This window comes from Mytilus californianus, unplaced genomic scaffold (assembly GCF_021869535.1).
Source record: "Mytilus californianus isolate M0D057914Y unplaced genomic scaffold, xbMytCali1.0.p SCAF_1, whole genome shotgun sequence".
Taxonomy (NCBI): domain Eukaryota; kingdom Metazoa; phylum Mollusca; class Bivalvia; order Mytilida; family Mytilidae; genus Mytilus; species Mytilus californianus.
In genome coordinates, this window is record NW_026262581.1 from 134,611,554 (window position 1) to 134,664,618 (window position 53,065).

Here is a 53,065-nt window from a genome sequence, read left to right on the forward strand (position 1 = left end):
AATAGAATTAATAAGAAAAATCTCTGTTTGTTGATCTTGTATTGCTGATCATTTAGCCTGTTTAGTTTCTCTCTATCTTCTTTAGTTTTTGCTCAAAACACAAAAGAGGGTAAAAAAAATCCTTATTTAAGGGGCTGGGCAATCACTCCTATAAAGAGTGACAGCCTACTACATTTATCAGCAAAATGTGACTTGTTAGTAGATCGGACGATTTCCTCTATATTATCTTAATTGTAGATCTAGTCTTGATGATCATTTTTGCCTATTTAAGTTTCTATCTGTCTATTATAATTTTTAAGAAATAAGGCAAAAACGCAAAATATTGTAAAAATCATCATCAAAGGGCAATAACTCTCATAAGGAGAAGGCTGATGATTTCAACAATGTGAACTTACTTGTAGAACTTGTCTTGCTGACCATTTTTTCAATTAAATGTTCCTCTGTATCTATTATAGTTTTCAAGATAATAGGCAAAAATGAAAAAAAATGGTAAAATATGTCATTTAAGAGCAAGAACACCTATAAGAAGTCGTCTGACAATTTTGACGTAAATGGACAGTTGGTAGAGCTCAACATTCTAAACATTTTTGCCCTGTCAGATTTTCTCTATTCATAAAGGTTTTCAAAATAATAGACAAAACTAGCATTTTACCTCTATGTTCTATTTTAAGCCATGTCGGCCTTGTTGGTTGGCAAGCGGGGTCATCCGACTCATTTTTTAAACTAGATAACCTAAGGATGATTGTGGCCAAATTTGGTTTTATTTGGCCCAGTAGTTTCAGAGGAGAAGATTTTTGTAAAAGTTAACGGACGACGACGGACGACGCCAAGTGATGAGAAAAGCTCACTTGGCCCTTTTGGGCCAGCTGAGCTGAAAGTGCTTAAAATATATTTGATGTTAATGTCAAATAGACAATTACACAACACATACAATACCAAGTAACAATATAGATTTTGTCAATGAGAAGACATCACATTAAAAGGTGAATTTGAAGCAATCAATTATACAAGACCTAGGATAAACGTTCAAAACAAATCGATACATACCTTGGTTTGTACTATATGTAATCAAACATTGCAATTTTCCTTTTATCTTTGACGTCCTAAATGAATATTCTCCCGACGAATGTATAGCGCGTAACTTTCTACCTGGAGAAAAAAACTGAAAACCGTATACAAAAACCAGGTATTCTCTGCTGTCGTAAAACAACCCATACTAGACACTAGACTTTAAAGTTTATAAATAGAATGTATAAAACAAAGTAATATTATGTTAAGCTTTGATTAATTTATGTAGACATAGCAATTGTATTATAAAAGCTGATGATAAAGCTATCTGCATTTCAAAGTTTGAATTCAAATCCATCAATGAAATACATTTCATTGGTGATATTTTGTAAAATAAATAAAACTTAAAATAAATCCAAAAAGAGAAGCGGAAGATAGCAATGGATGATTCAAATTCGTAAGTCGAAGACAAACTACCAACGCCATGGGAAAAACGAAAAAAACGACCAAAAGACGAACAACAGTCTACAAAACACAAAATAGAAAGCTAAAGACTGAGCAACACGAACACTATCAAAACCCGGGTATATCTTAGGTGCATCGGAATGGTAAGCAGATCGTACTCCGCGAGTGGCACCCGTCGTGTTAGTCATGTGATTTGGTCATGATGATATTCAAATTGTGGTAACGACAATTAGGTCATATCCATCGTCATCTGTGAAGTCTCAACATATCTAGGATCGACATATCTAGGATCTGTTAGTTTTAATTTATAAACATTTTCATAACTAGTGGTTGTAGCATATAAAAGACAATTAAGCATTAAACTTAGAGCTAGCAAAACAAATGTTCCAAGCAGTAAAATTGAAGTCATGCCTTTGAGTTTTATGGACGCCGTTCCGAGTTGGTTGACCGTTATGGAATATATACAGATGGCTACGTATATGTTCCAATTTTCGTAACCATAATCTCGTCCTCTTTTCCTAGATTGAAACATCACAGAATGAGACTTAGCACGCACCGGTTTTGCACTTGCACGAAGGTTGCAACATGTGAAGCAGAAATTGCCTAGCCTTCCAGAGTACTTGATTTCACCCCGGATTTTGATGAGGTTCGTGTTGCTCAATCTTAAGTTTTCTATGTTATGTTTTGTGTACTGGTTCGTCTTTTCGTCGTTTTTCGTTTTATCCAATCACATTGTTAGTTTTTTCATTGGACATCATTTTATAAGACAGAAAAAGAGGCAAACTAATATGATAATTATTCAGAACATCTGCTAGTACAAACAAATTCAGCTTCTGGAGCAGGTATATCCAAGATGAAAACCTTACAACCTGTTTATCTATTTTAATAGCAAATAAAATCGATGTCTGGAGAACCTCAGGGATTGACCTAGTAATTCCCTGTATAACATCAAATGTGTATGATGATCAAATATTCTGTAAAAGAATTTTAATGCATAGAAATTGCCTTGAATTATGGTTCCTGACACACTGCTCCCCAAAAGAAAGTGAATCATCTGTTATAATTTCCCGGATCAGTTACTTTGCTTTGATTACGTACATTATCTTTTCGCCCTTTTATATATGCTTTCACTCTATTAGTAGTTTATTATTTTGATCAAATTCAACATCTGAAACCTTTAAAGCCTGAATTTTATTAGTTTAACATTTATAGCCGTCTGTAATGCAACGGACCAAAACCATTCGCTGAGACTTTCGTTTAATGCTAGCTGTTCTTTTAGGATTTATCATGTTACACTCTTTATCGAACTGTTTTAATTCTTTCGGGTAGTGTAGCAGTCATAGAATCTACATCAGTCACATCAACTAAGAAGATAAGTATAAAATACATTTTTTTTAATTATAATTTATAAATGCATGCCATTTGAAAAGTTTTTATACAACGTACGTTGTCGGAAATGGAGCATGAAAAAACAAATGCAGTATTCATTTTCCTGCTCCTCAAAATTAAAATTCTTAGTATTTTCAAGTTAAATCAATACAATTAATAATTATATCAAAATCATTGTTCTTATTTTTAAGAGAGCATTCTTACCTTGAGCCTATCTGGTGTATTGATTTTGCATATGGAATGACAATGCGTATTTAATAATATGCATGACATACATATGTCTTTTAAACAGTTGGATCGTGATTTATCACGTAATTGAAAATGATCAAAACATCACTGTTTTATCAACTTTTGTGCGTGAATATTAATATCACGGTAGGTAAAATTTTCATTACATTGTAGTTATAACTGACATGTATGATTCTTAACGCTTATCTTAAAATTAATATGTTTTGGGGGTTTCACTTTCGATTTCATTCGACTTAAAATGATTTATTAATTGATGACTGACTATTTTTTGCTCGTTTGACTACTTAAAAAGCACCCAGGGCTAGAGCGGTTGCATTATTTACATATCGAGCACGCATTGGTACCCAAACAAAGACAATTATGTTACAAACAAAGATGTATTGTCGTAATTATATGTGCTGTTTTTATGTTAATTTATTTTTCAATGCGTTTTACACTGATAAAATTTTTCACAAGCAATAGTCTATTGTATAAAAGGATGATCTATGTAAAAAGGTCTTAATGTTCCGAGTTTTATTGTATATAAATGTCACTGTTAATCGGTTATCTGTTATGCAGTTAATCATTCGCAGCCTATAGCAGTACGAAATATTTTATATGCAGTTTTCGACGTTTCAGTAGTAAATTTATTACGGTAAGGAAAGGAGATATTAATATAACCGAAATCCTTCCCCATTTAACTTTCTACTTTAAGTAACAATGATCTATTGATCCCAAAATCAATAGGCGTCTTCCCTTCTCTATATCTTACATCTGCATAAGTTTCGTGCAACTCAACCTACCACCCGGAAACAAATTTTCATTTGGTTTTCTAGTTTTAGTAACAGTGACATTTTACCTGTGGACTCCTCAATAAATATAATTATGCCTCTTCATTATATCTTCCATATGTATAAATGTCAGTCCAATTATACAGCTGAGAGTGTTACCCTACGGCAACCATTTTTCCGATTTGTTTTATGAAATTTTTAGTACTACATAACGTTACCATGTTATTCCGAAGTTTTTACTGTGAGCATAATGTTATGTTGATTTGACAGGACGTTTTGTCTAACGTCCAAGAAGCTCTTAAAAAATTCCGGACCATAAAATGCAAAGTTATTGGGTAGATTTAAATAAAATATTACAGAAGACATATTTCACCAATGTTGATTTATTTTCAATAGAAGCATCTTCAGTAAAGGCATCAATACGAGAATATAAAAGTTGTTTTCAGGTCTTATTTGTCGTGAATTGTGATTTTTAAATCATCAATTGGAAGTGACCGCATACGTTACCTTTAGGCTCGCCTTTTTGTGCAACCGCCGTAGCGGAGGGGGCATTACGTTTTACCCTTGTCCGTCTGTACGTACGTCCGTACGTCCCAAAATTGGTTTCCGTTCTCTAACTTGATGTTGCCTCAACCAAATGTTATGAAACTTATACACAATGCTTATTACCACAAAACACAGATAAAGTTTGAATTTTGGTAGAGTCACTCTAACTGTTCTAGATTTATGTCCCTTTATAAATGGAAAAATTACAAAATTTTTAGTATCCGTTCTCTTACTTAAGTTTGCCTCAACCAAATGTTATGAAACTTATACACAATGCTTATTATCACAAAATACAGATCAAGTTCGAATTTTGATGGCGTCACTTTAACCGTTCTAGAGTTATGCCCTTTATAAATGTTAAAATTGCAAAATATTTAGTTTCCATTCTCTAACTTAAGTTTGCCTTAACTAAATGTTATAAAACTTATACACAATGCCAATTACCACAAAACACAGATCAAGTTGAATTTTGGTGGCGTAACTTAAACATTATCGAGTTATGTCCCTTTATAAATAGAAAAATTGCTAATTTTTTAGTTTCCATTCTGTAACTTAAGTTTGCCCCAACCAAACATTATGAAACCTATACATAATACACTTTTATCGTTCTTGAGTTATATCCCTTTATAATGTTGTATGCAAGCGGGGGCATCATCTGTGTACATTGGGACACATTCTCCATTTATCTAGTAAAGGAGTTGACCGAAATGTATGGAAACCCTTGGTAGTGTAGGTAATGTGTTCCATAATGTGCTCGTAATCTTCAGGTTCCTGAAAAGTCTTGCAGTAGCGTTTATCAGATTGTAAACTGAATCCCTGGCTATCTCCATTTGTTGTTAAATCATGTCTAAATGTATCAGTTTTCTATATCATGTATGTAATTTGGTTTCATGTTCTAAGAGGCAAGAGCATTTCCAACTAAATACGGTGACCCATACTTTTTATTATATTTTTGAAAAAAGTATGGTAAAACCTACATTTTGGAAAAGTATAAGAAAACTCTATCCTATCCTATCCTAGGAAATATATACCGATGATCCACCTTAAGATGATGTACATGGCGTTATCAATCACGTGAACGAAAATGACCTCAGACTGTTTACGTTGTTACGGCTATGACGCAAAAAAATACCTAAAAAAATGTTTGCTTTTAATTAGTAAGCGTCTGATGTCACGTTCAGTCACGTGATTTATGACGTCATGTTCGGGAACTTTTCATTTCTGTTTCATAGCTAAGATTTTCTCACGTAACTGGCGTGACGTCATGTCACTGAATATGGTAACTTACTACTACATGACAACCGCACTCACAGAACGAAATTGAAATTGCCGACTTTGACACTTAGATTTGTTACCCATGGCATAGATTGCCTGAGCCATATTTGGCACAACTTTTTTGAATTTTCTGTATTTCATACAAAAATAAGAAGATGTGGTATGAATGCCAATGAGACAACTCTCCACCACAGACCAAATGATATAGAGGTTAACAACTTCAGGTCACCGTACGGCCTTCAACAATGAGCAAAACCCATAACGCATAGTCATCTATAAAAGGCCACGAAATGACCAATGTAAAACAATTTCAACGAGAAAACTAACGGCCTGATTTATGTACACAACAATGAACGAAAAACATTGATATACAGCAACAAACGACAACCACTGAATTAAAGGCTCCTGATTATTTTGGACAGGCACATATAGAATGTGGCGGGGTTTAAGTAGTTAGATGGCACCAAACTCTCCCCCTAACTTCGAACAGTGGTGCAACAGCACAACACAAGAACACACTATACAAAACGATAAACGAAAAACAAACATGATAAACAGCAACAAACAACGACCACCACTCAATTACAGGCTCCTGACTTGGGCCAGGCACATATGGAATGTGGCGGGGTTGATTGTTGGCGCCAAACCCTCCCCCTAACCTTTGATAGTGGTATCTATAATGATTTTTTTTTAATAAGGCATATGGTAAAAACTATGTTGAAAGCGTACTAAAGTTTTGGATCAAAAGCAGCTGTGACTCATTTGAAAAAAAAAAACTCATCAAAGATATCAAGATGTATAAGTTCGCACATCATAAATATGTTTCGTCTATATAAGACGTTGAAATACAAAAGTTGAAGAGCAAGATAGCACCACTATCCAAGGTTAGGTGGAGGGTTTGGCGCCAACAAACAACCCCGCCACATTCCATATGTGCATGGCCCAAGTCAGGAGCCTGTAATTGAGTGGTGGTCGTTGTTTGTTGCTGTTGATCATGTTTGTTTTCGTTTATTGTTTTGTATAGTGTCTACACCATCTGTAGCTTGAAAACAAGTTCAGTGACCTGGCACTCTTTTTGTTTATATTTTTTTAACATATCATACTACATTTTTGACAAAATATAAAAAAAACATTATTTTGTGTGTATAATCTTAAAAGAATTTAAGAAAAACTTGTTTTGGACCTAGCATTATTGGAGCAGACAAAGGTCATTTCGATATTACATAAACCCCATCCAAAAGTAAAAACGCAAACAATATCTAATTCTGAAGCAAAAAGTCGGCAGCAGTAGAACCGCTGAAAAAATACAATGGCTTTATTATCCGACTGGATCAACTTAGAAACTATTGAAACAAACTCCTGAAAAAATAACGCGCAAAGTTCTAAGGACACCTGCGAAAATAACATGAATATTAAGTCTCATCATAAACACCCCAAAAGTTCAAATCAAACCCCTAAGAAGAATACACAAGAAAAAAAACTGGAAATGCAGTTATCTTCCCAAATTAACATTATTAAAGGAAAATACGGGAAAGCACTTTCCCGAAATTTTCCGTAGCAGACATTCTCAGAATGTACAGTTTTAATTTACATTTCATCGATTTTTTGTGAGAAATTGTATCAAGTAAAAAACCAAGATAAATGTCCATAACCTAAAAGACGAACAACAGTATACAAAAGAAAACTATTAACAAAAAAAACGAACTTCAATTTGAATTTAAAATGGGATATCCATAAAAACTGGCAAAATAAAACGCTCAACTATATCAAGCAACTTTTGGCTATTAGACAACTGTCGTATTCCTGACTTGGTACAGGCAGTCGTATCCCTCACATTGTATAGGCAGTCGTATTCCTCACATTGTATAGGTAGTTGACGGGACTGCGGTTACGACAATTGTATATATCTCCTAATTGATACGATATTCCCGGGCTTGTATTTCCTATCCTCACAAGGAAGCTATTAAACCAAGAGTTCCAAACGGTGAAGTTGAAATCATCCCTTCGTAAATTTTACGGACGCCATCACGAGTTGGTTGACCGTTATGGAATAACCGTTTCACAGATGATATCGGATATGTTCCTTATGTCGTAACTACAATACCCTTCCCTTTTCACGAATGTGACCTACCGAATTAGACTATTTACCGGATTTGTAATAACATAAGCAACACGACGGGTGCCACATGTGGAGCAGGATCTGCTTACCCTTCCGGAGCACCTGAGATCACCCCCAGTTTTTGGTGGGGTTCGTGTTGCTTAGTCTTTAGTTTTCTATGTTGTGTCATTTGTACTATTATTTGTCTGTTTGTCTTTATTTTTGGCCATGGCGTTGTCAGTTTGTTTTCGATCTGTGAGTTTGACTGTCCCTCTGGTATCTTTCGTCCCTCTTCTGGAACATACTCGTCGTCATCTGTGAAACAGTTACTCCATAACGGTCAAACAATTCGTGATGGCGTCCAAACAGACATAATTGATTAACGTTACAATAATAGGGATCCAGCAGCCAAATTTCTGTAAACATACATCATAATCTTCTTATTTTTATATCATAAATATACAACTAAACTGAGTTGAAAAAATCCATACAAATGGACAATTAAATCTTAAAAAGACGACAAAAACGTTTTTGCAGTCAATAATACAGTACAGTCAAACAACACAATATGGAAAACCAAAGACTGAGTAATACGAACCGTACCAAACACTGTGGGGTGATCTTATTGTCATTGCAGAGGTTTTTATAACTTACTATACTATATTAGATTAACTCATTGTTGAAGGCTGTACCATGTGTACGGCGACTTTTTGTTGCTTACATCCACGACCTTTTGTCTTTGATGAATAAATGTCTTATTGGCACATTAAGAAAAGTTTAATGCAATATTAGTTTATGATATATAGTTGCATACAGAAAAAAAAAACCGATGAACATGGTATCCTCGATTTCAATGATTTTCAAAAGATATTTGACTATATATTTCTAATTAACCAGATGATACGTCTCTTGTACTTGGTCATCAGAGCTTTTGATGCTTTCTCTGTACTCTACAAATGTATGTTTACATACTTGGTTCTATATTTAGAAGCATAGGCGGCGTTAAACTATATCCTATTTCTATTTGTAGGTATTCTCCATGGTTTGTTTACCGACAGAAGTATATCTTCCTGGAATGAACAAATGTACAAAATTATGTCCTCTAGGGACATTCGTCTATGATCAGAAGTGCGTATTAACATGCCCAGTTTTTTCTAAGATATTAAAAACGGAATTAGCGAATTTTTGCTATTTCAAAACCGAGATATCCTGTCAGACAACACCTTGTAATGACGAGTATCCTCTTTGCTACAGAATGGATTGTCTTAGAACATGTCCTGAGTTTACAGTTGAGTATAATCAGACGTGTATAATGGAATGTCCAACTAATATGCCGTTTATAACATTTTATGATTGCGAAGGAATTTGTTCCAATGGTAGAAAAGTATGTTCCACTTCATGTCCAATCACACACCCTTACATTTTACAAACAGATTTTTTCTTGCGTTGCGTAAGATACTGTCCAGAATATACTGAAGAAATATCAAAGAATAAAAGTTGCAATCTAAATTGTCCGTCTTCAAAACCTCTTTTATTTAACAAAACATGCTACAGTAGTTGTCCAGATGAAGCATCTTTTCTTTTTTTGAAAAATTCAAAATATAATGAAATATATACATGTGAAGAACAATGTCCTATTAACACAGTAGTTGATAATGATAGATGTGTTAATTTTTGTCCTAAAGGAAAACACTTGTTTAATAATACATGTCTTACGGAATGTCCTTTAAGCCATAAATACTTGTATCCAAAATCTTTCATTAAAACTGATGAAATAAATTCCGATCGGGCGGAGTTCTCGTGTGTCAAAGTTTGTAATACAATCGACAATACAAAGTATAGTAACGATCCCAGGTATGTTGCCTTTGACAACTTATGCACAGATAGGTGCCCACCAATTGCTAAATATGAATTTAATGTATCATGTTTAAAAACTTGCCCAAATGAGCACCCGTTTATGGAACAAACATACAGAGGTGTTAAATGTGTTGATAAATGCACACATCTGCAGTATAATTGGACATGCGTATTTTATTGTCCGGCGGAGGCAAAAAAAGTATTTAACAACTTCTGTTTAACTTCATGTCCTTCGGAACATTCATTTATGGAACCGAGTCACAGTAGCGTTAACTGTGTTGAGGGATGCAAACATTTAGAGTTTAACAAAAGTTGTGTGCAGACTTGCCCATTCAATGCCAAATATGAATTGAATGGATCTTGTTTAGCTGCATGTCCATCTGATAATCCTTTTATAGTGTCAGATGACATATCTAAATGTGTTGACAAGTGTAAACGAAAACAATTGCTGTATAAAAACACCTGCTATTACAATTGTCCAAAGATGGCAAAATACGAATTCAATGGATCTTGTGTAGCTTCATGTCCTGATGAATACCCATTCATGGAATTAACAAAGGTAAATACTAGGTGCACACAAAGCTGTAAACTACTACATTTCAAAAATAATTGTGTATCTACCTGTCCATCAAATGCAAAATTCAAGTATAATTCGACATGTGTAAACCAATGTGGGAGTGGTCTTCCATTAGAGTACGATGAAATAATAAAGATAAAGGCGACCATTTATAGCTGGGGCAGTAGAGATATCGTTAAGTATAAACATAATTATCACTGCGTTGTTTCATGTCCAGACGGAACATTTCTTTACAACAATTCGAAATGCGTTGTGTCCTGTCCTTTAGACAAAAACATTGGATTTAATGGCATCTGCTATGAACGATGCCCAGTTTCTCATTTGTATAAAATGCCACGAAATAATTATTTTACTTGTGTAAAAAACTGTTCAACTCCAATTACATACAACAACACATGCTTAACAAAATGCCCAAAGGAAGCGGAATTCGAAGTTTATGGCTCATGTGTGGCAACTTGTCCACAAGAAAAATTGTTTAAGGAATTAACTACCCGTAACACATACCACTGTGTTGGTAGTTGCAGTATACTACATGCAAACACTACATGTGTATCCGTTTGTCCTTCCGAAGCAAAATTACAATACAAATGGTCATGTGTAAGGACCTGTGAGAAAGATCTACCTTATGCCTTTCATAATACCTATATCTTGCCTAATCAGTTCAAATGTGTAAAAACTTGTCCTTCGAATACATGGCTTTACAATGAAACATATTGTGTATTTGTTTGTCCACAGACCGCTAAATACTATTATGAAAATTCATGTGCGAGTGAATGTGATACAATTCGGCCATATGAATACATTATTAACTCAAAATGGTATTGTGAACAAAAATGTCCTAAAAATACATTTTATTTTAATTTGTCATGTGTGACAAAATGCCCAATGAACTCATTTATGTTTGATTCTAAATGTATATTCCAATGTCCAGTTTCTCACCCACTGAATTACACAAGAAATAAGAAGGGCTACGGGATTTACGAATGTGTATACGAATGTCCCAACGAGAAATTTATGCATAATAATACTTGCTTTGATAAATGTCCTGGTGGAATGAAAAGTCATTTATCTTCATGTATTAAGATATGCCCCAATTCCCATCCAATCACTGATTCCCAATCTCAATCATGTGTTCGTGTATGTCCAAAAAACTCAGTTTTGAAAAATAACTTGTCTTGTGTTAGTTCGTGTCCTGTCGATTCAATATACATAGAGAATCAACGATGTGTCGAACGTTGTGACAGATATGATGCAGTTATTGAAACAACACGTCAGGGTAAAAAGTGTCATGACAAATGTCCGCAACACCTGTTTCTTGAAGAGATAAGTAACCGTTGTGTCGGAAATTGTTCAAAAGGCCTGATAGTCAATAACATATGCAAACAAATAGAAAAATGTCCATTCCAGAAGTATATAGAACATTCACTTATTGGAAGAAGATGCGCAAACAGATGTTCGCAGAAGTTTTTTCTTAATGGAGCGAATTGCGTAAAAGAATGTCCACCTGGGAAAGTTATAGCAGGTATCGAATGTTTGGATACCTGTCCATCTTCGTTTCCGTTAAGGTACGAAGATTATACATACTTGAAAAAGGGAATTAAATGTTATAAACAGTGTCCATCTGATTATCTGGCGAAAGGAACGCAATGCATTTCGAAATACGATTGCGGAAAGGGATATTTTACATATCAGAAAAGCTGTTTAAAAGTATGTCCTCAATGGACCGTTAAAAGTGGTGATGATTGCCATTTGTTGATTACATATATCACCATGACAATTTGCTGCGTGCTTATCACGATCTTGGCGTTGATTTTCCTGTATGTCATCATATTTTATAGAGGATCATCTTTCACAGATTACAAAATGTTTTTTTGTAGATTTCAACGTAAAAAAGAGGTTTGTGTTTAGTTTATGACATTCTCACCTGTGCTATTTTTTTCTACCCAAATAAGAAGCTGGTATAGAGCTAGTAAAGTTTTCTTCATTGAAATACAATAAAATATATCTATAAAACCGACACAGGTGCTTACGACATAAGGAGTAAATCTTTATCAGCAAGAAAAAAAAAGACTTTTACTACCAAAACCAAAAACTGAAATCTTGCAAGAGCATCAACCAAATAAGTTACATGAACACTACAACTAAAGCTGTGTAAGGATGAAATTATGTTTAAAGGAGCTGTAACTCAATTTTTTATTAAAAGCATAGTTAATAAATTTATACGCTAGATCGTTTTTGCGTACAGAGATACAAATATAGAATAATTTTGTTGATCAGTATTCAATCTATGATCTGGTAAGTTCAGGTAAGAAATATCAGTTGATGTCACTATAATATCAGAGAAATACCATAATTGAGATATAGTTATCTAAAACATACAGACCTTCTACTCTACAATACTTTTTACCTTTAAAAAAAATCTTTGCCAGGAGCAATAATGCAAAATTAATATATCTACAAAACTTCGTTTTTCGTAAAACTACGGATTTTCTACCCCAGGAATAGATTACCTTAGCTGTGTTTGGCAAAACGTTTTGAAATTGTGGGTACTCAATGCTCTTCAAAATCGTATTTTTTTTTTGCCTTTTTAACTTTTTTGATTCGAGCGTCACTGGTGAGTCTTTTGTAGACAAAACGCGCGTCTGGCGTACTAAGTTTTAAGCCTAGTACGAGATCTATGATGAGTTTATCTATGGATTAATCAAAATATCCAGACAAACAAGAGGAAAAGTTCCAATGCCGTATTGTAGCAATGCAAAACATTCATCTCACCAATACAGGAATAGAACCAATATTTTCGTTTGACACAATAATCTTACGCGGAATTTGCATGCATTATCTCCATATAGTAAGGTTTTATTCATGGTTTAATGCAACAAGTTTTGGGTAGTCTATGATAAATGGATAAAAAGTGTAATTTGAAAGAAAAAGAAACAATAAGAAAAGGAAACAATAAGAAAAGGAAACAAATTTGTCTGTCTCCCTTATCATTTTAAATGTTTAAAAATAAGTTTGATGTGCTGTTCTAGAGATATATATTGATACAAAATCCCTTCGATCAAAACAAAGAACAACGTTTTGATGTATAAATACTGGGACAAAACTTTTGTTTTTTATATATGTTACAGTTTTTCTAAATTTAGGCATTTTGTAATATGACTGAATTTTCAGGCAATTTATGAAATGCCTAACCTTGACAGGCATTATATGAAATGACTGAAAATATCTATTCATTTTGTAAAATGACTTAAATTAGGAACAAATTCAACAAATTGCCACAATATCTTGCAAAGAAAATAAATTATTATTTTGTAAAATTGAGTTTATCTTCCAAATCAAGCTTGGAAAGTTTGTATTCTTTTTAGTGGAACTACGTAAAGTATGTAATCACTCTGTATTGTATAATTTTATGATCATCTTGTCATGATGGCAGAAGGACAAATTGTTCTTACGATAGAAAAAAGTTTAGAGACTAATTTTTTGAAAATCTAGATTTAAAACAGAAGTTTGTGATATGAAGCAGCGAAAAATAATTTTTTATTGACTGGTTATTGTTTGTTTGCATTCAGTAGCGAATATTTCACGTATATTTAAGACGAGAATAAAATAATAACTAATCAAGGAGCTAAGTTATGCAATAGATTAAAACCCGGATAAAGACCAGGTATTTTGACTGTTACTTGAAATGAAGTTATGTTGGATAGGGACAGAAAAGTTGCTTCGAATTTATACATTCTGCACAGTCAAACAGATTCCCTTGGTATATAGCATTGGTTTCGCCATACAATTTCGTGTCTAGTTGTGATGCAAAGGTATATGTGTATCTTCATCTTCTCTGCCTAAAGAATCCTTGGGTTTTTACAATCGGATGAATTAATGCATCGTTAGTTGACCGTTGTTAAATCTTGACAATCGACCAAGATGAGACAAATAAAGGTGCCCAAAATGGTAAGGTGGTTATTCTAGTGTTAAGACCAGATTTTATTCCAAACGATGTATTTAAAAAACAACAGGACAAATGTGTAACATATCCTGCCATCCAAACGTTATATGAAATAACAAATAATTGTCGAGTTCTGTGCTTTTGGGAATTTTAAATAATTCAGTAGAATTTATTTCTAATTATTAAAACTCTTAGAATGTAAGCTTTAAAATTCATTAATTATCATAGATAAAACTGCTCTTTTGTTTGATACTTTCAATTGCTCATTTTTTCTATAAAATAATTTCAGGCATTTTGTAAAATGCCTAAATGATTTAGTCAATATTTAAAATGCATGAATCTTATGTGCAAAAATAGTATCGCATATTGGACGGGCTATAATGTATCATTGACATATAATTCCATTCGCGAAACATAAGTGCTTTTCTTTTTGTCTTTAAATTTGCATATACTATATTTCCATTATTTTTTAATACATCTATTATCAGTTATAAATTATTAACATATAAATGCCCATTGCCACGGCCAAGCATAGTTTATACATGTTCAATGTGCATGGACATAATCATTGTACAACTTCATACATGTATAATGTTTAGTTTAAACATATTTTATTTGCTAATTTACAATGTACATGAGCCATTGCCAATAACATGGAATTGCAACATTAAGTTAATTGTTAAATCAAAAAAATCAAAAAATGTCTATGTGTTAACGGTTATCTGATCGATCTGTATTTTATAAACGACCATAAACCATTGTTTAAGTACTTGGATAAAGAATGTTTGAACATTTCTTGACACCAAATTTCTACATGTGAACAAAATGGCAAACGTGGATAAAAAAACAGATTTCAATGATTAGGAATTTGGTCTCAAGAAATTTTCAAACATTCTTTATCTACTGACCCAAATTATTTTTCCTCGTGTGGCAGTTAACACAGGAATGTAACTTTTTCAAATTTAAAATACTAAACTAAAACCAAAATAAAAGAACGAATTATTGTAAAGGTTTCTTAATGTAAAATTCTTGACTCCCCCCCCCCCCCCCCCCCCCCCCCCAAAAAAAAAAAAAAAAAAAAAAAACTGATATTGACCATTTTTGTCGGCGGCGGTAACATCTAGATTCAGTCTATAGTTATTTTTCACTTCAATTACTTTGTCAAACCTTAATGGAATTTTACAAAACCTGGACAAAAACTTTTCAAGATCAAAGTAAAGCACCCTGATCAATTTTTTTTTTATCCGTTTTGCACTTATAAATGGACTTTTTTTAAATAGCTTTTATTTAAATACAGTCTAATATTGTTGAAGGCCGTACGGTGGTGTATAGTTGTTAACTTCTATTTCATTTAGTCTTGGTGGAGAGTTGTCTCATTGGCAATCATACCACATCTTCTTATTTTTATATAAACTCATCATAGATAACATGATTAACAATTGTGTACGCCAGACGGGCGTTTCGTGTACAAAAGACTCATCAGTGACCGTCGAAAAAAAATTCTTTTCTTTTCTATTAAATAAAGTACGAAGTTGATGAGCATTCAGGACCCAAATTTCCGATAGGATTTGCAACATACAGCTAAGGTAATCTATTCCTGGGGTAGAAAATCCATATTATTTCGAAAAATTTAAAATTTTGTAAGAATATGATAGTTCATGTTAACACAGAAATGCTGACTACTGGGCTGGTTATTCCCGGAGAGGAAACATCCACTAGCAGTGGAATCGACCCAGTGGTTGTAAGTAAACTCATTATAGATACCAGGACTAAAATTTTGTACGCCAGACAAAATATAGTTTCATATAAACTATATAAATTTTAGTTTTAGCCACACATTTTCCTGGAAATCCGACCAATTCGTTTCTTTAAACAAACATTGAATTTTAGCTAACGTAAACAGAAGCTTTTTTCATGATTAAGAAATAGCATATAAAGAATAATTTTGATTTTTAAAATTTACTCCATATTTTACTTTCAAACTATCTCTTATTAGACCAACGGGCTGATACGACTGATATCCGCTATCTAAGCAATTTGATAAAAAATAATGTATGATTGCAAACATTACTACTTGCCGTGAAGACAAAGGACAAAGATGGGACAAATTACAAGTCAATGTAGGGTTTTCACCAATAGGCAATACCATACCGATTCGAAGAGTAAGATATAAAAGGCCACAAAATGTGAAAAAATCACAAAGAAAATTAATGGCCTTATTTTTACTATAAAATAGAACGAAAAACAAACAGCAAACAAACATTTTACTAAAACCCGCGGTAATAATGGTTATAGAAATGATCACGCCATAATCTATAAGTATTAACCTTGTTTTAAATTAGAATATATTCTTAACCTAAGGCGTATCTATTGATTTATATCAAATAAATACTAGACACACCCCAAATCCAAATTTCCAAATTATGGTAATGTTGATTATGATCTCGAACGTGATGCCAGATTTTCTGTAATATAGAATTTCTATAACTTTGTGAACACCAGGCCTACAAGGCTCAAGCATTTATTTACTTTTTACACCATGATAAATGTGGAAGTTTCATTATTGGAAGCCATGACCAATTAATACAACCCAATTGATAAGATAAATAGAAGGAACATTTTCTTTTCGAAATTTCATTAATAGTATTGCACAGGGGATAAATCAAGAATCCTTTCCGTTAGTTTTCTGGGATAAAAATTCCAGGTTAGAACGGACTTTGAACATTTAAGTTAACTTTTTAGACATTTAACTACTATAGGGGGTTCTTGGACCCCCCAAAAAAATTTAAGACCCCCAAGTTATATCATCTTACATAATCTCAAATGACATAATATGACATAATATGACATAAAATGATATAATATAGGGGTCATAAATAGAAGATGGGGGTCATAAATAAATTATATGAATTAAAACCTCATAATATGTAAAACTTAATGTCATAAGATGAGGGTCATAACAAACTTAATTGAATATGACCCCCAAATTATATCATTATATCTTTATAACACCTGAATTACATACGATGGTGGTCATACATAAATTAAATATATATCTATTAAATACCTTTAAGAAACCACACACCATGAACTGAAAAATTTATAATTATCAATCAACATTATAAACATTTATCATACAAAGTTTCCATACATTATCTGATGGGCTTTGAAAGAAAAATGTGAACCTATAGATGTGGGTGTTTTTTTGTTACAATATCTTAACTGACAATTGTATAAAATATCACCAACTAGCATAACAGAATGATGAACCTCTCAACAAAACAAATGAAAAATACAATAGTATCAACAACAAAAAAAAAAAAAGGATATGTAATGAAATTAATATATACTTTATTCTCATTAAACACAAGTTATTAATTTAAAAAAAGATCCAATTAAAATATCCTAGTTTATTCTGTATAATATTATAGTACACATGATATTAAGATGAGACAAATCACAATTCAAGTCACAAAATAAAATTTATACACTTTAAAGTTTAGATAGTTCCTTTATGATCCTAATCCATTTCTTACCCTAAGGTAACACAGACGTTCAGTATAAGCGAGATTTTTTGCAACTTTATTAAGCAAAACACTAAACTATATGGTATTTGTTAAACATGTAAGAACCATTCCTTTTCTTATACCATGACCAAAATTATATATATTTTTTCAAGTTTCATATGTTTTTTATGTACATTTTGATTTACCCAAAAATTTATTTAAGTGTGCTATTTCATTAATCAATTAAAGTTCCCTATGAAACTGAAATTGGCATCTCCATTTTTTAATCCTTAAACCCCTAAGTGACATGACCATCCAATAACCTTAAATGATTTTTACTTGTCAAAGTTTAAATCTTCTATCATAAAAGGTTTCATCATTATTACACAATTAATGTATTCTAAATTACTAGACCTTAGAAATCTATTCATTTCTATTACCAAAACAAAAAGTTGACCAATCCCTAGATTACTGGAGCATAACCATCAATATCTATTGATAAAATTTTATTTTAAAAGACTAAGTACCTAATTATGTTGTTAATGTTAACTGTTTTAAACTTATCAAAAGAATAAAAACATGTTTAGCACTCTCCGTACATAGTTCTACTGTTACTTTACCTCTTTTCAATGCAATTTTATGAAACCGATGTTAAACTTCCAGTTTTTATAACAATAGGTTAAACAAATACATTTTATTCATAATAGTATCATACAGAAATCCAAACACAATTTTATACATTGATGATATAATATGACAATAATTTTAGTAGTTTTATAATTAGATTTTTTTTTAGTTTAGATATTGTTGAGTTTTAGAAATGTTATGTTTATAAGCATATTGTTTTGATGTAATGTATGGATTTTTTCTGTCATCTTTTATACTGATTTGAAATATGGTTAAAGTTAAATACAATCACTATGTACCAACATATATCATAAAAATGATAACTGTTTTTCCATTTCCTTAATGTTAAACTATCTCATTGTAAAGCAATTTATAATATCAATGTTAAACTTTCCCCTTTTATTAAAATTTATCATTTTAATGTTAAATTTCTTCCTTACAGAAATGTAACCAAAAACTTATCCTTTGCCTATATTATAGGACAAATTCTTTGAATTTATGACTAGTTTTAGAGTAGACCTTTTTTTCTAACTTTGTTATAAATAGTATAATTATATTGTTTTGATTTAAAGCAAAGATTTTTTATTTTAAGGTCATCTTTTATACTGACTTGAGTTATTATTAAAGTTAAAATATCTCACATTTTCACAACATATATCATAAAAATGTTCACTGTTTTCAATTTCTTTAATGTTATACTATCTCATTGTAAATCAATTTATAATACCAATGTTAAAAGGGCATTTGCTGTCAAATCCATGTTCACCGAATTGACTCAAATTCTCATATTTGATTTATAACATACTAAAACCTTATCCAAATTACAATATGTCTGAAATAAACAATTAGCAATGCATGGACTCCATAAAAAGTATCAGCATTTCATATCGATTTATGTTTATTTTTAAGTATAGATATTGTTGCCTTTTAAGAAATGTTATGTTTATAAGCATATTGTTTTGATGTAATGCATGGATTTTTTATGTCATCTTTTATACTGATTTGAGATATGGTTAAAGTTAAATAACATCACTTTGTACCAAAATATATCATAAAGATGAGAACTGTTTTTCCATTTCCTTAATTTTAAACTATCTCATTGTAAATCAATTTACAATACCAATGTTAAATCCCCCTTTTATAACAATTTATCATTTTAATGTTAAATACGTCCTAACGGAAATGTAACCAAAAACTTAATCTTTGCCTATATACTAAGACAAATTCTTTGGTTTTTTGACTAGTTTTAAAGTATATTTTTCTCTAACTTTGTTATAAATAGTATAATTATATTATTTTGATTGAAAGCAAAGATGTGTTATTTTTAGGTCATCTTTTATACTAACTTGAGTTATTATTCAAGTTAAAATATCTCACTTTTTAATAACATATATCATAAAAATGTTCACTGTTTTCAATTTCTTTAATGTTATATTATCTCATTGTAAAGCACTTTGTAATATCAATTTTAAAAGGGCATTTGCTGTCAAATCCATGTCCACCGAATTGACTCAAATTCTCATATTTGATTAATAACATACTAAAGCTTATATAAAAATTACAATAGGTCTGAAATAAACAATTAACAATGTATGCACTCGATAAAATGTATCAGCATTTTGTGTGTATTTTAGTCTAGACGCCAACTTATTAACCATCGAGATGACCTCAGAAGGCTGTCGATGGTCATATAATCCGAAATAAGCATAAACATGAATATAAATAGATAGCAACCTCGTGCATTTGGACTTTCCTAGGTCTGTTTGATTTCATGTTTTAGGTTAAACAAAATAAGTTAATCGTCGTTTTTACCTGTAAAAGAATGATTTTTTTTATTGATTGAATCATTCAACGAAATGGTTCACTTTAGTTTCACTTTTAATGTTGACATTCTTTTCCTTTTAATGGCTGAACACGACTAATATACGCGTACCCAATCTCTAGTTAATGGGTTATATTGAAGTTTACATGAATATGGATTCAATGAGATCGAATTATTCACTTCTTGCTTATTTTGACAAAATTGAACTAAACTGGCTGCTAAAAGCCAAATGTTATTTCACTATTTCATTTTCATTAAGGATTGGGAAAAAATTATACTTTAATTGTTTTTATATCCCATAGCTAATGCTCCTTTAAACTATCTCCTTTTATAATGATTTGTCATATTAATGTTAAATTTCCTCCTTACAAAAATGTAAAACTGATATGATAGGACAAATTGTTTTTTTTACTAATTTTAAAGTAGATTTTTCCATACTTTGTTAAAGCCATGAGTTTAGATATAGATTAGTTTAAAAGTGGGGCAAAAGATACCAGAGGGACATTCAAACTCATATGTCGAAAATAAACAGACAAAGCCATGGCTAAAAAAGAATAAAGACCAACAGATAAACAATAGTACACAAAACACAACATAGAAAACTACAGACTGAGCAACATGAACCTCACCAAAAACTGGGGGTGATCTCAGAAATCTTAAGAAATATTATATTTACGTTTGTATTGATTTCCTAATACATAAACACCATGCTAAATGTTAAATAAGAGAATAAGTACATTTGCCAATGAATTGTCTTCCTAGTCATTGTTAACCTTAATGATTTGGTGCTTTTTATATATTTATATATACATGTATATATATTTAGTCACGTTATGTTTGTAAATTTGGAAACAACTCTGTAAACATGGAAAATACTGAAGATTTTTGATGATAGGTAAACAGTATAACTCTATAAGTTTTGGTTTTCTAGGAACAAATATAACAGGACTTGAATTTTGTTATATGGTTTATTGAATGTAAACATGATAGAAAATTGTTTTATAAATTTTTGCTGTTGTTTTTATTTATCAAAGAAAACACTCATTTTCTATTTACAAAATGTAATTGTTTAATAAAAGATAAACATGTGTAAGATTTATTACAACTACTCTTTTTGTATTATTTAGATTATTTTTTTTATGATAAATGTACATTTTTATTAAAAGCTACAGCTGCAGTACCCACAATTTCAGATACAGTGCCCAAAACTACTGTTACAGTGTCTAAAATAACTGCAAGGCCTCTGCCAACAATTACAGCTACAGTGCCAACTATAGAAACCAGTTCATCCATTAAAGTTATAACGGACATTTCATCCATATTATTATCTACCAAATATCAAAAAAAAAAAGGGGAGAAGAATTTCAGAACTAACTATGTTAATACTACTTGTTCATTTTCATTTATTCAAAATGAAAGTACTGAATCTATGATAAATGGTGCCATCACATTTTTCTGAATACTATTACTTATGATAAAAAACGAACATATATCATACTCACTGTTTTTATTTGTGTTATAATACTATTATTTCATATTTTTAAAATATATTTTGTAATAAAAAAAAGTTTTAAAAATTACAAATGAATAAAAATTTATATGAAAGAATAACATATATAAGAAAACCACTACAAATTTATAGATTGTTTTCATTTATGGTATAAAGGATTGTGGATATGGGCAAACATTGTCACCTTTTTGTCATAACTGCTTTTGTTAGATTCCATTACCTACAGCAAAGAAACCATCAATACCTACCAATTCATACTAGTTTAGAAAGTCCATAATTATATTCTCTTAATGATATACACACAACACACTCCTCATTAACCTTATTATCATCGCAACCATCCTATTCAAGAAATCCAGATACTCCAGATTCATCTGAACTACCAAATATCCAAAATCCATCTTTATCATCATCATCATCCCTTTGACCATCTGCACTGTATTTTGAAAGGTGGTCTTATTCAATTCCTACAGGACCAGGAGTGCAAACCCGGTTGAAAAGCCATCTTCTCTAGTCGCAAATAGAACACGAAACAAAAAAAAAGAAAAATATCATTTTGAAGAGATGATTGATTAAGAATTGTGTTTCATACAAATTTCATTGAATTTCAATTAACATAACAAAAAGGTTCAGAACTAGATGCCAGTGTCAAACTCATTTATATATACATGTACTTGTTTTGCTGTTTGACCAATTTTCTATAACAAAACACATATGAAAAAAAGGTAGTATAAAGCTATTAAAAATCATAATAATTGTTTTAAAACTAACAATAAACATTTATGAAAAATACAAAAAAAAAACACCATTTTACATGTTATGTAACTGGGAGTGTTTCAGTCATAAAAGTAAAATGTTCAATACAGCATTACAATAAAATGATTGTGAAAATTTTTATTTAATACTTTGCAAACTAATTTTTCAGTCGTTTAGATTGAGACATATGTAGTTTGTTTGGTTTTTTTTTTACATTTGTTTTATGTAGATTGACTTATGTCTTAATTTCTTAATACTTATGTGTATGTGTGTGTGTGTGTTGTTTTAATTTTGTATATACTGTTATTGGAAAATTCAGAAACAAAAAAAAAGCCAATGATTTTTTAGTAGCTAAGATTTAGACAGATATATTTTCTATTTTTTATTTTGCATTCCTTATGTGGATTAACATATGGTTTGATTTCGTAATACTCATCTGTATGTATGTGTGTTTTTGTTACCTTTTTTTTTTTGAGTCTTAAAACTAACAATAAACATTTATAAAAAGTACAAAAAGCACCAACCATCTTACATGTTGTGTAATAGAAGTTTTTAAATCACAAAAGTAAAATGTTCGATACAGCATTACAAGGTTTGAGTCAATATTGATGTCATCCTCGATTTGGTTGCCTTTCCAAATGATATTTGATGAAAGTGTTTATTATGGAGTGGGGTATCAGTATCTTATAAACACCCTCTGTAGTTTAGTAGTTTAGATATAATTTAGTGTAGTTATTTTGTTATGCTTCAAGTTAAATTTCTGAATATTAATTTTTTATTTGTTTTGAAATTGGTAATACTACAAATATGTATGCTAATAAAATGATTGTCAACATTTTCATTTAATACATGCAAACTAATTTTTCAGTAGTTAAGATTTAGACAGATGTTTTTTTTTTTTTTTTTTTTTTTTCTTTTTATAAAGATTGACTTATGTCTTAATTTCTTAATACTTATATGTATGTATGTGTTGTTTTATTTTTTTATACTGTTATTGGTAAATGCAGAAACAAGAAAAAAGAGCTAATGATGTTTTAGTAGTTAAGATTTAGACAGATCTATTTTCTTTTGTATCAATCCTTATGTAGATTAACATATGGTTTGATTTTTTAATACTCATGTGTATGTGTGTTTGTTTTTTTTTCCCCCTTTGTTTTGTCTGAAAACTAACAATAAACATATATAAAAAATACAAAAAACACCTAACATTTTACATGTTATGTAACAAGAGTTTTTCAATAATAAAAGTAAAATGTTCAATACAGCATTATAAGGTTTGAGTCAGTATTGATGTCCCCCTGTATAGTTCCTCGATTTGGTTGCCTTTCCAAAGAGTATTCGATGAAAGTGTTTATCATGGAGTGGGGTATCAGTGTCTTAAAAACACCCTCTATAGTTTAGTAGTTTAGATATAATTTAGTATTGATTTTTTGTTATGCTTAATGTCGATATTCTGAATATTAATTTGTTGTTTGTTTTGATATTGAAAATACTACAAATATATGTGCCAATACAATGATTGTGATATAATAGAAGTTTTTATTTTCATTTAATACATGCAAACTAATTTTTTAGCAGTTTAGATTTAGACAGATGTATATTTTTGTTTCATTTTTTTATGTAGATTGACTTATGGTTTAATTTCTTAATACTTATATGTATGTGTGTGTATGTATTGTTTTATTTATTTTTTATACTGTTATTGTTAAATCCAGAAACAAAATAAGTGCCAATGAATTTTTAGTAGTGGAGATTTAGACAGATGTATTCGTTTTTTAATTCTCATGCGTATGTGTGTGTGGTTTTTCTTTTTTTAATCTCCTTGTACGGTTATTGTTAAACTTTTGTGGAACAAAATGAGTGCCAATGATATATATCTATGTATGCAATACTGGTAATTTCATACTTGTTTTATACATGTTATTATTGATAAGAAAATCTTGATAATGTCTCATTTAATTGAGAAAATGTCTTAAAAATATGTCATATATGCATTTAATGTTTGCAAATTAATATCACACAATTCACATATCATTTTTAATCTTGAAGTATTAAGGTATTGTTATATAATTTGTTATTATTGTTAAATACCCTTTCTGTGTGTATTATGAACTGCTATAGCAAATAGTAACAATGTTAACTCAGAAGGATCACATATATGTATCAAAAAAGAAAGAAAAAAAAAACATGTTTAGGAAGAACCAAATACTTTATTTTATAATTAATAGTTCTAAAAAAAAAAAAAAAAAAAAGCACCGTTTTATTGTGTGTGTGTGTGTGTGCACATATTCAATGTTTTAAAGTTTTATAAAGCAGAGTTATTGTTTATATATTTTTAATATTAAAGGTATCAAAAAAGAACTTCTTCGTTTTATACTTATTTGATACATATTGCTTTTATTAAAAAAAATCTCTATTTGATATGTTTAAAAAAGAAACACAAAAAAAAACAAGACTTGCGTACCAATGTTGAAAGTCTCTAAAGAACTATCTCATATTCAATTTAAAAAAAAAAAAAAAAAAAAATACAAGCTAATATGTTTAAAAAATAAATTCATAAATCTATTTTATTTTTTTTTTCACATATGAAAATAAGCAGATTTATTCTTACCTATATGTTTTTTTTTTGTTTTTTGTTTGTTTTTTTTTTGCTGTTATAAAAAATACTGTAAATACGTTTTTATGATTGTTGCATATTTGAATAAATGTTGAGTAAAACATATTTGATTATTTATGTTATTTCATTGAACAATCCAAATTGCAAATTGAGGTCCTATTTCTATGTGCTCTGTCAATAGAATTGGAAGGAGATTGAATATTCATTGATACCTTGATTTAATTTGTTGTTTGGGTTACTTAAGTTTATTGAGATTTACGCCAGAATCATATCAAAGGAACTATTGAACAGGTACATAAATGTATTAAGGGTAATAAAACAGGCAAACGAAAATTAATGTATAAGGAAATTTTGAGTTCTAATAAACCCAATGTTCATGTATTCTTTAAACTACTGGACTACATATCTTGGAGGTCATAGAGATTTCATCTGCGATTGGAAAAATTGAAAAATCACCTTGAGAGAAAGCTTTGCAAATTGTGTCATCATTTGACAGAGGAAAATATACACAATCCGCTTAATACAATGCACGGCACCAGGGGAGACCATCACATACTATGTTTTTACAAGGATGTTAAAATAAAATTCGATGGTCTCCCCTGTTGACGTGCATTCATGGCAATTCTTTTTATGTATCCCTGAACTCAACATTAAATATGGTCTCTCTTGCAAGGCTTCTCTTGCACGACATGAAGACCATACCATGATTTTACAAGGTGGGTAAAAAAAATAATAATAATAAAAAAAAAATTATTTGGTCTCTCTTGCAAGGCTTCTCTTGCACGACATGAAGACTATACCATGATTTTACAAGGTGGGTGAAAAAAAAATTAATAAACAAAAAATTTTAAATTGATAAAAAAAAAAAAAAATTACCAATTTTTTTTCAAATTTTAAATTCTTTCAATTTAAAATTTTTTTTTTTTATCAATTTAAAATTTTTGTTTATTAATTTTTTTTTCACCCACCTTGTAAAATCATGGTATAGTCTTCATGTCGTGCAAGAGAAGCCTTGCAAGAGAGACCAAATAATTTTTTTTGTTTTTATTATTTTTTTTTTACCCACCTTGTAAAATCATGGTATGGTCTTCATGTCGTGCAAGAGAAGCCTTGCAAGAGAGACCATATTTAATGTTGAGTTCAGGGATACATAAAAAGAATTGCCATGAATGCACGTCAACAGGGGAGACCATCGAATTTTATTTTAACATCCTTGTAAAAACATAGTATGTGATGGTCTCCCCTGGTGCCGTGCATTGTATTAAGCGGATTGTGTATATTTTCCTCTGTCAAATGATGACACAATTTGCAAAGCTTTCTCTCAAGGTGATTTTTCAATTTTTCCAATCGCTAATGAAATCTCTATGACCTCCAAGATATGTAGTCCAGTAGTTTAAAGAATACATGAACATTGGGTTTATTAGAACTCAAAATTTCCTTATACATTAATTTTCGTTTGCCTGTTTTATTACCCTTAATACATTTATGTACCTGTTCAATAGTTCCTTTGATATGATTCTGGCGTAAATCTCAATAAACTTAAGTAACCCAAACAACAAATTAAATCAAGGTATCAATGAATATATAAGAAAAGAAAGTTCAATCTCCTTCCAATTCTATTGACAGAGCACATAGAAATAGGACCTCAATTTGCAATTTGGATTGTTCAATGAAATAACATAAATAATCAAATATGTTTTACTCAACATTTATTCAAATATGCAACAATCATAAAAACGTATTTACAGTATTTTTTTTAACAGCAAAAAAAAAAAACAACAAAAAACAAAAAAAAACATATAGGTAAGAATAAATCTGCTTATTTTCATATGTGAAAAAAAAAAATAAAATAGATTTATGAATTTATTTTTTAAACATATTAGCTTGTATTTTTTTTTTTTTTTTTTTTAAAATTGAATATGAGATAGTTCTTTAGAGACTTTCAACATTGGTACGCAAGTCTTGTTTTTTTTTGTGTTTCTTTTTTAAACATATCAAATAGAGATTTTTTTTAATAAAAGCAATATGTATCAAATAAGTATAAAACGAAGAAGTTCTTTTTTGATACCTTTAATATTAAAAATATATAAACAATAACTCTGCTTTATAAAACTTTAAAACATTGAATATGTGCACACACACACACAATAAAACGATGCTTTTTTTTTTTTTTTTTTTTTAGAACTATTAATTATAAAATAAAGTATTTGGTTCTTCCTAAACATGTTTTTTTTTTCTTTCTTTTTTGATACATATATGTGATCCTTCTGAGTTAACATTGTTACTATTTGCTATAGCAGTTCATAATACACACAGAAAGGGTATTTAACAATAATAACAAATTATATAACAATACCTTAATACTTCAAGATTAAAAATGATATGTGAATTGTGTGATATTAATTTGCAAACATTAAATGCATATATGACATATTTTTAAGACATTTTCTCAATTAAATGAGACATTATCAAGATTTTCTTATCAATAATAACATGTATAAAACAAGTATGAAATTACCAGTATTGCATACATAGATATATATCATTGGCACTCATTTTGTTCCACAAAAGTTTAACAATAACCGTACAAGGAGATTAAAAAAAGAAAAACCACACACACATACGCATGAGAATTAAGAAATCAAACCATAAGTTAACCTATATAAGAATTAAAAAACGAATACATCTGTCTAAATCTCCACTACTAAAAATTCATTGGCACTTATTTTGTTTCTGGATTTAACAATAACAGTATAAAAAATAAATAAAACAATACATACATACACATACATATAAGTATTAAGAAATTAAACCATAAGTCAATCTACATAAAAAAATGAAACAAAAATATACATCTGTCTAAATCTAAACTGCTAAAAAATTAGTTTGCATGTATTAAATGAAAATAAAAACTTCTATTATATCACAATCATTGTATTGGCACATATATTTGTAGTATTTTCAATATCAAAACAAACAACAAATTAATATTCAGAATATCGACATTAAGCATAACAAAAAATCAATACTAAATTATATCTAAACTACTAAACTATAGAGGGTGTTTTTAAGACACTGATACCCCACTCCATGATAAACACTTTCATCGAATACTCTTTGGAAAGGCAACCAAATCGAGGAACTATACAGGGGGACATCAATACTGACTCAAACCTTATAATGCTGTATTGAACATTTTACTTTTATTATTGAAAAACTCTTGTTACATAACATGTAAAATGTTAGGTGTTTTTTGTATTTTTTATATATGTTTATTGTTAGTTTTCAGACAAAACAAAGGGGAAAAAAAAAACAAACACACATACACATGAGTATTAAAAAATCAAACCATATGTTAATCTACATAAGGATTGATACAAAAGAAAATAGATCTGTCTAAATCTTAACTACTAAAACATCATTAGCTCTTTTTTTTTGTTTCTGCATTTACCAATAACAGTATAAAAAAATAAAACAACACATACATACATATAAGTATTAAGAAATTAAGACATAAGTCAATCTTTATAAAAAGAAAAAAAAAAAAAAAAAAAAAAAACATCTGTCTAAATCTTAACTACTGAAAAATTAGTTTGCATGTATTAAATGAAAATGTTGACAATCATTTTATTAGCATACATATTTGTAGTATTACCAATTTCAAAACAAATAAAAAATTAATATTCAGAAATTTAACTTGAAGCATAACAAAATAACTACACTAAATTATATCTAAACTACTAAACTACAGAGGGTGTTTATAAGATACTGATACCCCACTCCATAATAAACACTTTCATCAAATATCATTTGGAAAGGCAACCAAATCGAGGATGACATCAATATTGACTCAAACCTTGTAATGCTGTATCGAACATTTTACTTTTGTGATTTAAAAACTTCTATTACACAACATGTAAGATGGTTGGTGTTTTTTGTACTTTTTATAAATGTTTATTGTTAGTTTTAAGACTCAAAAAAAAAAAGGTAACAAAAACACACATACATACAGATGAGTATTACGAAATCAAACCATATGTTAATCCACATAAGGAATGCAAAATAAAAAATAGAAAATATATCTGTCTAAATCTTAGCTACTAAAAAATCATTGGCTTTTTTTTTGTTTCTGAATTTTCCAATAACAGTATATACAAAATTAAAACAACACACACACACACACATACACATAAGTATTAAGAAATTAAGACATAAGTCAATCTACATAAAACAAATGTAAAAAAAAAAACCAAACAAACTACATATGTCTCAATCTAAACGACTGAAAAATTAGTTTGCAAAGTATTAAATAAAAATTTTCACAATCATTTTATTGTAATGCTGTATTGAACATTTTACTTTTATGACTGAAACACTCCCAGTTACATAACATGTAAAATGGTGTTTTTTTTTTTGTATTTTTCATAAATGTTTATTGTTAGTTTTAAAACAATTATTATGATTTTTAATAGCTTTATACTACCTTTTTTTCATATGTGTTTTGTTATAGAAAATTGGTCAAACAGCAAAACAAGTACATGTATATATAAATGAGTTTGACACTGGCATCTAGTTCTGAACCTTTTTGTTATGTTAATTGAAATTCAATGAAATTTGTATGAAACACAATTCTTAATCAATCATCTCTTCAAAATGATATTTTTCTTTTTTTTTGTTTCGTGTTCTATTTGCGACTAGAGAAGATGGCTTTTCAACCGGGTTTGCACTCCTGGTCCTGTAGGAATTGAATAAGACCACCTTTCAAAATACAGTGCAGATGGTCAAAGGGATGATGATGATGATAAAGATGGATTTTGGATATTTGGTAGTTCAGATGAATCTGGAGTATCTGGATTTCTTGAATAGGATGGTTGCGATGATAATAAGGTTAATGAGGAGTGTGTTGTGTGTATATCATTAAGAGAATATAATTATGGACTTTCTAAACTAGTATGAATTGGTAGGTATTGATGGTTTCTTTGCTGTAGGTAATGGAATCTAACAAAAGCAGTTATGACAAAAAGGTGACAATGTTTGCCCATATCCACAATCCTTTATACCATAAATGAAAACAATCTATAAATTTGTAGTGGTTTTCTTATATATGTTATTCTTTCATATAAATTTTTATTCATTTGTAATTTTTAAAACTTTTTTTTATTACAAAATATATTTTAAAAATATGAAATAATAGTATTATAACACAAATAAAAACAGTGAGTATGATATATGTTCGTTTTTTATCATAAGTAATAGTATTCAGAAAAATGTGATGGCACCATTTATCATAGATTCAGTACTTTCATTTTGAATAAATGAAAATGAACAAGTAGTATTAACATAGTTAGTTCTGAAATTCTTCTCCCCTTTTTTTTTTTGATATTTGGTAGATAATAATATGGATGAAATGTCCGTTATAACTTTAATGGATGAACTGGTTTCTATAGTTGGCACTGTAGCTGTAATTGTTGGCAGAGGCCTTGCAGTTATTTTAGACACTGTAACAGTAGTTTTGGGCACTGTATCTGAAATTGTGGGTACTGCAGCTGTAGCTTTTAATAAAAATGTACATTTATCATAAAAAAAATAATCTAAATAATACAAAAAGAGTAGTTGTAATAAATCTTACACATGTTTATCTTTTATTAAACAATTACATTTTGTAAATAGAAAATGAGTGTTTTCTTTGATAAATAAAAACAACAGCAAAAATTTATAAAACAATTTTCTATCATGTTTACATTCAATAAACCATATAACAAAATTCAAGTCCTGTTATATTTGTTCCTAGAAAACCAAAACTTATAGAGTTATACTGTTTACCTATCATCAAAAATCTTCAGTATTTTCCATGTTTACAGAGTTGTTTCCAAATTTACAAACATAACGTGACTAAATATATATACATGTATATATAAATATATAAAAAGCACCAAATCATTAAGGTTAACAATGACTAGGAAGACAATTCATTGGCAAATGTACTTATTCTCTTATTTAACATTTAGCATGGTGTTTATGTATTAGGAAATCAATACAAACGTAAATATAATATTTCTTAAGATTTCTGAGATCACCCCCAGTTTTTGGTGAGGTTCATGTTGCTCAGTCTGTAGTTTTCTATGTTGTGTTTTGTGTACTATTGTTTATCTGTTGGTCTTTATTCTTTTTTAGCCATGGCTTTGTCTGTTTATTTTCGACATATGAGTTTGAATGTCCCTCTGGTATCTTTTGCCCCACTTTTAAACTAATCTATATCTAAACTCATGGCTTTAACAAAGTATGGAAAAATCTACTTTAAAATTAGTAAAAAAAACAATTTGTCCTATCATATCAGTTTTACATTTTTGTAAGGAGGAAATTTAACATTAATATGACAAATCATTATAAAAGGAGATAGTTTAAAGGAGCATTAGCTATGGGATATAAAAACAATTAAAGTATAATTTTTTCCCAATCCTTAATGAAAATGAAATAGTGAAATAACATTTGGCTTTTAGCAGCCAGTTTAGTTCAATTTTGTCAAAATAAGCAAGAAGTGAATAATTCGATCTCATTGAATCCATATTCATGTAAACTTCAATATAACCCATTAACTAGAGATTGGGTACGCGTATATTAGTCGTGTTCAGCCATTAAAAGGAAAAGAATGTCAACATTAAAAGTGAAACTAAAGTGAACCATTTCGTTGAATGATTCAATCAATAAAAAAAATCATTCTTTTACAGGTAAAAACGACGATTAACTTATTTTGTTTAACCTAAAACATGAAATCAAACAGACCTAGGAAAGTCCAAATGCACGAGGTTGCTATCTATTTATATTCATGTTTATGCTTATTTCGGATTATATGACCATCGACAGCCTTCTGAGGTCATCTCGATGGTTAATAAGTTGGCGTCTAGACTAAAATACACACAAAATGCTGATACATTTTATCGAGTGCATACATTGTTAATTGTTTATTTCAGACCTATTGTAATTTTTATATAAGCTTTAGTATGTTATTAATCAAATATGAGAATTTGAGTCAATTCGGTGGACATGGATTTGACAGCAAATGCCCTTTTAAAATTGATATTACAAAGTGCTTTACAATGAGATAATATAACATTAAAGAAATTGAAAACAGTGAACATTTTTATGATATATGTTATTAAAAAGTGAGATATTTTAACTTGAATAATAACTCAAGTTAGTATAAAAGATGACCTAAAAATAACACATCTTTGCTTTCAATCAAAATAATATAATTATACTATTTATAACAAAGTTAGAGAAAAATATACTTTAAAACTAGTCAAAAAACCAAAGAATTTGTCTTAGTATATAGGCAAAGATTAAGTTTTTGGTTACATTTCCGTTAGGACGTATTTAACATTAAAATGATAAATTGTTATAAAAGGGGGATTTAACATTGGTATTGTAAATTGATTTACAATGAGATAGTTTAAAATTAAGGAAATGGAAAAACAGTTCTCATCTTTATGATATATTTTGGTACAAAGTGATGTTATTTAACTTTAACCATATCTCAAATCAGTATAAAAGATGACATAAAAAATCCATGCATTACATCAAAACAATATGCTTATAAACATAACATTTCTTAAAAGGCAACAATATCTATACTTAAAAATAAACATAAATCGATATGAAATGCTGATACTTTTTATGGAGTCCATGCATTGCTAATTGTTTATTTCAGACATATTGTAATTTGGATAAGGTTTTAGTATGTTATAAATCAAATATGAGAATTTGAGTCAATTCGGTGAACATGGATTTGACAGCAAATGCCCTTTTAACATTGGTATTATAAATTGATTTACAATGAGATAGTATAACATTAAAGAAATTGAAAACAGTGAACATTTTTATGATATATGTTGTGAAAATGTGAGATATTTTAACTTTAATAATAACTCAAGTCAGTATAAAAGATGACCTTAAAATAAAAAATCTTTGCTTTAAATCAAAACAATATAATTATACTATTTATAACAAAGTTAGAAAAAAAGGTCTACTCTAAAACTAGTCATAAATTCAAAGAATTTGTCCTATAATATAGGCAAAGGATAAGTTTTTGGTTACATTTCTGTAAGGAAGAAATTTAACATTAAAATGATAAATTTTAATAAAAGGGGAAAGTTTAACATTGATATTATAAATTGCTTTACAATGAGATAGTTTAACATTAAGGAAATGGAAAAACAGTTATCATTTTTATGATATATGTTGGTACATAGTGATTGTATTTAACTTTAACCATATTTCAAATCAGTATAAAAGATGACAGAAAAAATCCATACATTACATCAAAACAATATGCTTATAAACATAACATTTCTAAAACTCAACAATATCTAAACTAAAAAAAAATCTAACTATAAAACTACTAAAATTATTGTCATATTATATCATCAATGTATAAAATTGTGTTTGGATTTCTGTATGATACTATTATGAATAAAATGTATTTGTTTAACCTATTGTTATAAAAACTGGAAGTTTAACATCGGTTTCATAAAATTGCATTGAAAAGAGGTAAAGTAACAGTAGAACTATGTACGGAGAGTGCTAAACATGTTTTTATTCTTTTGATAAGTTTAAAACAGTTAACATTAACAACATAATTAGGTACTTAGTCTTTTAAAATAAAATTTTATCAATAGATATTGATGGTTATGCTCCAGTAATCTAGGGATTGGTCAACTTTTTGTTTTGGTAATAGAAATGAATAGATTTCTAAGGTCTAGTAATTTAGAATACATTAATTGTGTAATAATGATGAAACCTTTTATGATAGAAGATTTAAACTTTGACAAGTAAAAATCATTTAAGGTTATTGGATGGTCATGTCACTTAGGGGTTTAAGGATTAAAAAATGGAGATGCCAATTTCAGTTTCATAGGGAACTTTAATTGATTAATGAAATAGCACACTTAAATAAATTTTTGGGTAAATCAAAATGTACATAAAAAACATATGAAACTTGAAAAAATATATATAATTTTGGTCATGGTATAAGAAAAGGAATGGTTCTTACATGTTTAACAAATACCATATAGTTTAGTGTTTTGCTTAATAAAGTTGCAAAAAATCTCGCTTATACTGAACGTCTGTGTTACCTTAGGGTAAGAAATGGATTAGGATCATAAAGGAACTATCTAAACTTTAAAGTGTATAAATTTTATTTTGTGACTTGAATTGTGATTTGTCTCATCTTAATATCATGTGTACTATAATATTATACAGAATAAACTAGGATATTTTAATTGGATCTTTTTTTAAATTAATAACTTGTGTTTAATGAGAATAAAGTATATATTAATTTCATTACATATCCTTTTTTTTTTTTTTGTTGTTGATACTATTGTATTTTTCATTTGTTTTGTTGAGAGGTTCATCATTCTGTTATGCTAGTTGGTGATATTTTATACAATTGTCAGTTAAGATATTGTAACAAAAAAACACCCACATCTATAGGTTCACATTTTTCTTTCAAAGCCCATCAGATAATGTATGGAAACTTTGTATGATAAATGTTTATAATGTTGATTGATAATTATAAATTTTTCAGTTCATGGTGTGTGGTTTCTTAAAGGTATTTAATAGATATATATTTAATTTATGTATGACCACCATCGTATGTAATTCAGGTGTTATAAAGATATAATGATATAATTTGGGGGTCATATTCAATTAAGTTTGTTATGACCCTCATCTTATGACATTAAGTTTTACATATTATGAGGTTTTAATTCATATAATTTATTTATGACCCCCATCTTCTATTTATGACCCCTATATTATATCATTTTATGTCATATTATGTCATATTATGTCATTTGAGATTATGTAAGATGATATAACTTGGGGGTCTTAAATTTTTTTTGGGGGTCCAAGAACCCCCTATAGTAGTCATTTAGTGGTGTTTTTTAATGGACATGCTGTTTTGTTAAGTTGTGATGTCTTGATACTACTATAAAGATACCATTCTGCTATTAATTAATTGCTGTCGCTAAAATGGGCATTGATAATTTCACTTTTTGCTAAAATAGATTAAAAATCTGGCGGTAAAATTGGTCACATTTTAGCGCTAAAATGTCCTCCGCCGACATAAAGAGGTAAAGAGGTACACGACAAATTCGAAAAACTAAAAATAGAATCATACTTGTGTAAATTCATTTCATTTATTTATATTTAATTTCATTTCAGGCTTCATCCCTTGTTGATACAGCGTTTACATTGAAACAGCTACTTGAAACTGACGTAATAGAAGAAATTGCAGCTTAGTGTAGAGGATGATTTATTTGAAAGGCGACAACTAATATGTACACTTCAAAATTACAATGCTCTGTTAATTGCACAGCCCATATTGAATTACAAATGTAATAATGATAAAGGGAAAAATATCCATCGATTTAATCGTAGAGATTTATTATCTATACCTAATGTGATTTCCTCAACATAAGGAATGAATTTTCAGCGACTCTTTTAATGACGCTGTAGTCAATAGCTAAAAACATTTAAACCAAATGATATAAGAGTCTTAAGAAAGCAGCAAACCAGCAAACTCAATTTTCCTTGTGTGCCTGTACCAAGTTAGAAACCTTAAAGTCAGTGGTTGTAGTTTGTTGCTGTCTGTCATATTTGTTAATGTTTATTGTATTGTCATTATTCAGGCCTTTGGTTTTTTGTTTGTTACACATTTTGTCAAGTCAGGGCCTTTTATGGTTTGGGAGTTCAATTTTACCCCAAAAAAAATTGGTATTTTTCCTGATTTTAATTAAATTTGAAAATTTGAATGTTATTTGAATAACTTTATTCACGTGAAAAAAAATCATGTGATTTTCACGTGAAATTCTCACGAGTTTCACGTATAAGCTCGTTTGAGGTGAAATTCACATGAGATTCACATGAATCTAAATTCACGTGAAATTCATGTGAGTAAAATTTCGCTTTATAGTTTCCAATAATTTTACTGTTAAGCTTAAGGGTCCTGTTAAACAGGAAATACTGTGTTAGGGATAATTTGTGTAAATTGTGCATCTTTATTTGAAAATATTTAAAAGGATTAGTTTTCTTAAATCTGATATCTTTGGACTTTCACAGACAAACTGATCGGTCATAAAATGTCATTATATTGTTATACTTATTATCGTTTTATCTAAATCATTTTATTTGCAATATTTGTCCGTCAAAGTCATTTTATGAACATGTAACGATTTTTCTTTATAAAGCTTTTTGTGTTATAAGTAACAATTTAGTGTCAGTATATTTTTACAAAGTCGGAAATTTGTTTCAATATAATTCTATTTGTAAATAATAGATAAAGTCACAGCTTTGTATAGTTCTTAAATTTTCTTATGTAAAGAATAAATAATCCTTTAGTCATTTCAATTAGCGCTATTAAGCCTTAAACTCAAACGACAGATTTTTGTAATATTCTTTTGTTAATCTTTCAAGTGCTAATTGTATTATTTCATTGTCATTCGGTAATCTCGTTTCTATTATTGTAACCATGTAAATTCTTGATTTAAATATGTTTTCTGAAGTTCTTACTTCAGTGAGAATCGGGCATTCGTACTGACAACATCCGCTCATTTGTAAAAGTACATGTATTCCATCCTGAATCAATAAATTGTTAACTACTGCATAGGACTTGTGTCTAATTCTACAAGTGAAGTTCAAGCGAGTATTCTCAGGCAAGTGACTAAGTCTTAGTCGTTGTCTATCGTTGGCTTCGCAAACGTCTGCAACCAGTCGTTGGTTGCAGCTCGTTATCATCGTCAATCAAGTAGCCAGTCGCCCGGTTACATTTATGGTGGAGGAAACCCAGAGGCGTGTCAACTTTTTAGTTCGACACACAGTACCAGTACCTCAAGCAGCAAGTGACATTTCGACTAGTTCCCATCATCTCAGTTTATTCAGCGATGAAATATAGTTTTCGACCTCAATGAAGAACGTGGACATTTTATTCCTGTCAAAATCTAATGTGTGTCAGATGTGGATTACAAAATCATCGCTTTGGAACACGTTCAGCAATAGATAAGGAATGCTTCAAATGCAACAAATTCGGACATTATTCAAGACAATGTTGGAGTAAATCAAGTAAATTTTCAAACTCTTTACAGCTCGTCCAGGAGAAAACAAAGCATAAAATGGAAGGCGATACCAAAAGACTGAACGAATATTATGAAAGAAAAAATGCAATGCGCGTGTTACGATTCTCTGGCATAAGATCTACAGCTTTTCAAAATTGCTTCGACGTTTAATTTATTCTTCGTTCCGAACTAAAGTCTGTAAAAAGTCAACTGCACGAATGTAAAGCCACACACAGAAAGGATATAACAAAATTGCAAGACCAGCTAACAGAGTTCGAGCATGAAAACACAAGCCTAAAGAAGCAAATAGAAGACTCAGCAATTCAAGATTCAAAAACTATCCAACAATATTCAGACAAAATTTCTCAACTTGAATCCAAACTCAGTGATAGTGAAAACTTTGTTAATATAATAACAGGTCTCAACAAGCAAACTCAAACATGGATTACAGAACAAGAAGAAAAACACAAAAACGAAAAGGACAGACTCATTTGTCGTAGTGATGAACTTTATAAAACTATTCAAATATTATCGGATGAAAATAATCGATTAAAATTAATGCAGCAACAGACAAACGATCCATCAGCAAATAGCAACAAACATTTTCGAGAAAAAAGACATTATCGAAGGAGATAATTTTAATTTAACCTAAAAGCGGGGACGCTTTGGATTTCATAGGGGAGGGAATCTGCGATAGGGATAATTTGTGTAAATTGTGCATCTTTATTTGAAAATATTTAAAAGGATTAGTTTTCTTAAATCTGATATCTTTGGACTTTCACAGGCAAACTGATCGGTCATAAAATGTCATTATATTGTTATACTTATTATCGTTTTATCTAAATCATTTTATTTGCAATATTTGTCCGTCAAAGTCATTTTATGAACATGTAACGATTTTTCTTTATAAAGCTTTTTGTGTTATAAGTAACAATTTAGTGTCAGTATATTTTTACAAAGTCGGAATATTTGTTTCAATATAATTCTATTTGTAAATAATAGATAAAGTCACAGCTTTGTATAGTTCTTAAATTTTCTTATGTAAAGAATAAATAATCCTTTAGTCATTTCAATTAGCGCTATTAAGCCTTAAACTCAAGCGACAGATTTTTGTAATATTCTTTTGTTAATCTTTCAAGTGCTAATTGTATTATTTCATTGTCATTCGGTAATCTCGTTTCTATTATTGTAACCATGTAAATTCTTGATTTAAATATGTTTTCTGAAGTTCTTACTTCAGTGAGAGTCGGGCATTCGTACTGACAACATCCGCTCATTTGTAAAAGTACATGTATTCCATCCTGAATCAATAAATTGTTAACTACTGCATAGGACTTGTGTCTAATTCTACAAGTGGAGTTCAAGCGAGTATTCTCAGGCAAGCGACTAAGTCTTAGTCATTGTCTAATGTTGGCAACGCAAACATCTGCAATCGGTCGTTGGTTGCAGCTCGTTATCATCGTCAATCAAGTAGCCAGTCTCCCGGTTACAATACCCAGAAATTCCTATGACTCAAACAACTTTATTTCTCTTAAGGAGACATTTACATATTAATTTGAACTCAATATTAGGAGTAATCGCTGCAACACACAATGCAAACTTACACATTTATTTATTCATTTATTATCTTAGTTTGTTTCTTGCATAACTTAGTGCCTTATCTCGGCATTGCCTTTTCTATGGACTGATGATCCACAAGAAGCTTTTCTTTACTCAATTTTTTAAACAACCAACTTTCTTATACGGTTGCATATACATTTACTTTTATCTTTTGTAAGTTAAAATTTGAGCCATTATTTTATGGTTCCCATATAAACAAAGGCATTCCCTTGTCACCATCTTATGGTGTTTATATATCTCAACTTATTCAATTCGCTCGTGTATGTAACAACGTATTTGATTTTAACGAAAGAAACCTCTGTATTACTGAAAAATTATTACACCAGGGTTTTCGATATCACAAACTAGTCAAAACATTTACTAAATTTTATCATCGATACAAGGACATCATTCGTAAATATAAATCAACATGCAGACATCTTATACGTTCAGGTAATTCACATTCAATCTTTTATGGTAATATTCTACACAAAGCACAAAAATGTCGACATTCACTTCAAAAGCTAACCAAACCTTTAAACAGACTTATTCAGAAGGGATATAGTTACGATACTGTTGAAAGATGGCATATTTTGGTATTCATAGTGATTCACTCATAGGGTCTTTGCATCGGAAATAAACACATTCATTCTAAAACCAGTTGTTGGCATAATACGGGTATTTTCTACTCATACATTTTATGATGGTATGATACTTAACCCCTAACGGGAGGGATTGTGCTTGATGAAGACATAATCTTTCAATCAGTTTAATTGAGGTCTGGAGCTGGCATGTCAGTAACTGCTAGTAGTCGTTTGTTAATTTATGTGTCATTTTGCTTAGTTTCTTTTGTTACCTATTCTGACATCGGACTCGGACTTCTTTTAAACTGAGTTTTACTGTGCGTGTTGCTGTGTGTTTGTTTATTTTACATTGGCTAGAGGTATAGGGGGAGGGTTGAGATCTCACAAAACATGTTTAACCCCGCCGCATTTTTCGCGCCTGTCCCAAGTCAGGAGCCTCTGGCCTTTGTAAGTCTTGGTATGTTTTTTTTTAATTTTAGTTCATTTATATGTTTTGAAGTTTAGTGTGACGACCATTTTCATCGACCTAGTACACATTTTTGTTTAAGGGCCAGCTGAAGCCCGCCTCCGAGTGCGGGATTTTCTCGCTGTGTTGAAGACACATTGGTTGTCTTCGGCTGTTTTCTGCTCTTTGGTCGGGTTGTTGTATCTTTGACACATTCCCCATTTCCATTTTCAATTTTATTTCTTTTAATCCTCAATAGTTGAATAAATTTGAACCGCCTGAACATTTACTTCCAAACACTATTACATTTTAAATTTCTACTATGTCCTATTTTGTATTTTCTGTTCTCATAAACGAATCTTTGTTCTGTCATTATTTTTCAACGACCATTACATTATTCGCCACTTATTTAGACTTTTTTTCTCAAAAACATTCATTTATTTTATTTATTTACTTACATTTTCAGCCTTTACATTTTTCATAGGCTTTTTCTTAACAGCCATTTGAGCCTCCAGATTACTTCGCGTGAAATTAAAGGTTAACCACTTTATTTTGCTTCTCAGTCCTCGCTTAAAGAAAAGGATTTTATAAATGAAAGTTAGAGGAATTTGGACTTCACATTCAAATTTACACATACAACTCGCTTTGTTTATTAATATTGCTCTGATAAATTTGATTTTTTTTTAAAATCATTTGCTGTCCTATTTTACACACCTATCCGTTATTTTAAACAATTTAAAACTTTATTTACTTACACATAAAATTCAAAAATGCCTATTTTATTTTATTTTATTTTTATGTTTTGTCATTCCATACATAAAATTGAGAATGGAAATGGGGAATATTTCAAAGAGACAACAACCCGATCAAAGAGCAGACAACAGCCGAAGGCCACCAATGGGTCTTCAATGCAGCGAGAAAATCACGCACCCGGAGGTGGTCCTCAGCTGGCCCCTAAATAAAATTGTGTGATAGTTCAGTGAAAATGCACGTCACACTAAACTCCAAAACATATAAATGAACTTAAATTAAAAAACATACTAGACTAACAAAGGCCAGAGGTTCCTGATTTGGGACAGGCGCAAAAATGCGGCGGGGTTAAACATGTTTTGTGAGATCTCAACCCTCCCCCTATACCTCTAGTCAATGTAGAATAAAGAAACACATAGCAATTCGTACAGTAAAACTCAGTTTAAAAGAAGTCCAAGTCCGATGTCAGAATAGGTAACAAAAGAAACTAATCAAAATGACAATGATACATAAATGAACAAAGGACTACTAGCAGTTACTGACATGCCAGCTCCAGACCTCAATTAAACTGATTAAACGATTATGTCTTCATCATATGAAAATCAAGTACAATCCCTCCCGTCAGGGGTTTAGTATCATACCATCATAAAATATATGAGAAGAACATAACCCGTATCATGCCAACAACTGGTTTTAGAATAAATGTGTTTATTTCCGTTGCAAAGACCCTATGAGTGAATCAATATTAAAACCAAAATATGCAGTCTTTAATGACTTGACAACAGTATCGTAACTATATCCTTTCCGAATAAGTCTGTTTAAAGGTTTGGTTAGTTTTTGAGGTGAATGCCGACATTTTTTGTGCTTTGTAAAGAATATTACCATAAAATATTGGATGTGAAATACCTGAACGTATAAGATGTCTGCATGTTGATTTATATTTACGAATGATGTCCTTGTACCGATGATAAAATTTAGTAAATGTTTTGACTAGTTTGTGTGATATCGAAAACTCTGGTGTAATAATTTTTCAGTAACACAGAGATTTCTTTCGTTGAAATCAAATAAGTTGCTACATACATGTGTAGTTATTTAACAATTCTCGGTTATATAACATTAAATCAAATATTTATTTTCCATTAGTTAAACTTGCTTACTTTTTAAGATATTGAATTATGTTAGCAAATCATTTTTTTTACAAATCGCACAAAATATTTACATATTTACATATACATACAACATCAAATCACACAATATTTTGAAAACATATTCCACAATGGTCCAATATTTTTGTTTTAAATTCAATTTTTGTATTGTCCCGATTTTTCTTCGAATCTTCTCCATAAATTTGTAACTAGATAGGCTCCGAAAAGCTCATCACATTAAGACGGGTATAATGTTCCAGGAATCAACTTTGTTTTGTCTATTCGTTTTGTTCACACATTGTTATCGATATCATGGAATTTTATATATGCGACTGTCATACAAGTGAGAGGCTTAGCTAGCTATAAAACCAGGTTTAATCCACCATTTTCTAAATAAGGAAATGCCTGTACCAAGTCAGAAATATGACAGTTGTTTTCTATTCGTTTGATGCGTTTTAGCTTTTCGTTTTGAATTTTCCTTGGAGTTTTTTGTTGTTTTTTTTTACTATTTTGTAAAAACTCCAATTATTCCTATTTTGTTCAAAACTCATATAAATTTCCTATGCAAATTCTCACTTAAGACTGGTTCTTAGTAATTTTTCGATCACCAAACTCCGGTCTTTGAGGTAGCAAGAATAGTTTTTACTGTATCTTATGGGACGCCACAGCTGTCTTATGTGGTACTCTGATATTACGTTATGTTGTATTATTATTACTTGATGATATTTTGTCTTTACATAATATGACATTACGTAATGATGCTTTAATATTACTCAATATGGAATAGTCATTACTTAATGATATTTCGATATTACATGATATGGTTTCGCATGGACTTGATATGGTTTTGTCATTACTCGATGTGGTTTCATCATTATTTAATGTGGTTGTGTTATTAGGCAATGTGGTTTCACCATTACTTGATGTGTATGTAACTTACTGTAATGTAGTTGTTTCATTACATGATGTGGTTTTGTTATTTCGTAATGATGATTTGCCAATTCCTTATATGGCTTTAACATTACATAAAGATGTTTCAAAATTTGACGATTTTACACTACATGATGTATTCGTTCCAGTATTTGATGTGGTCCTGTCATTCTTTGATGTGGTTATCACTCACATTACTTGATGAGGTAAAGCCACGTGACCATTTTGGAAAAAAAAAATAGTTCTATTTTTAGACCGATTTCTATAAGTCGTTTGTTTAATGTGCTTCGGATGAGTGTCGCTATCCATTGAGTTTAAGTTCAAATTAAAGTTCAAGTTGTTGTTCAGAGTTATTTTGTATGAAAAAGGGGAACGGCAGACAAAAACAAGAAAAAAAGTACAAAAAAAAATATCAATATTTCGGACAAAAGGGGGATATCCTCAAACCACTTGGTCCTGCCGTTTTTTGTTTCCCTTTTGTCGGTCAAAGTATTTTCAAAATTATAATTTCACATGGGGAATGGTGGTATACAGGGTTGAAAAATCAAAACATCATTACGTTATGTCAAATCCATATTATGTAAAGACAAAATATCATCAAGTAATAATTAAACTACATAACGTAATATCAGAGTACCACATAAGACAGCTGTGGCGTTCCATAGTATCTGTCATATATTTTCAATGTAGACTGATATATAAACAGATCGAAAACTTATGATTTTTGAATAAAATAAGAAATAATATATCAAATGCTTTTAAACATTCATAATACAGATGAGAGATGCTGAAGGGGTTTTATTGCTTCTAGAACAATCCAAGTGTGAAATCGATACACAATTGTAAATATCTAGAACGTTTAACGATCAGAGCGTGCAGGAGATTTAATAGAAACCTAATGTGTATGATTTAATCGAAATATGGTGCATAATAAATGCCGGAGGAGGGTAGACATATGATATTTAAATTTTCGATCGTTCCTTCCCTGTGCAAAATAAGAATAGAAGGGCATCATATATAAACTATTGCATCGTTTATTATTGGTATTAAGATGACCATAAGAAATTCTTAAATCAAGATTAAAAAAGGAAATCGATAACTTTTAAGTTTTGATTAAGTAATATTGGTTTCAGGTAAACATAATTTATGTATATGTAAGGAATTATGTATATGTAAGAGAATGATAATCCCTTTCTTCATGATCAAGTACGAGCGTTAGCGAGTACCTATCATGAAGTAAGGGATAATCATTCTCTTACAAACTTAGAATACTATAAAGTGCCCAAGGCCAAAATGATCTCTGGATTGGTTGTATTCAAAAATTAGTTTCATTGTCAGTACAATGTTTAAACTGATGCATGACTTCCTGTTTAGGCATTTCAGTTATGGATTAGTTGTAGTGATGTAATGACTTTCTTATCATTTGGGAAATATTTTAAAAAAAAATGCGATATAGACATTAGGTGACATAACAGTACAAAGAAAAAGTAGGAATTGTATATGTTTTCTGGTTGTGAGTATGAATGTAAATCATGTAATATTTTAGTGAGGAATTATCCTTATTTTTATTTACAGTTTAAATCAATAAATACATTTTAGTTACAACTGATTTTATTTCGCAGCCAATATTTTGGTCCACCTTTTAAATCAAATACTATTTCATTATGTCAGGGGAATGTTCAAATAAAATGACTTTAAACGTTTTAAATATATTCATAACTTAAATTAAATTCCTATTTTGTTTTATTTTATCGGAATGTTGGAAATAACTATTCTTCCCAACCTTTGGTCGAGTAATCAGAGTTTTGGAAAACTAAAGATTTGGGTTATTTTTTATTTTAAAACTTTTTTTTCTTCTTTTTTTTTTTGCATTACTTTTTTTTTATATTGTTTAATTTTTTAGTAATTTAAAGTGATTTATATTTTCATAATTATATTAAAGTTACTATTTTTAATGCACAAGTAAACTTCCACTTTTTTAATTTTTTTTTATTTGTTTTATAATTCCACTTTTAGTCAGTTTCAATCACTGTGTGATAAATCCTTTCAATCTGATAGATTTGCTTCGGGGCAGTTGTAACTCATTCATAGAAACTCTTTGTTTTGAACTGTAAGTAGGACTACACAATAGGATAATCCCTTACTAAGAACATGATTTACATTCATTCTTCACAATTAAGAAACACCAAATCCTACAATTTCATTGGTCGAGAGCACTTTGCTATATTCTAACATTCTCTTACAAACTTAGAATATTGTAAAGAAATCAAGGCTCAAATGATCTTTTGATTAGTTATATGCAAGAATTAGTTTCATTGTCAGTGTAAATTAAATGTTTATAATTGATGCATGACTTCATTTGTCAGCATTTCATTATATATATATGGGTTAGTTTTAGTGATGTAAAGACTTTCTTATAATTTGGGAAATGTTTAAAAAAAATGCGTTATAGACATTAGGTGACACAACAGTACAAAACAAAGAAAAGGTAGGAATTGTATATGTTTCCTGATTGTGAGTGTGAATGTAAATCATGTAATATTTTAGTGAGGAATTATCCATTTTTTATTTACAGTTTAAATCAATAAATACATTTGAGATACAACTAATTTTATTTCACAAACAATATTTTGGTCCGGCTTTTGAAATCAAATACTATTTCATTATGTCTGGGAAATGTTCTAATAAAATACCTTTAAACGTTTTATATATATTCAAATCTTAAATCAAAGTCCTGTTTTGTTTATTTTATCGGAAAATTGGAAATAACTATTCTTCCCAACCGCTGGTTGACCTGGTTCAGTAATCAGAGTTTTGGAAAGTTAAATATGTAAATTATCTTTTATTTTAAAACTTTTTTTTCTTTGTTTGCATTGCTTTTATATTGTTTAATTTTTTAGTATTTTGAAGTTATTAAAATTTTAGTAATATCATTAAAGGTACAAATTTTACTGTACCAGTAAACTTCAACTTATTTTGATTTTTTTTTTGTTTGTTTCACATTCAACTTTTAGTCAGTTTCAATCACTGTGACAAATCCTTTCAATCTGATAAATGTGCTTCGGAGCAGTTGTAACTCATTTATAATAACTCTTTATTTTGAACTGTAAATAGACCCAAATAATAGGATAATCCCTTACTAAGCACATGATTGTCATTCATTCTTCACAAATAAAAGACATCAAATCCTACAGTTTTATTGGTCGAGAGCACTTTGCTATATTCTAAAGTACAGATAAGTTGAAAACATGTCAAGTGTGTTTTGTTTAATCTTTGTATAAAGTTTTATTATACCAGTAACCTCTGATTCATATCAGTAAAGGAATAAATCTGCATAAAGTAAGACGAACTTTTCTCCTTCTTTAGACGCATGTGGATAAATTGTGGCCTTCCTGCAGATTTATTCCACAGTTGCGAGACGAGATTTAAAAAAAATTGTATTATGTATATATATATATATAACTACTCTAAATATCAGCACTACAATGTTAAATCTGCAAATTTGCGGAAGCCGGGATTCGTACTCGTGCTATTGAGCAATTGAGACAACACTGCCTGCACTGTGTTCAGCGCTCTAGACCACTCGGTCACCTAGACTGAACTTATAATTCAGCTTTCGGTGGCCTAGTGTTACCTTTCCTCGTCCGTAGAATCTAGAGTTGTAACACAGTACATGATATATTAGGTATGAAGATGAACTATCACAGAAAACAGCAGAAAATATGCCCTTTTAAAACATTTAATGTTTCACAATTGATACATGGATACAAGGTAAAATCATTTCTTAAAATACTGCAAAAAAATCATTCTGATTGGTATAGTGGTATTATTATAAAGTGCGTTGAAATGAACCATGGTATAGCAAACATCGAATTCCCTCACAAAATGTTATCACACACTTATAGATAGATTGAATGTTGATTGTTGCTATTTATAGACACTATATATATATATATATATATATATATATAAAAGTCTAAATTGAAAACAACGTTCAAACCTATGATTGCGTTGGATAAAAACCGCAATTTTTATACATGTGCATGTAAAACAAATTTCGTGGTAGAGGGGTCTAAATACAGCACAAACAACAATTTCCAAACGACTAAAAAAAGTGAAAAAGTCTATTTTAACAAAACGCATTTGACTAACAGGTCGAACAACTGATGTTCTTAAACCCTGCTGACTGCCATTGGCGATTGCCAAATAAATTGATCACCAGATCTAACAAAATGGATCTTAATATTAATCTAATACCAAACAGAAAACAATAAACTTGTGGAAAAGATGGTATACCACAAACACGAGGTGCAACAATGTGTACACCATATCCGGATTTCGACAATTAATGTCTCTTCAGTGATGTTAGGGATCGAAACGGTGTTTTGAAGGCAATATAATTAACCTCAATTTAGGAAAGACTCTTGAATTTTAAAGAGTCGAAATAGGATGAACGGATCATATAAACCCGAAGGAAAATATAATACAAGCCAAAACGAAAAAATATATAAAAGTCTAAATTGAAAACAACGTTCAAACCTATGATTGCGTTGGATAAAAACCGCAATTTTTATACGTGTGCATGTAAAACAAATTTCGTGGTAGAGGGGTCTAAATACAGCACAAACAACAATTTCCAAACGACTAAAAAAAGTGAAAAAGTCTATTTTAACAAAACGCATTTGACTAACAGGTCGAACAACTGATGTTCTTAAACCCTGCTGACTGCCATTGGCGATTGCCAAATAAATTGATCACCAGATCTAACAAAATGGATCTTAATATTAATTTAATACCAAACAGAAAACAATAAACTTGTGGAAAAGATGGTATACCACAAACACGAGGTGCAAAAATGTGTACACCATATCCGGATTTCGACAATTAATGTCTCTTCAGTGATGTAAGGGATCGAAACGGTGTTTGGAAGGCCATATGATTAACCTCAATTTAGGAAAGACTCTTGAATTTAAAAGAGTCGAAATAGGATGAACGGATCATATAAACCCGGAGGAAAATATAATACAAGCCCAAACGAAAAAATATATAAAAGTCTAAATTGAAAACAACGTTCAAACCTATGATTGCGTTGGATAAAAACCGCAATTTTTATACGTGTGCATGTAAAACAAATTTCGTGGTAGTTGGGTCTAAATACAGCACAAACAACAATTTCCAAACGACTAAAAAAAGTGAAAAAGTCTATTTTTACAAAACGCATTTGACTAAAAGGTCAAACAACTGATGTTCTTAAACCCTGCTGACTGCCATTGGCGATTGCCAAATAAATTGATCACCAGATCTAACAAAATGGATCTTAATATTAATTTAATACCAAACAGAAAACAATAAACTTGTGGAAAAGATGGTATACCACAAACACGAGGTGCAAAAATGTGTACACCATATCCGGATTTCGATATATATATATATATATATATATATATAAACAGGGAGATTTCCGATGTTACGGAAGGGTAAGCAGATTCTGCTACACTAGTGACACCCGTCGTGTTGCACAAGTTAAGTAGAAATTCGGTAATGAGTCACAATCGAGAAAAAGAAAACGAGATTGTATTAACTACAGTTGGAACATACCCGTAGTCATCTGTGACACAGAAATTACATAACGGTCAACCAACTCGTGATGGCTTAATATGGTTTGCTACAGACCCCCTACGGATCCATAGAGGGTAAGTGAAATTCATAGGAGTGAGGCCGAAGGCCGACTTTCTTATGGATTTACTCTATTGATCCGTAGGAGGTCAGTATAGTGAACCGAATAACGAATTTATCGCACACGAGACTTTTCCTACTTAGTTATGTATACAAATAAGCAAGAAAATACAATAACATTAATCGATGACGTCAACATTAATGGTAAATTTGACGTCATGAGCCCCAAATTAGAATCCATAGAATTTTTTAATAATTGGTCAAAATGTAGTTCATATCATGCTTTTTCAAAAATATAATAAAAAGTATGGGTCACCGGGCATTTTTTCCTGCACGGGTTGTGCAAAATTGTAAGATTTTGTATAGATTATGCATAGAAAACCCAATTTTGTGTGATAAAAAGAAAACTACACCATAGAGTTTTAAGATAAAATATGAAAAGATAGCTCTAATAATAAGCTTTCAGATAAGAAAAAGAAAAAAATGGGGTCAGCGGTCTCGTTTTCTTACTACACAATGAAATAGGTAAATGCACAACACATTCTATTATAAAAATTACTTTATCTGAGTTATTTTCACTTATGTGGCAAATTTGAAAAAAGTAAGTCCAACAAGAGATTCTGTTTTTTTTTGTAAAATACAGCCGTAAATATGATAAAACACAAAATTTTCTTTATTAACACGAAAAGTCTTACACATGAATTACATACTACTCTCGAAATTTGCACATTTTATTATAAAAAAGATCTAGACCGATTGTTATCTGCTTTTTCAAAATATAAGATGGAGGAAGACACCCAAGCCACCTTAAACTATACCACTAGAAACCCTTGGTATAATATCTTCTAAGAAAGCAGCAACCCTCTATCAAGGAAATCATGATTGAAAAAAAAAGTAAAATAACAAAAATACCGAACTCCGAGGAAAATTCAAAACGGAAAGTCCGTAATCAAATGGCAAAATCAAAAACTCAAATATTTCAAACGAATTGAAAACAACTGTCATATTCCTGACTTGGTACAGTCATTTCCTTATGTAGAAAATGGTGGATTAAACCTGGTTTCATAGCTAGCTAAACTTCTCACTTGTATGGCAGTCGCATAGAATTCCATTATATTGACAACAATGTGTGAACAAAACAAACAGACATAAAAGGCAAATATGTCAAAAATTGGGGTACAGCAGTCAACATTGTCTTGTGATCTTAATCACTATAAAAAAACAAATAACTATTTCAACAACAAAAAAAAATATGCAAGCTCTTGAATATTGTATCAGCTGTAAGATAAATACTCTATACACAGGCTCTGCTGCGAATTTGCAACATATAATAGGAAATAAAATTGAGAATGGAAATGGGGAATGTGTCAAAGAGACAACAACCCGACCATAGAACAGACAACAGCAGAAGGTCACCAACAGGTCTTCAATGCAGCGAGAAATTCCCGCACCCGGAGGCGCCCCTAAACAAATATATATACTAGTTCAGTGATAATGAACGCCATACTAAACTCCAAATTGTACACAAGAAACTAAAATTAAAAATAATAGTTCTTAATTGAAAATCTGAAATCATCTCTTTCGTCGTAAAGTTTTGTTCTCAACTGACCCTCAATTTCTAAATAGACTGTTTAGTCTTAAATTTTTCATTTTTTGATTAATAATCTTTGAGTGGCAAATTATTGCATGGATAGTTCATACCAATAACAAAAGATAACCGTTGAGATCATCATATATTCTTTAGTAGTTACCATTGCTTAGTCTTAAGTTTATGTGTTGTGTTTTGTAGAATACAATATGTTTCAGTGTTCTGTTTTGTAGACTAGTGTTTTTCTCAGAGTAGTGTTTCGTATACTATTGTTTGTTTTATTGTTTTGTTTTGTAGATTATTGTTTGTCTGAGTATTGTGTTTCGTAGACTATTGATTGTCTCAGAGTTGAGTTTATAGACTTTTGTTTGTCGGAGTCTTGTGTTTTATAGACAATTGTTTGTCTGAGTCTTGTGACAGTGTTTTATAGACTATAATTTATCAAGAAAAACATCACATTGTGCAATGTCAAAATATAAGTTTCGAAAGAATGCAGAGAAGTAACTGTCGGTAACTGTAGACAAATTACATATTAGGGTCGTACGATTGCGTACAATTGCTTACATCCACTTCATTTGAACTGAGGTGGATAGTTGTCTCATTGGCAATAATACTACATCTCCTTATGTTTATAAGTGATGTTTTAATTTATTCATCACAAAATTAAAATGGCGAACGAACTTGGATATATACACACCCTAAGGAACATTAACAACAGGGGACAAACACGCGTTCCTTTTGTCATGTGAAACTGAAATATCTAAATCTTGGAAACGGCAGTTATTTCTCTTTTTATAAACTTTATTCAAAGTAAGTTCCCTTAAGGGCATACGATACAGTTTTGATCCCACGGTTATTTTTTTTCGAAAATTTGCATACAAGCTATTTTTCACCTAGTCAATTCAAATATGTAATAAAAAATATACCTTCATGTTTTTCTTTAAGAGATAAATGGGGTCGAAATTTCAGACATTTACTCAAAATTTCGGTTTTTTTTACATTTCTATCCTTTGGATAGACATACCTAACTTTTTTGTTTCAAAAGACAAACAAAAAGCGGATTTTTGTAAAAACATTTGGAAAATCTTCTTTACATAAGTATGCTCTAAATTTGTATAACAATTCTTTGGAAATAATTAATTTTTGTCAAAATTTTGATTTTAGAAAAAAAAACGGCATTTCATCAGTGACTTTTTCATAAAAATTGGTACAAATAATCTTCATACGTAATCAAACCTAATGTCATTTTAAAAAAGAGGGGTACATGAACTCGTTTTCAAGTTAAATCAGTCTGAATGATAAAAATCAGTCGAAAAATGCATCTTTTCCCGATATTGTCACAGTTAGACGTTGCGAAAATAACATTTTACGTTAGCAACGTCATTACCTCCCATGTAACTGTATCGTATGCCCTTAAGTAAATTTCGGCAGTGCATTTAGATATTTCTGGATAGTTTAATGAAAAAATATCATCAAGATAACGATAGGCGTTGCTAAATTTATCATTTAAATGAAATTAAAACGGATCTTCACTGGATTTGGCCATAAACTGTAATTCATAACAAGACTAAAACAAGTCTGCTATTAAAGAAGCGCAATTAGTGCAGATGGGTATGCATACAACATTTCGATAAACTTTATTACCGAAGCGTACATAGATATTGTCATGTCGAATATTTACAGGTTTAATCATCACACTTGCATTAAGTATTTCTAGCATAGTTAACCTTCTAATTACAGTAGGAAGCTTTATATGAGTTGCAAGCGAATAATTATACGAACTATTTAATTAAATAGGAAGACTTTTGTTCTTTTTCTCATTTTTTGGTTTTGTGGCCTATTGTTTTTGTTATGTTGTTGTTTGTTGATTAGACTTATGTTTTTTATTAACCCATTGTGGTTTTTTTATTGTTAACATTGGCTTCGTCATCGATACACTACAGATCTCAAGGTAACTTAGATCAGATATGATAGTACATCGATGTCAGGTATGAAATGACAGGTATTGAGGTGGGACCGTCAGAATCACTAGAAATCCAAACAGAGGAAGACCACGTAGTCAATATAATGAACATCTCCTGTATCAGCCATCACATGATTCCATAACCAATAGGAAGTATAAAAGCCAATAAACAAAGAACCTTACACCAATAATGTGACTCTATTCTATTACTAGAGATGTTTAAGATATGTTGTTTATCTAGGAAGGATAACTAAAAAAGCAACAATAATGCCTATTATGCAGTATGATGAATATGAGGAATAAAGCTACATATAAAAAAGCAGGGACATGTTAAAACATCCTAAGTCATAACAAAGTGTCTGGTTAGTGTAACAATCTTCATGCAGACTAGAACAAAGCCGGACACCTTCACTAGTATTGAATTAATATGCTATGTCCTGACGATGCATGTAATATTTGACGCTGGAAGTTAAGCAGCCATCCATCAATCAATCAATAGTTTTTCTTTCAAACGTCATATTTAGATTGTACTATATTATATTTGGAAATTTTAGGTGAACTATCTTATGTGATGTCCTGCCTACACATTCTATTTCAGAAATCCATATTTTCGCCACAATCTGTTTGATACATTGAACTGCACTTAAATTCAAGACAAAACTATTAAAGAATGGCATTATTTTTATTTTTATTTTCATAACCTCTAAAATATTCCGATTTTAAGTTAACATCAAATGCATAGGTACGTTACATAAGTCTGTTTCTTGTCTCAAGTGCACTTTTTTAAAGGATTTCATAAGATATAAAACGCAAGTGCTAAACATCATGTTACATTTCTTTCTGCAGACGCAGCTTACGTTTGATATCCATTAGCCAATCAATATTGTCCTTAGATCTTCTTATATAGAATATTCTTACATCTTGTAATTCGTCATGTTTGAATTTAACAATATCAGTATTGACATCTACAGAAAAATAAATATATTGAACGTAAAACTATCTTTTTTAATTGTTAATTAATTCCTTGTTTCAATGTCGTCACGTTACCCGCCGTTTTAGTTAAAACAGTCACTTCACATATTACCTCTAAGTGTTACACTACTACAAAATGAGGCTGACATACAATGCTTTGTTCGGCTGTGCTGTTTTTATGTGCTGATCTAGGTTGTTTTGCGTATTCGTTTTTATTCTGTAGTTAGTCACCACTTCGGTATTAACATGTATATCAATTATATTGTCATTTTTATATTTTATAAATTT

The 53,065-nt window shown here is 30.2% G+C and overlaps 1 protein-coding gene across 1 annotated transcript; it reads left to right on the top strand.

Annotated features, from left to right (window-relative positions):
- Positions 1-3,132: 3,132 nt before the first annotated feature.
- Positions 3,133-38,454, top strand: LOC127735466 (proprotein convertase subtilisin/kexin type 5-like). Its single transcript, XM_052245633.1, has 3 exons — positions 3,133-3,237; positions 8,831-12,130; positions 35,237-38,454. Exons 1-3 carry the CDS (start codon positions 3,184-3,186, stop codon positions 35,312-35,314), a joined length of 3,432 nt encoding a protein of 1,143 aa, XP_052101593.1. The 5' UTR covers positions 3,133-3,183; the 3' UTR covers positions 35,315-38,454.
- Positions 38,455-53,065: the final 14,611 nt, after the last annotated feature.

What these genes read in the sequence shown, in the direction of transcription:
- LOC127735466 (XM_052245633.1), top strand. Translation starts at nt 3,184, where the DNA reads ATGATCAAAACATCACTGTTTTATCAACTTTTGTGCGTGAATATTAAT. An exon ending in GCGTGAATATTAATATCACG is followed by an intron (nt 3,238 to 8,830) that starts GTAGGTAAAATT and finishes TTCTATTTGTAG; the next exon opens with GTATTCTCCATGGTTTGTTT. An exon ending in GATTTCAACGTAAAAAAGAG is followed by an intron (nt 12,131 to 35,236) that starts GTTTGTGTTTAG and finishes ATTTCATTTCAG; the next exon opens with GCTTCATCCCTTGTTGATAC.